The sequence below is a fragment of the Prionailurus bengalensis genome, chromosome C1 (genome assembly GCF_016509475.1).
Source record: "Prionailurus bengalensis isolate Pbe53 chromosome C1, Fcat_Pben_1.1_paternal_pri, whole genome shotgun sequence".
Taxonomy (NCBI): domain Eukaryota; kingdom Metazoa; phylum Chordata; class Mammalia; order Carnivora; family Felidae; genus Prionailurus; species Prionailurus bengalensis.
In genome coordinates this window covers 123,526,644-123,598,732 of record NC_057345.1, presented here as the reverse complement: position 1 = coordinate 123,598,732, position 72,089 = coordinate 123,526,644, and positions in this window count along the sequence as shown.

Sequence of the window (72,089 nt, the reverse complement as noted above, 5' to 3'; positions counted from 1 at the left end):
AGTTATCATTTGGAGCCAGAGATTGTCCCCAACCCAACTTCATTGAAAGACAAAGTCCAAAATGATGTAAGAAATAGTTTGCTGCTGTTGCTGCTGCTGCTGCTGCTGCTGCTGCTGCTGCTGCTGCTTCTTCTTCTTCTTCTTCTTCTTCTTCTTCTTCTTCTTCTTTTTTACATTGTTGAACCTTAATACACAACCCTACCCCTCACATCATCCCCTATCCATTGTTAACTATTAAATGATTCTACTCTGGTTAAAGATGGTAAAGGTGGAGGAGGACATTGCCTTGTACCAGGCTACCCAACACACCATACAGAGGCAATGCTCTGTGCACAGGTGAAGAAATACTGGAGATGGAATTCAGAGGTTGAAATTTAATATCCAAGTCTCAAGCCAATCAGATTCATTAAGGCAATTGGCTTTTCTCGAAGTCCCTTTTTTCCAGCCAGCCCTTCCTCCAGTCCTAGTGTGATCAGGTGCCACTATATCCTGTTTTAGCTACTTCCTCAGCTCTCTCAGCCTGGGAAAGATGAGCAAAGATAATCATTTGGTTCTCAATGCTAACTATTTAGCCTTTCGGTAGCAATCTAAAGTAGATTCAAAGAAGGGGAAAATGTGTACAGCAGGAGAGACGCCTTGTAAAAGACTGGCTCTATACTTTGGTTCTCATGGAAACGGGATAATAAGTTAGTGATTTGCTTTTACTTAATGTATTGAGGAGAAAATGCCTTTCTTTCATTATTCAAATGTTTTGCTTGTACTTTACCAAATTACAAGAAAAGCAATACCAATGTTGGCTTCTAAATAGTTTAAACTGGATTACCACATTAAACTCAGAAGAGAGTGCCTCATTTAAAAATATAAATGGACTAGAATGATTTTGTGATAAATCATAGGACTTTTAAACATTTTGTTCTGTTTTCATGAACTGCTGATATTAGCACTAAAAGGAAAAAAGTCTTTGGGTAGAATGTATTTTAGGAATGTTTGAAAGCTGTGTGATGGATTTACATACAGATAATTGTCAATGGGTGCAAAAAGACTTCCTCTTACTGTATTCAGAGCAACTTTGGTGAATAAAGTCAATACAATCAGTTCTCCATCAACTTCTCAAAATATGGTTCTTCTCCCAACTAATTTAAGGCATTCTGTATTTTTGTCATTGATTTAATGCGATTTTTATTACATGGCAATTCACTTCAGTTCCCATTGTGGATTTGATAACACAAGTAATATCTAAGTTCTTAGGGTTTGGGGCGTATAACCTGTCTTTATAAGGTCTTTCCATTTCGTGGACGAGTAAGAGACTGTCACTAAGGAATCAGTATCTGTCCTCATGGTATGATAGTAAAGACTACAAGAAAACCTGTGAAACTCATGTTTTTGTCACTAATTCGTATTAAAGTTTTTAAGGTCATTAGGTGTATCCAAATACTGTCTTGAAATAAAAACGCATTAAGCTATTTTTAACCCACAAATTATTTGATCAGGTGCCTCATATATGTGAAGTCTGACTGCAGGGGTCAGGAACAGTTGACATTTGATAGGAAAGCTTGGCAAACCCAACTTGGTGAGGTGAGTGTCAGACTGCAAGGGGGAGGCTCAGGGATGGTGAGTACTTAGAAAGAGGGAGCCAAAGGGAATGTGGAGGACTTCTGAGGTTAGCTTCATCCATTGGTCAAGGCTTCTAGGGGCACTTTTAAGCCTTTCATTTCTTCACTCATTCACTTGTAGATCCTTTCTTTTTCTCAGTCTCTCTCCATCTCTCTTCATCTCTCTCTGTCTCCATTTCCCTCTCTCAGTTCATGACAACATGGTATAGTAGAAAGCCTTGCTTCTCCAAGAATGCTCCCTGGACCAGCAGCATTGACATCATCTAGGATCTTGTTAGAAATGCACAACCTAAGGTGGCACCTGGGTGACTCGGTTGAGCGTCAAACTCTTGATTTTGAATGAGGTCACAATCCCAGGGTCGTGAGATCGAGCCCCATGCCCTCGAACTCAGCCCCGTGCTGAGCATGGAGTCTGCTTGGGTTTCTCTTTCTCTTGCTTTGCCCCTCTCCCCCGCTTGTGCTTTCTCTCTCTCTAAGATGTAAATAGGTAGGTAGGTAGGTAGGTAGGTAGGTAGGAAGAAAGAAAGAAAGAAAGAAAGAAAGAAAGAAAGAAAGAAAGAAAGAAAGAAAGAAAGAATGAATCTCAGGACCCTCTAGGACCCACTGGATCATTATCTACATTTTAAATAGATTTCTAAGTGATACATGTGCTCATTAAAGTTTGAAAATTATTGATAAATTGTATGGGCATCAAAGCAGGTTACCTAACTTCTAGTTTCAGCACTGCCTCTGTCGAGCTAGATGGCCCTATACCAGGCAACTCAATTCTTCAAACTGTGTTCCTCGGAGCTTTCTCAGCTCAGCTATGATTATTCAGAGGCCAAATATGAGGTCAGAACTTCTACCTGAACCCTGAGCAACTCCAGTTTTATTAATTTAATCCATTAGGCTTTAACATGAGATGATATTTGAACAAAAGGTTTACCTATGAAGAAAATGTGGGGCCGACTTTCCCTGAGGAGTTCTAAAGTAATTTGGATGGCTAAATTTTCTCGAATTATAATAGCACTCATTGATATGAAAAATATTTTTCATATTCCCATGTCAAGTACTGAGACTGACTGTTTAGTTGCCTCTAGAAGTTTCCATGAGCAGGAAAGAGAGGCTCAGCCTGCCTGTCACTGAATTCCCCACTGTTTTTCTAATCTTAGCCATATAACTGTCTGGCTTTACCCTTTTTGACCCTACAGGAGAATTGTTTATGGGACTTCATAATAACTATTTTTTATTTAATCATTTTATCAGTATTAGTTATTTGGGTGCAGTCTGGCCCTTAAGCATTCATTGGCCAGTGCCATTTACTTAGCTTGAATGATCTAAAAGAGTTCAAAGGTCTGAGACACTCAGTGTACATCTGCCAAAGCAATTTCCAGTCCTATATACACTGGTGAGCTAAAGATGACCAAACTCCCCAGATCATTTTTACTTGGCACCTTTTGCAACTCAGTCCCTGAGTCAGAAACAGTCATTGTTGCAGTCATGTTCCCTGCTCAGATCTGTCTGCATTCTGCAAAGAAGGCACCTTAATAGCCCAATTCTAAATGTGGTTCCTTCTTTCCTCAAAGCAGCATCAAATGTTCTTCCCAGATCCATAGTGTGGAGCCATCACCCATTTTTATATTTTCCATCTGATAGCTACATCAGTCTGTTACTTATTTATATGTTTATTGGCTTTACATGGCATATTTTCTCCAAAGAACTCAGGAAATTGAAGGATTTGTTTTAGAAGCCTACAAAATATATCCTTACTAGTTCACCTAAGGGATTACATAAAGTCATTTTACATTCTCTTTCATGTATTGTGGTGGGATTATTATTAAAATAATAAAATCTTTAAATCTTCTCAGGAGTACATATATTCCCCTTTCAAAATGTAACCATCATGAGAAAAGAAAAATCTTCTCAAACAACTGACCAATGTTCTTTTCTTAGAAAATCAATCTCATCAGTAGCTCATAAAATTCAATTTCCCTGGTCAAGAACAAAGCAGATAATCATTGCTTAACAATATTTATGGGTGATAGAAATGCAGACTAAATAAAATTGGCCTCTAAAACTATCATCAAATTCTTTAAAACATTTCTGTTTATCTCCAGAGGATTTATGAAGTGCTGTAAGTGTATTTTTTTTTCTCCATTTCTATTTGGGCCAACACACATCAAAGGCAATCCATAGATATTTAGTGAAAGCATAAGGGGTGAGTAAATGAACAAAGTAAAATACAGATGGCTACTAATTTGTACATAATGCATTGCTAGAGACTGCTTCACAACAGAGACTGCCTAAAGGCGAAACACTTAATTCAGGAATGCCGGCTGCTTTGATTTATAGAAATTTTCATAAACTGATAGCTAAATGTAGCTAAGAATGACCAAAAGTAAATAGAGATCTTCATTAGGTAATAAAAAAATGAAAAGGATAGTAAAAGAATAGCAAGTGAAGCATGGCCACTGTACAGAAAGTGGAGTTCTAGGAAGAGAGATGATTGGATAAATATAGTACTTGCTTCCCTTTATGAAAGTATCCACTAGTAAGAAGAAAAAGAGAAGAAACTTGGTCTTCTTCACAGAAGTATGCCAAAGCCATTCCATTCTTTTCTCCACCTTGAGAAATATTATGAGTTTTCTGAACCTGCTTATTAGAGTCCTTTGAAGAGGTGAAAACTAACCGCAAATCATGAAAGGGGATTGTGAGATAAGACGGTTTGGCCATCAACCAAGCAGAGCCAAAGGGCAGTGATGAAACCTTAGGGTACCCAGGCATCATGACAGACAATGGAGTTGATTTGGTACAGAAGTGTTCTGAGGCAACATACTCAGGTGGAAACTGCTGGCTTCTCTGGACCACACTTTGTCCACACTGCTCCCTGTTCATGGACAAATCCCTGGTTTGTACAGAACTTTCCTCAATCCAAGAAGCACAATGAGCAGAAGGAAACTAACACAAGATCTATAGAGGAGAGGAATACAGAAAACAAAAGGCAAATCTGATAATGTATCAGAAAAATAATTGAAGAAGAAAAATAAAGAAAAAATAAATTCTTTATGCTTTAGATAAAGGAGATGTAAATTATTAGAAAAAAGATATCACATAAAAGCAACACATCACATTGAGAGGGAAACTAGTCAGTCTCAAGAAAAGATGGAATGCAAGAATAAATCTATCCCAAAATGTGACCACATCACTTATCATCAGGGAAATACAAATCAAAGCTACAATGCGATACCACCTCACACCTGTCAGAATGGCTAAAATTAACTCAGGAAACATCAGATGGTGAGGATGTGGAGAAAGGGAACCCCTTTTGCATTGTTGGTGGGAATGTAAACTAGTGCAGCCATTCTGGAAAACAGTATGGAGGTTTCTCAAAAAGTAAAAGCAGAACTACCCTACAACCCAGCAATTGTACTACTAGGTATTTATCCAAAGAATATTAGAAAAATGCTGATTCAGAGGGGCACATGCACCCCAATATTTATAGCAGCACTATCAACAATAGCCAAATTGTGGAAAAAGCCCAAATGTCCATCGACTGATGAATGGATAAAAATGATGTGGTATATTTATATACAATGGAATATTATTCAGTGATCAAACAGAATGAAATCTTTCCATTTGCAACAAATGGATGGAACTCTAATGTATTATGCTAAGCAAAGCAAGTCAGAGAAAGACAAATGCCATATGATTTCACTCATATGTCAAATTTAAGAAACAAAATAGATGAACATAGGGGTAAAGAAGTAAAAATAAAATAAGATAAAAACAGAGAAGGAAGCGAACCATAAGAAATTCTTAACTAGAGGGTACTTATTGTGATGAGCACTGGGTATTACATGTAACTGATGAATCACTAAGTTCTACTCCTGAAACCAATACTCCAGTATATGTTAACTAACTTGAATTTAAATTAAAAAAAATGTGACCATACTAATAATATAAAGAATTAAACAAGGATGAAAACAACATTCATGATACAGAAGGAGAGCTTGGTATAATCACAGAGAAAAAAAATGGAAACCAAAAACCATTAGAAGTGAAAGTGATTATAAATGTATAGTTAATATTATAGATATGGAAGTCAGATAAGGGAAATACAAATTATAATAAATGATATTCCTGAAAAGACAATAACATAGGAAAAAATTCAAATACCCATTAGAAGAATGTTTTGAAATCAGTTAATACCGGAATCTCAATGTTAAGAAGAAGAGGTCTCTTGTGTTCCTGAAAAAATTGATGTGAAAACAAAGTGTCCATGGGTGTTGAGGCAGAAAAAGCAAGTTGGTCTAAAATTCTTTATGGCAGAATTCAATACCAGAACACAGTGGATAAATTGCATAGAGTAATGACAGAAATTATTATCCAAGGTCTTTATACCCAGCCAAATAGACTATAGACTAGTAAGCAAAGATTATATAACACACATGACCTGTCTTCAAAAAAACCAAATAAACAAAAACACACAAAAAACACATAACAGTATTTGATGAAAGGACAGAGCCATACAAGATAAATAAAGAACTCTGGATTAGAGAGCTCATTGCATCAGTATTGAATCTATTTATACATGGTAGCTAAAAATTTATACATGTATACATAAGGCTAAAAACATCTCTGGCAATTATGATTATAGGAGCAAATAAAGATATCATAAATATATTGCTACAATGATATTTTAATTTCAAATACTTAAATATTCAATAGCAATTGGGAGAAGCAGTGAGGTGGGAAGATACTCTAACAAGATGGTTCTATTTTGAGAAGGTTGGCATAGTTTTTCTATATAGAAATACAATAAACATTTATCTATAAGATATGGTGTTGATAAAGGCAGATATATAACAGAAATGGAAAAAGGGAGAAACATGAGGAATTATTTTTAATGATCCAGAATTTGAGGAGAATTGGATCCTCTAACTGGTCTTTTGGAGCTGTCCTCAGTTGGACTTTTTAGAAACAGAGCCTGAAATGGGATTTGGGCTGGATTTATTGAGTGGGTAGAGCAAGATGGGGATGAAGTTGAACAAAGATGTGGTCCCAATATGAGTTCGGCTTTAGTTGGTCCTACACAAAGTCCTGGAGCATAAGTTGAACCCCAGAGTTGGCCCCACCTTGAGGCAAGGGTCTGGTCTTTTATACCTCTTGTGTTGGTCAGTCATTGGCTACATGGAGGAAGGAACAAAGAGGGGCCTAACTCTGGAGCTAGGTGGCTCCTCTTCCACAGAAGGTAATTCTCTAGAAAAGAGGACAACTGTGGGCCATTGGCAGCCAATACTCAGAGCAGCTGGGGGTTGGGTGCACCTGATTGATAAAGGACATCTGGGAAGGGTCCCAACAGTGTCACCTATCACTTGTTGATAGTTCTACTTATGTTGGCTTTCCCTGTTGTGAATGTTCCTTTATTATTTTTACTATGGTTTACAGATGCCAGCTTTGGTGTCTAGGAGATGCATTTCACCATGAGGAGGAAAGTAAAGGTCTTCTCTGGAAAGAAGAGGGAGGGTGGAGAAGACTAGATTTTTTGGAAGTGAGCATACCCGTGAGCTTTGTGGGAGTTGTCCTAGCATCAGGTTCTTATCCATGTTGCCAGATGTGAAGTCACAGCAACCTCAGATAGTCAGCCTAGTCAGCCATCAAGTGTTGCCTGGTGCCTGCCGCAGTCTCTTCCAGCTCATCTCATAATCCCAATCCCCACACACCTCACGGATCAAGCTCATCTGAGATGCTGCCTCTCAAATACACAGTCTGGAAACATTTTAGCCCCAAAACAGTAGGTGAGAAACAAGGGCACTTTATGAGTGATGTTGAAATAAAAAGGCAAACATGGTCTGAGATGAAGACGAGACTGGGGAGAGCTAGTTGGAAATTGCCCTTTATCTGAGACATACCAAAGTCTCTGTTAACAGGTATTAGGAGCACTGTGAATCTCTAAGAAGACTAAGATGTGGCATTTTGCAAATTTATTTTACAGTGGGACCCATTATTTGCTTACCATACCATGAGAGTAGCATTCCACAAAAATTTTCTTTAGCAAATGCTGGTGTTGTCAATGAGACCCAGTGGTTTTTGAAGAAGTATAGGTGATGACATTTTTGCTTTAGCAAGATAATTTGTCAAGAAATATGGAGGATAGATCAGTGAGGGAAGAAAATGTCAGGAAGGCCAGTTAGGTCTAATTTGTTCTAAGTAAAAATGTTAAAAGCCTGAACTAATCTTAACGGTCATTAATACAACCTCCCAGCCAAGTGCAGGGTCCCACATTCCTTATGGGAGAGCCATTTAGGCTCCTTCTTCCATGAACGGCTACTATAAACTGATACATGAATCTAAGCATTAAGGAGATCTTCCTGCTATGCAGTTGAAATCTCTCTCTGAGAATTGTACCCATGATGTTAATTCTGTTCTTTGATGTTATGGAGAGCAGGTTTTTTTTTTTTTTTTTCTCTTTTTTCTTTTTTACTCAACAATCAGGTTTATATGCCAAGTGCTGTTTTAAAAGTGAGAATACAAAGGTCAGGAAGAAAGACATGGTTCCAGCTCTCAAGGAGCTTAAAATCTAATGAGGAAAAATAAGGCATAAACAATCAGCTTTTATTATAATAAATATCAGCAAAGAAAAATTACAGGGAATTTAGTGCAAGAAGTGAATGACTGCCTGGTGTTCTGAAAGAACTCATGGTGGCTTTATGGAATAATCCTTCCTCCGTATGAGGGGGTAATCATATCCATCCTGGCTTCCCTTCTCCAGCTTATCCCCCCAACTCCTACTCTCCCTGGAATACACATCAGTTCTTCAAATTGTTCTCTTACTATATGGTTTATAAAGTTTTTTAATCTATCTCATTTCTTCCTCCTCTGGAGATTTTGTTCCTTTCCAACATTTTTTTTTTCTCTAAAGGTGACCTTCTAGAATTGACAATTGTCTCACTTGTGATATGATTTGGGCCAAGCTTGAGGGCAATGTACCTGGCATGTGTGGGGAAGGTTTGCTGGTAATTGTTACTGGACCCCAAGTCCCACTGGGTCTCAATATTATAGAAATGAGCACTGAACTTGAGAGAAAGCAAGCAAGTGGGGCTTATTAGAGATAGCCTGTTTACAAGGGAGTCCCAGGAAAGAGGAATGTGCTCCCCAGAAGGGTATCTTCCAGGGCATAGTATAAAGGCACTTTTCTCGAGGCTGAGGATCTGGGAGTGGGGAAGCATCCTTCAGTCCCATGGTCATTATCTACTGGTTGTTACTTTTCAGTGAACACAAGATAATCCCAGGATGCCTTTCTCTATGGTCAACATTCTTTCAGGGTTCCTGAAAAAATAGAAATACTTGTGCAAGCAGGCTCTAAATTGGTGCTTCACATTTTGTCCAGACAACCATTACTCCCTGGTGGCTGTTATTTCTCCTTTGTTCTCTTTTCCAGAAGGAGGTATTTGTCTCTTAAGTGTATGAAAAGTTTTAACCCTTGCCTCAGACCAGTGACTTTACAGAAGTTAAGTCTCTGTTGCTTTCCTTATACCAACTCAGTATATTAGCACTATCCTATCTTCCCCTTTTTGAATTGCTCCTTATTTATTTATATCATTTTCTAGGCCTCTAGAAGCTCCATTCTGTCTTGCTCCATACTGTACTGGGGGAAAAAAAGAATCTGTTAATCTCATATGCACACATAGTAGTGCATTAATCCAAATGTGATCTGAACCTAAAAGTGTATTTTGGAAATAAAGTAATGCTTAACCCAAAGAAAAATTCCTTAAGGGAAACATTTTAGGCATCTTAGTGAAAAATACATATTTGAAAAAGGGGTTTTTTTTAGTATGTGTCACACTATACATATGATTGCTCACTTCATATGAGGCCAGCTCCTAATAAAAATATTGAAGAAAAGCACATGTTTAGAGCATACTACAATATGTAAATAAATCTAGAGGAGCCTGGGTGGCTCAGTGGGTTGAGAGTCTGATTTAATTTTGGTGCAGGTCATGATCTCATGATTTGTGAGATGGAACCCAGCATGGGGCTGCATGCTGACAGGGCAGAACCAGCTTGGGATTTTCTCTCTCCTCTCTCTCTGCCCCTTCCCTGTGATCTTTCTCTTTCTCTCTGTCTCTCAAAATAAATAAGTAAACTTAAAAAAACAACGTGTACTATAATAAAAGCTAATATTTATTGGATACTACATGAAAAGCATTGTGTTAAGAAACTTTACATATATTAAGATTTTTCAATTTTCAAAACATCCCTATAAGATATATGATATTATCTTTATTTTACAGATGAGGAAACTGAGGCATGGAGGTATTAAAGTTGTACAAGACCAGGTGAGAGACCTAGTTTCAGAATTAAGAAGCTTGAGTTCCAGTTTGGATTTTATCATTTACCATGTGATTTTTGAACAAGGCATGACATTGTATTGAACTTCAGTCTCTCATCTGTAAAATGAAACTAAGTTAGTTAAACTTCTCAGGTCTGGTCTACCTGTATGATTTTTCTGTTCATGTCCTTGGAACTGTTTGTATTTATTTATCAAATAGTTAAATCCAAGAAAAAGGCAAAATCATGAGTCTTTCTATTACTCTTCAGTATCTACGTGTATACCTTTTCCATGAAGCATTGCTTCATATCTCCCTGCCAATATTCTCTTTGATTCCTAAATAGTAGCTGTTTTTTCAAAGTCTACCTCTATTTTAAGCCTACCTTAAAGCTGTTTTTTCAAAGTCTACCTCTATTATAAGGTGTTGAAACACATGAGAAATATGAACATTATACAAGGAAATCGATAAGGTTAGGAATCTTCACACATTTAACTTAATCATGTCTGACACTGAAAACAAAGTCATATTTTATTGCCTGAGAGGTATGCTCTTTGGCAAACTGTGATGGTAATCTGATTGTGAACAATGCTTATTCATCATTTCTGGGGCAATGGTTGGTGTGCCAGCCAAGGGGACAGCTGACCTAATATGCCTTAAGTTACATTCCTCAAAATCAGTTACATTGTGGAAAATCACCAAAGCAGATGTAGTTTATATTGGTCAAGCAGAAACTATGGGCTCTTTGCTTATCTTCTCTCCTATTTTCATTGACAGTTGGGGGAAAGGTTACACAATGATATCCAAAAGGGTAAATTCTCTGGGTACATTTAAATGATCTTTTTCCATTTCACATTCTCTGGATTTCTAAAAGTGGGGAGAAGATAAAAAATCAGAAACCATTAGGAATCTGCTACCACAAGGGTAAGTTCAAGGTACAAGTATGGTGATAATCTAAGATATGCCATGGAAAACACCTTTGTGCCTTTATGTTTCAGAAATGGGTCAGTATTATCTTGAGCTCTATTGGGGCCATTATCGTTTGTAAGATAGCTGGTAGCTTTTCACTTTTCCTGTAACACTCCTCCTTTGATGTCATATCATTTGCTTACCTTTTAAGTTTCCTCTGGGAAATGGTAGACAATCTATACTCCTGTTTCCTTAGTTTGAGTTCAAGACCCTTTTTCAAGGCTTCTTGTGTACTCTGTGATCACCTTTGTCATAGCTGTTACCATGTGGAATGAGATATAGTTATGGTTATGAGATCAATCTTTAGACAAAAGTGTATTGATCATCTACTTTATGATTAACTCTGTGTAAAATTTGGGTCACTAAATTCTAGAAGCATTTCTTTTCACCTAGGTAGTTTTTCAATAATTTCTCTTTTTCCTCAAAAGTGATAAAAATTTTTTAAAAATGTTAAAAGCTAAGTTTCCTAAAGCCCAGAATTCTTGGGGTTTACAGCAGACAAATATCCTATTATGTTCCACCAACCTGCCTTTTATGAAAATCCTAATACAAATGAAAATATTCCCTAACGTCCTGCATAAATTCATTGGGGAAGTAGGAGGGTGAGATTATTGTCCAGTGTAATTTTTTTTCTCAGTAATGGCAATTATGCACTAATTTCATTTCTGAATTATAAGGAAGAAATTAGTGTATCAGGCTTTATGGTGCTGACATCATGCCACAAAGAGAAACATTTGATTCTGGGCCAGGAGGAGTTAGAAAGATACTAGCAGAAATTCTGGACATACACAGGGTGTCCTAGTTTGAAGACCAGCAATCAGAAACTAATCTCAAACAGTGAAGAGTAAAGGCTTAGAGTCAGAAAGTGGAATATTGCAGGCAGTGTGGGATCAAATCAGGAGCTTGTTTGATGATAAACTTGAGAAAGGAGGGGCACATCCAGCATCATCCATCTCATTCCTCTCATCCCGCTCATCCCTCTCATCCCTCTCATCCTCATCCCAGGGCATGGGCAGCGGAATGGCCATCTCCCATATAGGCCACAAGCACCAGCACTACAGAGAAGTGGCTAGGGAGGAGACACTGGCTAGTGGATCAGGGGTACACTGTGATCTTATGGAAATGCAAGCCAGTGGATTCCATAGGCATTGGGATAGGATTATTTTTAATGCTCAGTAGTCAGTCAGAAGTGCTTAAGACTCAATTCTCAGGCAGAAAAACTTAGAATATCAACTTTCAATCACTTTGTAGGAATGAGCGTTACCCATAGAGGGTCTAGCTACTCTTTGCCTCATTCTAGGTGAGGGATAGGGCTGCCTGCTCCTGGCTAGATACTCACCTCAAACTCTAGGATGAGAGGTAGGTTCTAATATATCTGTGTTCTCTCTCCCAGCACCCTAGTCACTGATGCTCTGGATTTGTGGCATGATCAGCCATGGTCAAGGGCTGCACCTGTGGAACTCACTGTAGTTTCATGGTCCACATGGATTTGAGATTAGTGAAAGGTTTTTCATATCTACACTATATGATCTCAAATACACTTAAAATTCAGCATGTTGAGAGCTAAACTCACCTTTTAACACCAGCATGCCCTCCCCTTATTCCTCTAGGACTTGTTATCTTTGTGAAGAATATCATTATCTATCTCATTGTACCATCATTGCAGTAGGTGGAATCTGAGAAGAAATCCTTTCCTCCTCCTCCTTCATGTCCACAAACAATTGATAATCAAAGTCTATTGAATTTACCTCCTAAGGGTTTCCAAATCATTCACTTGGTCCATCTTTAAATGTGGTTAGGAAACTGGTAACCATTTGGACTTCTTATTCTCGTTTGTGCTCCTCTCCTAAGATCCACTCTTGGCCTTTGTCTCTCATGCTTTGCCTTGATCATGACTTAGGTACTCCAGTTGGGTCTGGCAAGAGAGAGGTCTTAGGAAGGGAATATGAGAATGTTTCTCTCTATCCCTGCCCTGTTTTTTTGTTCTTACCCTTACAAGCTTCTGGTCAACTTCTGTCCCCCCCAAACCCCCCTTGTCCTTTCAAGCTGAGGGATCTCAATGGCTGTCTATTCCTTTCTTCGTCTTGATTTTGCTCCCATCAGTGTAAACAATCCCTTTGCTACATTTTCTTCAGGCAAACTTGGTTGAATAAGCCACCAGTTTTCTCACAGAACACTGAATGATCCACTATTTCCCTCACTTTTGCCCACTTCAGACCTTCTCCATATCATAGGTAGAATGATCTTTTAAGTGCAAAGTTGACTGAGTCACTTTCTTGATTAAAACTCTTCAAGGGCTTCTTGTTGCTGTTAAGATCAAGAAAAATAACTACTGTGGCCCACAGCCTAGCAATCTGGCCCCTCCCTGTGTCTCTGTCTCCATTGTTACTTTCTCTCACTCACTGGGCACCCACTGTGTTGCTCTTCTTCAGTTCCTTGAAATTGCCACTTGATCTCCTACTGTGAGCATTTTCCTGAATTCTCTCCTCTCTTTGGAAAGTGTTTTCTTTTTCCTTGCCCCCTCAGTGCATCCCTAACCTGCAATTTTACATTAAATGTTTTCTTCTCAAGGGAAGCTGTTCTTGAGACTTCATTCCACTCTTGCCACATGAATTTGCTTCTCCAGTTAATACAGGATGCATTCAGAACATAGGACTTTATGTTTGCTTCAAAGCACTTACTATGAAGTATAATTATGTATTCTATGTATATAGTATACATCATATCTTATATAAAATAATTGTATAATATTTATGTAATTTTTTATTGATATAAAATAAGTTTAAGTGTGTGGGGAGGTGCGTGTTGTTCCCCGCCATTTTTTAAATTTATTTATTTATTTATTTATTTATTTATTTATTTATTTATTTATAATTTTTTAACGTTTATTTATTATTGAGAGACAGAGAGACAGAGCATGAGTAGGGGAGGGGCAGAGAGAGGAGGTGACACAGAATGCGAAGCAGGCTCCAGGCTCCGAGCTGTCAGCACAGAGCCCGACACGGGGCTCGAACTCACAAACAGCAAGATCATGACCTGAGCCAAAGTCAGATGCTCAACCGACTGAGCCACCCAGGTGCCCCTCCTGCCATTTTAACTGTAGTACTTTGCAAAGGTCAGGGTAAATAATTGTGGTTTGAAAAATACTAGTTGGGCAAATAATTAAAAAAAAAAGTATCGCTATCTAAAGCCTACTCAGTTAACAAAAACAGAAGAAAAGCAAATAACAGTTGAATGAGAAGCAATAACAGTGAAAGCAGCCTTCTGTGATTATTATCTAAACAGTCTGTTGTGAGTTAAGCTGAAAACTGAGTGCAGGAGTTTGGGAATAAACATAGGCCATAGTCAGAGAAAACGGACTCATTCAAAAACATGTAGCTGCTCTCAGGTCAATGGCAGGTCTTTAATTCCATTTTTCATGAGCATCCACAATAAAACCTCAGAGCACAAGCCAATAACTCAACCGCTCAAATCCCCTCCAGAGTTTCTTCCAAGTCAATCTGCTGACCTCAGATCCTCACTTTCATATGATCACAGCAGAAGCATCTGTGGCAGTTCTTGCCCTTGAATAAGATTGTCAAAAAGAAATTAAGGCTGTAATTACAGTATTAATTTTTAAGTTGTGTAGACTCAACAAAACAAGAAAAATAGTCTTTTGAATCATCAAGTTTAGATATATAGTGAGGAAACTACTGATGGCTAGTGAGAGCTACCAGAGAAATCTGTATTATTCATTTTTACATCATGTGAATATCTCTTCAGAATCACTTAGGTCAATTGATAGAAAACAGACACTTAATTATTTATTTGAGACCTCACTATAGGAATTCTCTTAGCTCAATCATTCTGGGAAGCAGAGGATAAAGGTGGCCCACAGGGGAAGCAAAAAGACCAGCTATAGTTTTGGTGGTCTGGCACAAATGCATTTGTGCCAGACTGGAATGCCTTTTATTCAAATGTACATCTAGTCATCTGATATTTGTCGAGCTCCTACTCTATCCTAAGCCCTGTCATTGTCACTGGTGAAGAAAAGAAAAAGGAATAAATCAACTATGATACTTGCATGGAGAGGACAACCACACTCTACTTTCCTTCAAATTAGACTCAACTCACTTTTGGAAGCCTTCCCTAAATGTTCCTGTCTGCAGAAATCTCTATGAAGAATTCTAAAAGTGGCTTCTTATGCCACACATAGCCTCTTTCTTGATGATGGTGACCAAATAGGTATTTAATACATTATGTGAAACAGACACAGATACAGATAGAGGTTCATGGAGGATCAACTGGATCAAAAAGCAAAGAGCTTTGAAAAGTATATGGTGTTTATTTTTATTTTTACACTTGGTAATGTATATTATATCTAAGAGTGTATAAGATATACACACAGTTTATAAATAATAAAGCAATTGTTACGAGACCAGGCTGGAAGGCTGGTGGAAAAACCAAGCGGCGCTTGGAGATCTTATTTAGATCTTATTTAGAGATCTTGTTTATTTAGATCTTATTTAGATCTTATTTAGAGACTTATTTAACTTCGGCGGGCTCAGTGGAGACCGTTTCTCCAAAGGTCTGAGCCCTGAGCACAAGCATGGGAGACAATTTATAGTCTGTTACTTTTGCATTCCACATTAGTATTAATTTAGCAGACTCGGCAAGCAGGGCAGGAAGAAGAGCCTGGAAGAGGGGTCTCTAAGCTAGAAACTAGAGCTTGTTTTAGTCCCCTCGGCCATCTTATGTGCAGAACTTTACTTATTTTCCCAACACAATCACTTATCTGTTCACCGTACAACTTAAGAATTAGAATAGGGCCAGTGTTTTAGAAACTTCCTGCTTGCCTCTCTTTTTATTGCATCTCTCTTCCACCCTCCCTAAGTACTCACTTTTGGTTAATTATTTTTATTTATGATATTATCACCAGTGTATATACCTACGAATAATACATAGATTAATTTTGAAATTTGGGTGTCAGGAAGGGGTGATGTTACAACTATTAAATGAAGGCTCCTGAGAGAAGATAAACAGAGCACAAGGTGAATAATCATATGACTGTAGGAACATGACCAGGGAAATGAGTAGCTCTGTATCTTCTGCTTCTAAACTCACTACAGCTCTCAAGAAGACATCTAAGATAAACATTTCTATGAAACAAAATGAGTGTCTTCAATTGATTCAGGAAGCAGGGCAGGGTGAAAAACAGGAAATTTTTCAGCACATCGTCAAGATAAAGCCCAGGTATGCATAATGGTCAGGCTTACCAGGGTATTTTATTCTCTGGTTAAAAAGTATGTAAGATTTTATGGCATCTTAGTAATGATAGTTCTCCCTGAGTCTGTCTCTTTGGGATGTACTGGTCCAAAGTATACTGGTAGGCCTCCAAATCTGCTGCACAGCAGTCTTACTGAGACAGTAGTTTTTGATTCCCTAAAGGATCCCCTTTTCCTTTCTCCTTTGTTGGATTATCTATTTTCTATGTCATCATCTTGTTTTGTTTTTTCATTTATTCTCTCATTCTCTCTTTTTTGTGGGTTGGAGAGAGAACTCAGACTCCTGTAACTTCTGGAAAAAGGATGAGAGGGACGGACATTTTTTAAGCTTCCATATTTGAAAATATCTTAATATAACATCATATTAATTGATGCTTTGCCTTGATATAGTTAGACATTATTTTTATTCAGAAAGTTAAAGGCATTTTTCAAAGATTGTTTGCTTCCAGATTTACTTTGGAGAATCCTGAAGCCATCTCAGTACTGTGTTCTTTGTGTAAGTCTATTCTTTCCCCCTCTTTTGAAGCCTGTAGTTTTATTATTCTACTTTGCTAGGCACTCAAAAGACAGTTTAAATCTAAAAATTCTTCTCCATTTCCAGGAAATTTTCTTGAATTATTTTATTGATAATTTTCTCCCTCTCTGTTCTCTTATCTCTCTTTGTAGAACATCTATTATTTAGATATAATCAACTTATTTTCTACTTCTCTATTTCCATCTCATCTTTTGCTCTACTTTCTAGTATGTCCCCTTTTTCTCATAACTCTTGTGTTGAGATTTCCATATTATTTCTCTGTTAATGTTTTGAATTTCCAAAAACTTATTCAAAGTATATTTCTCTGTGTTTGTTTCATGTTTGCATTATCTTATCTCTCTGAGACAATAAATAATCATTTCCTTTTCTTTTTTTTATTTTTTAAAAAAATTTTTTTAACGTTTATTTATTTTTGAGACAGAGAGAGACAGAGCGTGAATAGGGGAGGGGCAGAGAGAGAGGGAGACACAGAATCCGAAACAGGCTCCAGGCTCCGGGTTGTCAGCACAGAGCCCGACGCGGGGCTCGAACACACGGACTGTGAGATCATGACCTGAGCTGAAGTCCGACGCTTAACCAACTGAGCCACCCAGGTGCCCCTAAACTTTTTTTTTAATGTTTATTTATTTTTGACAAAGAGAGAGACAGAGCATGAGTGGGGGAGGGGCAGAGAGAGAGGGAGACACAGAATCCAAAGCAGGCTCCAGGCTCTGAGCTGTCAGCACAGAGCCCCACATGGGACTCAAACTCACAAGCTGTGAGATCATGACTTGAGCCGAAGTCAGATGCTCAACCCACTGAGCCACCCAGGCGCCCCTCCTTTTTTTTCTTTTTCTTCTTTTGGTATGGTCTGTATTTCCTCCAAGTTGGTTTTATTCTGTTTGCCACTTTGGTCTCTGTATTCCACGTTCAAGTGTCTTCTCTAATTTATAGGCTTTCCTTTAAATCTGATGGCTGGTCAGCTTAGTAGGCTGTTCATGAGTAAGAATGGGATACTTAAAAAGTTATGTAAAGTTCTGGTTGCCTGGTAGGTTGTCAACTTTGAGCTCCTCTATAGAACACACAGCATCTTTGGGACTTCCTTCTTTTGCTGGTCACATTTCCTGGAAAACACATTCCCAATCTTGCTCCTGTAATACTAAAGTCTGACTGTAGGGCTCTTGGGGAAAGAGCTGATGTGGGGTTTCATCAGTCAGCATTCTTGTTCAGAATCACTGATATGCTTTGTTTTTAGTTGGGAATCTATTCCCTCAACTGTACCGGGTATTTCCACTGTTAAATACTTTTACTTTTTCTTTTTTTAAGGGAATAAGCCTCAAGAATTATAGGCTGTAGCAGAAATCTGCCAGCATCATGGGGGTGGGGAGAATGGCAGGTAGTGATCTACTTCATTCTCAAACATTTTTACCCAAACCTCTACTTTACCCTTTTCCTACCCACTCCCCACCTCCATGCAGTTCCAAAATTGCCTAGGACTGGGATTTTTCTTTTAATCCCCTTGAGGATTCTATGATATAACTTGTGTTGGTTCTAAGTTTTCCTCAATACTGACTTTGGGTTCAACTTTACAATTCTGCTAAGTTGACTCTTGCTCATCTGGTTTTCAGCTTCCAAATTTTGTTTCTTTAATCTCCTTTCCTATTGTCCCCATTTATGTGGGTTTGAGACTACAAACAAAAATAATTTGTTAGAAACTTAGTGAGTTTCATGAGGGAACAACATTAATGCATGTTAACTCATGACTCAGCTGGTATAATTTTTTTTAAGAGAGTGAGAGAGGGAGCTGGGAAGAGCGACTAGGGGGAGGGAGGGAGGGAGGGAGGGAGGGAGAGAGAGAGAGAGAGAGAGAGAGAGAGAGAGAGAGAGAAAGAGAGAGAGAGAGAGAGAGAGAGAGAGAGAGAGAGAGTCTTAAGCAGGCTCCACACTCAATGTGAGCCCAAAGCAGGGCTCAATTCCATGACCTGTGAATCGTGACCTGAGCCAGAATCAAGACTCCGATGCTCAAATGACTGAGCCACCCAGGAACCCCTCAACTGGTATAATTTTAATTATACAAATACTTTCTTATTCCTGTTAAGTGAAGGGTAACACCATCTTGTTTCCATAAATGCTACAGAATTATTTTCTGTACCATTAAGATCCCCTTCCCTTACTGAGGATAGTTGAGCTTTCTAGCACTAAAACCACTGGGCAAAAATGATAATTAGTTAATTGGGGGAAAGTAGGTCATCTCTCTTCTTCTTAATTTCTTTCATATCTCATTAGTTTCCCCCTCAGGTTATAATATGATACAGACAAAATAAAATATTCTCTAAGCTAATCAATTCTAGTGCAACCCCAACCCATATTCTGATTTTTTCCTCTAACACTAACAGAATTAATAAAGCAGGGGGTTGTTCTTAATGACTCCCTATGTCATCACTCCCCCATTCAGTCATCCACTAACTTTGGATGATTTTTAGCTCATGAATATCTTCTGTGCTTATTCTGTCAAACAAAAAAAACTAAAACAATTTTGTAGTGAGTTTGTTGTCCTTTATTTAAGGGAAAACAATCTTTGTGAAGGAGTACAGTGCCTCATAAGTAGTGTCTCATAAACAGCGAAACACTGTTCCCCAGGTATTTTGTCAAGAGTATACTTTTTAGAGCATTAGAGAAGGCACTATGGAAAACAAAGCATGCTTGGTTAGGAGGTCAGGGATCTTCTCATAAGGCTAGCAGATTCTATGACTTCAGGTAAGGTGAACTAGCTAAAGTTGAATTGGAAGATTATCACTGGTGTATATCAAGTTTCCTTGACAGGCATTTCCTGTAAGTACAGGCTGACTGAGATTTAGATTTGTGGCTGGGCCAGGTCACTGAGCCGACTCCCATTTTGTGGGTCCCCATGTACAAATTAACTTGATCAGTTTTTTCTGTATTTTTCCTGTTGTACATCACTCACATCCATCCCCTCTTTTCTACCAGACTTAATTTTCTGAAATACAAACATGACTGCATCACTTTCCTTTCTAAAACTCCCAAATGAGTCATTGCTTTATTGAAGTCCAAACTTAGTGCATGGAGAGAGCTCAAGGATACTCCCCCTGGGCAAGTCTCCTGTCGTTAGTTTTTACTGTGGCCTTCCTGGCATATGGAACTTCAGTAAGACCAAAGGCATTCATGAATTTCCATGGCACACACCAAGCAACCTTGTGCTGCTGTGCCTTTCTAAATGCTGCTCCTCTGCTCTGCCCCTTCTCCTCTGGACACATCCTTCAAGACAAGCTTGGGTACCTCTGGGAATCCCTGCCAACCCTGCCAAATCTGGTCTCCAACTTTTTTCTTCATGCTTCCAGAGTACTCTGCCCTATCCTATTGTTGTAACCTATACTGACAAGAATTGCCCAAACTTCCATGCTGCATTAAATCTGCCCTATTTTTGTATCCCACATGAGTTACATACTGTCTGACAAATAGTAGAATGTTCCCTGCTATGATGATATTGAAATTGAGGGCTTCCAACAGATGAGTTTTTCCCCCTTACGGGGATATTTTATCCACTTCCACATTACTTGAACCATTTTGATTTAAAATTCACTCACTGGACTGGGATTAAAGTAACTTTGTTCTTTTCCTAATTAATTGTTTAACCTCTTTGGTCCACAATTATGTCATTGTGATAGTTATTTGTTTTAGATCTCTATAATTCAAATCTAAATTTTCTATCTTTGTCATATTCCCTCTGTCCTTTTCTGTCTCTCCCCACCCCCATGTTCTGGTATCTGCAAGTTAAAGTGTATTATCAGCAAGCTCTCAATAAGTCAATCCATGGTTTTAGCTAATAATTTCAAATATATTCCCCAAAGTAGTTGCATCACTAGTCAGGACTCTAGATGCCTAAAAAGTCCTATAACCTGAAAGACTGAAACTTCCTAAGGAAGGGGGAATTTTATAGTGCTAATTAGGCTATTGGACAAAGCCACTATAACAATGACCCTTCTCCTCGTACCAACTAATTGACCTTATAGCAATTAGGTCACTCCTATGGCTATAGACCATTGTCCCAGTTCCTTTGGCTTTTTGTTATTTCAAACAGTGGCCCTGGGGATAAGAGTTGGGTGAAAACAGTGAGCTAGATTCCCTTGAGCTCTGAGGAATTGATATTTATTTTAGTAAGTTTATTCAGAGAATAACAAGCATATAGGCAGATAAACTGATTACAGAGATAAAGTGGTTAGGATCTCAGTAGGACAGGAATTCATGGGTACTCACTCAGAAATAAAAAAAAAAAAACAACAACAAACAACACAGTTGTTCCTGTCTGTATAAGGAAAATCATCTCAGTAGAAATAGTTTGTTTACATTTTCAATTCCACAAACTCCCTTCACAGCTACACCATGCGTCAAACAGAGAAGGGGAAAGGGAAGCTTTTATTTATGTATTTATTTATTTATTTTTGGTCCCTGATGTGCACAAGGAAGGTCCCTCGAGATGAATCTTCTTGGAGCAGGAAAGATCATGATAGCAATAATAACAACAATGCATCAGTGATTCTCAAATATATCCATGGGGCAGAGTATGCTTTTCAAAGGACATTCACTTCTATTCCATCTCATTTGATCATTGTGACAACCTCAGAAAGTACATAAGGTAGGTATTATTATTACTATTTTACACATGAGGATCCTGAGCCACAGAGGGTGTAGAGTTATTTGTCCAGAATCACAGAGCTAGTTAGTGGCAACATTGGAGCCAGAGCCCAGATTTTTTGAGAAATGTTGTCACATAAATGGATTATATGCACTGTGTGTACACAGAAATGCCTAGGATATGGAAGAAGCCCAAATCTCCCTCTCATTTGAAAGTCTGGGCCAGTGGCTCTGGAGACTTTCAGATTCACCTGGAAGTTCTCTGAGGAAGGCAGGCATGCAAGCTGACAGATTTCTTAGCAGTAGTTCCTTGACTCCCATGACCATCTTAGCCAGAAAAATTAGTGTATTTCTTCTCCCAGGTTAGGTGCTGGGCTTGTAAAGTCCCAGAGAGAAATTAAGGATTTGTTTGGTGGTCTTTGACGAATTCTGAATTGTTTCACTTTTTTCTTTATGCAAAGAAGAACATAAAGGAGTGTTAGTGTCCTGGCTCTTTGGGCCATTCGTCTATTGATCTGGTATCCAAAGAATCTTCTTGATAAAAGAAAAGGAAGGGATAGTATTGTCCAGACCTTCCGGCTATCATGGGCTCCCCTGCATTTGTTATCCCAGCAGCTTAAAATCCAGAGTTGTCAGAGTTTTGGATATCTACTGCAAACTCCTCATTCAACACAGAGGAAATTGAGACTCAGAGAGCTGAGTGGTTACCAGAAGTCCGCAGGGCTAGTTAACAACACAGCTGAGATTGGAATCAAAAGAGCCAATTATAATAGTTGATATCTACCATTTTCTTAGCATCTGCTATGCCTTTGTTGCTGTGATGTATACTTACATGTTTATTACTTTTGCCTTTCACATCTACAAAATTGAGGGCTGTTGTCCACATGTATTAGTTAGGATAAGTTAGGCTAGCCTGATGAGAGAGCAATGATGAAATCTCAGGGTAATTAATGTAACACAGATTTATTTCTTTCTCCTGCCTCCATCTAGTGTGTATTAGTGGGTAACAGATGGGTTGGGTAAGGAGATATTCTTCTCCTTAAAGTCATCATAGACCTAGACTGAGAGGGTCTCTAACTTCTGGTAGACCTCCAACATGGAGCACATACCTCCACATTCGGTGGGGCAAGAAGGGATTACACACCGAAGACTGACACCGATCTCTCTGCTTGGGTCTATAAGCGCTTCACATCAGTTTTGTTCAAGGGCTATTGACCAGTTCGGTCACTTGTACCAATCAAAGTGCAAAGATGCTGGGAAATAACTGTCTCCCTTGTTCTTCAGAAGAAAACAGATGCCTACAAACACAAGAGATGATTACCAACCTAACCCCTTAAATCTCTATAGAGTAGCCAAGAAAATACATTTAAAATATAAATTCTATTTTTCACAGCTCTTATGGAAACTCTATATTTCCTTCCCATCACCTTAAAATACAACTTAACCTAGGGGTGCCTGTGTGGCTCAGTTGGTTAAGTGTCCAACTTTGGCTTGGGTCATGATCTTGTGGTTTATGAGTTCTGGGACCTGCATTGGGCTCTCTGCTATCAGCATGGAGCCCACTTTGGATCCTCTGTCCCCCTCGCTCTCTGCCCCTCCCTGTCTCGTACATGCATGCTTTCTCTCTCAAAAATAAATAAACATTAAAAAAATACAACCCAACCTGTTTCATAAGGCCTATAAGGCTTTGTATAATTTGGCCCTTTCTACTCTCATGCCACTCTCCCCTTAACTCATTTCACTTTATCACACTTGCTTTCTTTCAGTTCTTGGATATTTCAAGTGCTTTCTTTGTTCAGAGTCTTCCCCATGCTGTTTCCTCTCCTTGCTTACACTCTGCTTTCTCTCTGATTGACTAATTCTTATGCATCCTGAACGTTTCAGCCTCAGTGTCATCTTTGAACAACTGCATGTTCCATGCATGTATAGATGGTGGCTATTTTGTTCTCCATTGTACATTCAGTGCGTTCTACAGGGCCTGGCACAAAGAAGATAATAAATATTTGTGAAATGATTACATGTAGGAATGAATGAACAGAATCCTCCCTTAAACAATACTGCACTTAGTCGTCAAAAACATAATGATGTAGCCAGAGCAGATGACTCACTTAGAAGAGTAACTGTGTATTTGAAGTTTCTAGTAATATTATGATAATGATGCTCATTTTCTAGTTACTCATTCTAAGTATTTAGCATTCCTTACCTGTCTACTGAACATTGTCAATGTATAAGTTTTTTGAATGTTAAAGTACATGAGAGGGGCAGAAACCTAAGGTTTGAGTGACAGAAGGAATGTGGAACATTTTTGTAGAGCAAGATACCACCAATTCAGCTTTTTCATAGAACTGATTGAATGACAATGTTTTTCAAATAAAAATTCAAATATGGTCTGACGAAGGATTTTTGTGCCACTTACAAGTGTGGAGAACCATCTAATAAGAGTAGTTTTGACACCATTATATTGACATATCTGGGGCAATTTGATGATTTGGAAGGACAATGACATGGAATATATGTAATTATAACTGTCATGGAAAATCTGAGACAGATGGTTTTCATCTAGTCAGAACTCAACAGAAAAAAAAGTCATTGGAAGTTGGCTATGCCTATTTTACGTAAAGTTGGTAAAGTTAGCAAATTCTTGTTAAAGGCATTTTGGAAATTTCTTAAGCAGTACTGGTCATGGTTTTAAATTTATTAAGGAAGTCATTTCATGGAGATAATTAAAGTAAAACTTAATACTGAGTTTTCTTAGCAATAGAACATTCAGATGGAGTCACACTAAATATTCCCCTCTTTCCTACAGCCATCTCCTTAATGACATTTGTCAGCACATATTACACACTAAAATTGTTTATGATATTTTGTTATTGCTGACTTTGATTTAATTACTATGTGGATTAAATAAAAAGGAGTATAAATTGAGAAGCTTTATAAACACTTTGTTATATAACAGCTTTTTGGAAGGTCATCCAATCTTTTCCCTTATCTCTGAGTATGTCCCTACCCACCTCCCACTCCTAAGACCAGACATGAAATAGTATTATCCATTCAGAAAGACCATGGGCTGCACCCGGAAATATTCTCCTGGAACTTACAAATACCTTGTGTCCTCTCCATCTCTGAGGAGTAAGTACATATCTTGAGAACGTTTCCAATTAGAACTCAGAAACTTCTTGATGGAGTTCTTTGCCCATTTGGGAAATAGCTTCTCTGGTGGATGATGTGACTTCTGATAGGGGCTGGGTCACAGTTATTCTCAACCACTTTATTATTTTTTTTTAATGTACAGGAATCTAATTGGTTGCCTCTCCTCGAACTAAGGATTAGCCTGACACACCCTAGATGTGCTCCAGAGGTCTGGGTTTTGGGGACTGAATCATTCATACTGAATTTAGTGGTTTGTGTGAAGGTACAGGTTGGGTGGTCAGCACAGTGAAGGTGCCTTTGTCAGCCCCATCTCTCCCTTCTGTGCCACCTGCTTCCCTGGGGTAGTTCTCTCTCTCCATCTGCCAGACACTCCATGTCCTCTTGTTTTCACACACACACACACACACACACACACACACACACACACACCCTTTAAAACCTGCTTCTAAGAAAACACCTGGAAAATTCTTCTCACTATCATCAGATCTCAGATCATCAGATTTTATATCCTAGACTCCTAAGGCATTTGAAAAATTGCAGAATGCTAAGGTTTAAAAGTTCATCTTTGTCACTCATAATAAATAAATGGAAACAATTTAAATGATTAGCATTTTGGGAATTAGGTGACTATACATGATGGCATGTCACTTAGATATAAAAATCACATTTGCAAAGTGTTTGGATTTTTTTTTTTTGCCATACAAAACTATTAAACATTTTAAACTTGTAGGATTTTAAGACAAAAATAGGCATTTGTCCTGTGTTGAGCAAATGCAGCAGTCTGATGAAAAGCACAGGATGTTGAACAGTATTTAAAACATCAGAGAAAAAGACAAAAAGTAAATAGTTGCCTTTGTGTCACAGGATTATGGTTTTTATTTTAATTATTGAAACATCCCTCTGTCATCTTTGCCGTGAGGAAAAGAAAATGTAGGTATTCACAGGAGAGAGGAACGAATTGCCAATGGGAAATTTTCAACAAGCAGTTCCTGCTTGTGTGTGTGTGTGTGTGTGTGTGTGTACCTCTCTGGATATCTTTATCTACTTCCATCTACTCTGCTGTTTGGCAGGAACATTGTGCAAGTCTCACAAGCCTCTGCCTTTCCACAAGGCTGTCTCCGGATGAGACGCTGGGAGATTTAGACCTGGATTTATGTAAGTCTTACCTAATACATCCACACCTTTGGATTTCTGCTCTCCAGCATCCTCTGTGTTGCTGAGCTACACGGTTTCTGGCCCTCTTTTCTCTTTGTGTAGCAGAAAAAGAGCTTTGGCATCACATCAGCTTCAGTTGTGGTTGACTCCACAGATTGCTGGCTGTGTGACCCTGGGCTCTCTACCTCGGTCAGTAAACCACAGCTTCCTCATCTGTAAAGGGTAATGAATGCTACCTTATTCTAGTAGGGAAAAAATGAGGAAATCCATGTTAAAGAAAATCTTAGTGTAAGTCCTCAAAAAGGGATTGTTACTTTATTTCTTCTGACTCATAATTATTTCATGCTTTCATTCTGGTGGCACAAGTTTTATCAAGAGTGGAGTCGGCCTGTCATTTCTTTCTTTTTTATTTTTTGAAGTTTATTTATTTATTTAGAGAGAGAGAGCATGTGTGCACGAGAGAGAATGGGGGAGGGGCAGAAAGAGAGAGAATCTCAATCTCGAGCCTAACTCGAGGGCTCAGTCCCATGAACCGTGAGATCATGACTTGAACTGAAACCAAGAGTTGGAGAACTGCCTGAGCTGCCCAGGTGCCCCTGCCTGTCATTTCTTAGGATGAGGGCTTTTTCTTCTTCTTCCTTTTTTTTTTTTAAGTCTGTTTGGCTTCACATCTTGTTCTTTAAACATGCCTGAAATCTTGAATACACAAAGTCCTGGGGTGTCTGGGTGGCTGAGTAGGTTAAATGCCTGACTCTTGATGTTGGTTCAGGTCATGATCTCACAGTTCATTAGTTGGAGCACTACATTGGGCTCTTTGCTGACAGCCAGAGCCTGCTTGGGATTCTCTGTCTCCCTCACTCTGCACCTGCCTGCTCACGTTCTCTCTCTCCCTCAATAAATAAAAATCTAGAAAAACAAAACAAAACAAAAGTTGTGGCTTCATTCAAATAAGCCCTGATTTTGCTCAAGAGAATAGTGGGTTTTCTTTTCCAAGTTAATAGAATAAAACTTATACTCTGTTTTATCCACAAAGACTAAGTGAATTTTGCTAGAGGCTTTTTCCATTTCCTAATGAGACCTGAGGAGACCACAGCATGTTAATAACAGTATTAATCGTTAAAATTCATTTGTTATAAAAACAAAGGTTTCATTTTTTTTTTACCATTAACATTTTTCTTTTATAAAAAGAAGTCACTTAATTCATCTAACTTCTCTTTCTGTTTCCTGCTTTCTGTCATCCCTGAATTGGTGTGATCTTGTTTTCGGTGCTCAGCCAAGTGTAAACCTAAGCTCACACCTAAAGCCTCTTGCCACCTTGCTAATTTCTATTATTCTCAACCCCCATATTGACAGCACCCTCAATCTCTCTCAGCCCTGGAGCTAAAGTTGAAAAATAAGCAGAAGACAGCCACAGGTAAAAGGTATAATCTACTTCATTTCTTTCTGAGTAGATTTATTCCTTTGTGGAAATCAGTTGAGGGTAATGGTTATTTTTATCTTTGATACTAATGCTTCACTCTGCCTCCTGGTGGTTGAACAAGCCTAGATTTTTTTTTTTTTTCTGTCCTTTGGAAATATTGCTCAGGGCTCCTGGGGGCTGTAGGAGCAGGGAGTCGACGAAAGATAAGGTCTCAAATCTCTTCAAACACTCCCCATACTTGCTGCGCTGCCAAGTCATTAAGCAAGGCAAACTCCTCTCCCATATGGGCTGTTAACTTTTATTTGTTCAGTGCTGCTCTTAAACATGGCTGGTCTGAACTCCTGTTTCTTCCTGGATCGAGAAGACAGTTCCCAGCATCTGCTTTGTTACAGAAGAGTCTGCTAGTCTGCTGGCCTATCTCAGATGAGCCTGGGAATATAGGTTGGTTCTTTTGGCCTCACTTATTAATTCATGAATTCATTTTTCTAATTCAACAGATTTATCTTGACCACCTGGCATTCAACCATTCTAGGTGCAAGGGACATATTAGTGAATATAGCAGATTAAAAACAACAACAACAACAACAACAACAACAACACAAAAATCTTCGTCTTTCTGGAGCTTATTGTCTAGAAGGAAGAGGGGTGGAGAGTAAGTAAACTGTATAAATTTCTTTTTTTTTTAATTTTTTTTAATGTTTTTATTTATTTTTTGAGACAGAGAGAGAGCATGAGCAGGGGAGGGGCAGAGAGAGAGGGAGACACAGAATCTGAAGCAGGCTCCAGGCTCCGAGCTGTCAGCACAGAGCCTGATGTGGGGCTCGAACTCACAGACTGTGAGATCATGACCTGAGCCGGTCGGTCGCTCAACCGACTGAGCCACCCAGACACCCCTATAAATTTCTGTGTATAGTATATTAGAATGTGGTATGTGCTTTGGGGAAAAAATAGAAAATGGTAAGGGAGGTGAGAAAGTTCAAGTGTAGAGGTTTAAAATTTTAAATAAAGCAGTAACAATGGCTTCTATTAAGAAGTGATGTATGAGTCAAAAGTTGAAGGAGGTGAGAGAGAGAACCAAAAATCTACCTGGGGAAAGAATGTTCCAGGCCATGTGGTAGAAAATATCAGGACACATTTGTTAGAATGTTTTTTTTTAAATTTTTGGCGGTATTAATCATTGTAGATACAGAGATGAATCAAGGATGTTTTTTGCCTTCAAAGAGCTGATAGTCTAGCATAGGAAACAGACTGAAAATAGGCAATTTCAGTTTACTGTGATTATTGATAAAACAGAGATAGGCATGTTATGTGATGCTAAGAATGGTGTGGAATCCTTATTAAGATGCTTTCAGAATGCTATAGGAGCATAAAATGGTTTTGGGGAAAGTAACACAGCTAGTCATTTCTCTTTGGCAGCATTTGGTAAACATGATTGGATAGAGTATAGACAACTAATTACAGAGACAGTAAGATTTTCACGGTGGGGAAAATGGATTCAAATTTGTTTAGGATGGTCTAGATAAAACATCCCCTTTTTAAAGATTCTCTGCAACAAATAGTTTATTAAAGGACATGAGACATTTTCAGTAAAGACATTATTTTACTTTGTGAACTTCTAAAACATACTGATCAGTGGAATCCTTGGAAAAGGCTGCTCTAAATCAAGTTTCTTGTAGACAGTCAGTTGAGGCAGTGATAGTCTGGATGTCAAGGTATCCTGAGCCTGAGATAAGTCAACCTGAATTCAAACTGAACACATCCTCTCTTGAGTCCCCATGAAAAGTTTGTTCTAAATGGCCTTTAAAGGCCATTTATGGTTCTGATCTGAATGAAGCCATTGAACTTTTTCCTTGAGGCCATATGGAAGGTGCAATATATATTAATTAATCCCAAAGTCTTTTTTATATATGTATTTATTGAGTAGCTACTGTGTGCTGCCCACAGTTATAGATTCTGGTATTACAGCAGTGAAAGGGATGGAGAGTGAAGAATGCTCTTTTGGGAGTATGCAATCTATCAGGGAAGACAGATAATGTGTAAGCACGCATACATAATGTAGTTTCAGGGAGTGATAGGTACTATGAAGAAACATCGACAGCAAACCACCTGGTAAGGGGAGAGAGAGTAACTGGATGTAGAAGGAAGAGCCATGTTACATTGGATAGTTAGGAGAGATAGCTGAGGAGGTAACATTTGAGCTGAGATCTGAACAGTAAGAAGGAGCCAGTCATGCAGTAATGTGGGAGCAATGTTCCAGGCAGAGGAAATGATGGAATCAAAATTCCTGAGGCAAAAAGGGTATGATAAGAGTCAGGTTCAGAAAGAAAATAGCTGCAAGTCTGAGAGGAGAGTTGAGGGGTGTGTCAGGGGTCTGGTTTCTATAAAGAAAGGACCGGTCAGTAATTTAGGTTCTGTAGGCAATACTGTCTGCACGGTAACTAGACTGCCATTGTGTCTAAAGCAGACACAGAACTTAACATTGGGTGTGGTTGCATTCCAATAAAATGTTATTCACAAAAACACCCTGCATTGGATACCAGGGCCATTATTTTCAGACTGCTGGGGCAAGCCATCAGGTTTCAGGTCATAGGTTGGGACCACATTACATAGAGCCTTGTAGATCATGGGAGGGGGTATCTGTTTCATTCTAAGCGTGGTGAGATTTCAGAGTGTTCTGGCAGTGTAGCGATGTGATTAGATTATGCTGTAAAAGGCCACACTTAACAGTGTTTGGAGAATGGGGCAAGAGTGCAAGCAGGAATAAAAGGCCATTTGATGGTTATAAAGGCACAGTGAATGTGATCCCTGCCCTCAGCAGCCTCCCCATTTATGTGGGGAGGTGTGGCAGAAAGAGAACTATTAAATTTCAGCCTGTTAAAGGCTCTGAGAAGTCCTGCTAAAAAATAAATTCTTTCGGTTGTGTTTATCACAGCATTGGTGTGTATTGTGAATCTCCAAGTAGGGGTGGTGTGTGTGTGTGTGTGTGTGTGTGTGTGTGTGTGTGTGTGTGTGATCTGACAGTTGATAGAGTGCTCTTTTTTCATTTGTGCAGAGTAGATTCTGGAGTTAGTTTTATTACAGCCTAAAATGGGGAATGTCATATAGGATTAAAAGTGGGTATAAAAATAAAATGTGGAGAATCTTTGAATACCAGGTTCAGTTTAAAGTTGTGGCAATATATCTTTGTTCTCTCTACTGCCTTCCTTTTTATTCCCTGTTAATTCTACTAGTAGTCCATAGTGACACTTATTCATTCATTCATTCATTCATTCATTCATTCACCATTCATTAATTCATCATGAACTATTTATGCATGGTACTGGCCGGGTCACTGATCACACAGGAGAAAAAAAAAGGCACATAATCTTTCTTCTCCAGGAGCTTCTGGTCACAAAGAACTGTCTTAGAAATCCATCCATGACTGGTTTCAAGGTGTCTTGCAGGGGGCACTAAGCAGAGGAGAGGCTGCCTAAATCCTTATTGACTGATGGAACAGACTTTAATGCTTAAGAAAAAGTTTGGGTCTGCATTGTCCTATATGATTGCCACCAACCAAATGTGGCTATTGAGCCCTTGAAATGTGGACAGTGTAAACTGTTAATATACACTATACACTGGATTTTAAGGAGTATAAAAAATAATGGAACCTATTAACAATTCAGCAATTTTAATTACATGATGAGATGATTAAATTTTGGATATACTAAGCTAAATAAAATATTTTTTAATTATTTTTTTAAAAGTTTATTTATTTTTGAGACAGAGAGACAGAGCATGAATGGGGGAGGGGAAGAGAGAGAGGGAGACACAGAATCGGAAGCAGGCTCCAGGCCCTGAGCCATCAGCCCAGAGCCGGACGCGGGGCTCGAACTCACGGAGCGCGAGATAGTGACCTGAGCTGAAGTCGGACGCCCAACCGACTGAGCCACCCAGGCGCCCCTAAAATATATATATATATATATATATATATATATATAATTTTATATATAATTTTATATATATATATAAAATATATATATATATAATTTTAATTTTTTAACGTTTTATTTATTTTTGAGACAGGGAGAGACAGACCATGAACAGGGGAGGGTCAGAGAGAGGGAGACACAGAATCCGAAACAGGCTCCGGGCTCTGAGCTCTCAGCACAGAGCCCGACGTGGGGCTCGAACCCACAGACCATGAGATCATGACCTGAGCCAAAGTCGGCCGCTTAACCGCCTGAGCCACCCAGGTGCCCCTAAAATATATTTTTAAAATTAATTTCAACCTTTAACTTTTTAAAAATATGGCTGCTAGAAAATTTTAAATTACACACATGGTTCACATTATGTTTCTGTCAGACAGCGCTGGTCTAGATTCACCAAGCTTGATGTCTGGTTTCGCAGCCCCTTACCTCTCAGTATGAACCAGACCTAGGTAGACCACCAGCATAGAACCAGAGCAGGGAACCTTCAACCTCAGGCCCCAGGGCAACCCAGTCATAGCAGGCAGTCACCTCCGAGAAAGCCCTATGTTCCTTCTGTCTGCTATTCCCCACAACACTTAGGGAGATGATAGAGAAGAAAGAGCTGAGTTTATTGAGGTCAACAACCTATCTTCTACAAATGCCTTACTTTATTTTTAATAACCTGTTGGGTACTTCTCATGCAGGGGATTTGGACACTTTTTTTGGACTTCTTTGTGATCTCTTAGCGAGTATATCAATTTGTGTGACATCTCATCTTGAGAAAAGTAGTTCAGGTTTTACCTACTCCATAAAGTCCATCCTTTCTTCTCCAGTCCCTCATAGTGCTCATTTCTCATTCAACACATGTTAAGCACAGCTGCTATAAACAGCTTTTTATGGCACAGCTGCTATAAAGTACTTTTGTCAAGTAGTTCTGGTCTCAACTGCAAGAAAACTCAGTCCAGTCTTGGATTTCTTTGCACATCTATCTATGGCACAAATCGTTCACATGCAAGACTCTCAATGAGCATCTTGTTTCTGATGCTTCCACTTCGTTACCTGGGACACCTGTGCCTTGTATGATGTATGAAAAATTCACAAACAAATTCCACTTGGAAATGGATTCCTGGCTTGCTGACTCATCTTGGTGGTTTCTTTCCTTTGTTTCTTTCCTTCGTAGGTGTTCAACGTTTGTTTCCTATGCTTCCACCGATGCTAAACAGCACCCACATTCTATATTTCACCTCAACTGAGATTTCTGCCACCAGCAAGAATGGTGAAACGCAGTGTTCAATTTTAAAGTGGTTGGTGACATCCATATCTCCTAAGGCAGAATGTTCTAATTAGTGATTTGCCACCTCTGCTAGGTGTGTGCACTTAATGGAGGCTCAGCGTGCATTTGCCACCAAGATTAGAAGTAGGAAAGTCACTAGAAACATTGTCTGGCTCAACCTTGTTTTATTAATTATAAAAGAAAGGTAAACACTCCCCACCCCTGCCTCGGCTAACAAAATGGAGAATGTAGATGGGTTATAGGATTGAGAAATTTAAGGTGTGATTTGTCTCTTGAGGTATGTTCTTTTCCTGGTCCTTCTACTTCTCACTAGATCTGAGAGGCATCTCTTTACTGGCTTTGTCTGAGAGTGAGAAACACCCCAAGTTCTGGTACCATCAGATTTTCTGAATGTACAGTGGCCATCTTGGGCATGTAGGAGCTCAGGGCCCCAGCAAAAGGTGCCCTGCTCTGGGGGTTTAACGCCGCATGGCTGCCATCTTGAAATTCTTAATAATTTTATCTTTAAACTTGTGTTTTGTAAGTGAAGGCTAACAGATCACTGGAACATGCCTTTGCTCCTTGGCCTTCTCACTTCCCATCATGTCTCACCTCCCGAGGGTACCACCTTGCCACCTCCTTACTCTTGGCCAGTGACCACTTCTGTCCTCTCCGCTCTAGGGGCCTGGGGGCAGCTATGGGGGGGGCGGATTGGGATTGAAAGCACATGTCTGACGTGCCGACTTATAGAGCTGGCTGCTGGGTTCCATGAGAGTCTGTACTTGCTCCCAGGGAGTACCACATTAAATACCAAATAAAATAAATACCGCAACAGGTCAAGACAGAGACCACAAAAGAAAGGAAAGAGCTTTTTTTAATCCTGCTTTTTGATTAATAGATCTACATTTTCATTTTTCACTGGGCACTGCAGATTTTGTAGCTGGCTCTGGCTGTGTGACTGTGGAAAAGTTCCTCAGCCATCTGAGCCTCTGTATATCAGTAAGATTCAGGGTTCAATTCAGGGTTCAGATTCAGGGATGTGTGTGTTTATAGATAGATATATATATAGATATATGGATACCTATATATGGATACCTATATATGGATATATGGATATAAATGTGTATATATATATATATGTATATATATATATATATATGGATATACAGATATATATATGGGTATGGATATATGGATATATATGGATACAGATATATGGGCGTGTGTGTATATATATATATATATATGTATATATATATATAGTATATATATGGGTATGGATCACCCACCTCTCTCTATATATATGGAGATATATATAGATATATATGGATATATGGCTATATATATATGGATATATGGAGATATATATATGGAGATATATATATCAATATGGATATATATGGAGATATATATATATATAGATATATATATGGAGATACATATATGTGGAGATACATAATGGAGATATATATGGATATAAATATGGATATATATATATATGAAGATATATGTATGGATATATATATGGATGGATACATATATATATATGTATATATTTATACATATATATGGCTATATAATGAACTTATATGTATATACATATACAGGTGTGTGTGTGTATATATGTGTGTGTGTGTGTGTGTGTATGTGTGTGTATGAGTCATGCATCCATAAATAACAAAGATAAGAACCTTTAGTTATTATTTGGCTTCTTCCTACAGTAGTGGTACACCTTTACCAACAGGGGAGGGTATGGTCATCAGAATGCTGAATTTTCTGAGGTTGTATCTGTAGAAGAGGGCAGAGATGGGCCACTAGACATGAGACATCACCTCTTTCAAGGAACATAGCTATTATCATGCATTGACCCAGCAGGGCAAGGGAGCTGGTGACCACATCCACTGACCTCTCTCTTCTTCTGTCCTCTCTCCTGCTGGTGTTGTCTTCCAGACCAGAAGCGTCACTGCAGGGAGCACCATTGATATGATCCACAGAGATCAGCCTCCTAGTACCAGAGCAGGGTTACAAGGGAGGCCAGTAGGCATCAGATGGAGAATGGCTAGATTGACTTGATATGATTGCTTTCTGGATTGCATAAAATAAAATTTGTAAAATATTTTATGGCTGTAAAGTAGTACTATTGAATAGAAGCAGAGATGTTTGCTATTAGTATTCTTATTATTTATCTCTTTGGAGAAGTTGTAGCAAATTTGATTTCAGATAGTGAGGAAAGTCTTGTTGTTTCTTGATTCTTCACACCATCAACTGCTTAGAAGTGGTGATGTTATGTTAACGCACAAAACAAAATTCCAGTGACATAATCTCAAAATCAGTAATACAAAGATCAAGGGCATGGAGACACTTGGGTTCTAATCCTCGTCCTGACATATTTCTGCAGAACAGTTGAGCAAGTTACTCACTTTTTCTAATCCTTCCCTTATTCATCTTTGAAATCTGATGACTACTAACACACTAACTGTGGGGATCAGTGAGCGAGCAAGAAACTGATTTTATACACATGCTCCTCTCTCTGGAACAGGCCTGGAGATCTAGGTTGATGAATCTCTGAAGCATAACATTGTTTTTAATTATCTCCTACTTCACTTCTGAGCTGCTTTTCAAATGATGTTGAAAACATACACGATTGGTGGCTGTGGGGTGTTTTCACTCTGGGACCTGTGGGGAAAGTGACCCCCAACAGGTAGAATGAAATGACATCCGTTTTCTCAATGTTTGAATGTTCTATGGTACCAGTTGCTTATAATGAGTGAAGGAGAAATTGAACTCCTTTCTTTTGTAGCACAAATATAAAAGCTTACTCTAAGAAAGAGGAAATGCAATAAGAAGCATCATGTTTAGTTTTTAAAATTCTCTGACATGGCTTTAAAAGAGGGGCAGGAGAATACCAGTTAAGCAAAAGAACACAAAAATACAGAAATACAAATCAAAGCAAGTACCATATATGATTTTCTTACTAAATTCATTTTACGTTAGGTGCGTATGGTGAAGGAGAGGGGTTGGGAATGCTTTGAATTTTCATTTGGTCACTGTTTTGGCTTGCAGGGAACTTTCACTTAATGGTGTACGCATGCATAAAAGTCATGGGTTGATAAGGCAGAAGCAGCAAATCACTCTTGGTGGCCCATATCTGCTCAGTGACTTCTTCATCAGTGACGTGTGGCAGGAAGAATGAAACTCCACTTGGAGAGCCATTTGCAATGATCAAGTCCCATGTCTGGGGACTTCATGTGTTAGTTTGAGAGGAGACTGCCATGTTAAAGCCTCATTTTTAAGCAGACCATTAATGTGTCTGTATAAATAGGAGAAAGAAGGCAAGGATGGCTACCATGCTACTCGTCAGAGATAACGGGACTCATTCCTGTACGTGATACACAAAGGCTCTTGGAGCTAGAAGGGCCAATTGTAGATTATATCCTGGATGCTCTCATTTCACACATAAGGAAATTTCCCAATGTGGTAGGTGGACTCATGTGGAATGGCAGAGATCCATCCAAGTTCCTTAGCATAATAGAGAAGGACCTATGTGACCAGACTTGTTTTTAAGACACCCATCACACCACGTTATGTATTTACCAGGTACCACTGTAAGTTAACTAAAAACATTAGCTCATTTAATCCTCATAACAATCTATGAGACATGTGTTATTTCTGTCCCTATTTTATGGATGAGAAAACTGAGGCACAGAGAGGTTAATGAATGTTTGCTCACAGCTAACAAGACTTTGGCTAGATGTCTGCTTTTTTAGAGTCCATGCCCTTGACCTCTAGGACCTGCTGCTATACACTTTCCTTTTGGAACTGCAGGGCCTTTTCACCTCTGGGATCATATGCGAGCTAGCCCTTCATCTTGAAGATATCCTTGCTCTTACCTTTGTCTGGACATCTTCATTTATCATTTTATTATTATCACCTTATTATTTTTAATAGATTTTAAGTGGTTTTAGATCCATAGAAAAACTGAGCAGAACACTGAGAATTCTCATATGTCACTTGCCCCTACACAGCAGAACCTCCTCCATTATCAACATCACCCACCAAAGTGGTGCATTTGTTAGAACTGATCAACTTGCAACTTATGACTACTAACACACTAACTGTGGGGATCAGTGAAAGAGCAAGAAACATGCTCCTCTCCCTGGAACAGGCCTGGAGATGTAGGTTGATGAGTCATCAACCTTAACACATCATTACCATCCAAAGTCTATGTTAGGGTTTGCTCTTGGTGTTGTACATTCTGTGGGTTTGGACAAATATATGATAACATGTTTCCATCAAAGTATACAGAATAATTTCACTGCTCTAAAAGTCCTCTGTGCTCTGTTTATGCCTTCCTCCCCCATGAACCCCTAGCAAATACTGACTTTTGATGGTTTCCAGGTTTTTTTCCTTTTCCATAATATAGTACAGTTGCAATCATACAGATGTAGTCATTTCAGATTGGCTTCTTTCAACTAGTAATATTTATTTATTTTTAGAGCTGAATAATATTCTGTTGTTGGCTGTACCTCAGTTTATTTTTTCATTCACTTACTAAAAGCCATCTTGGTTCCTTCCAAGTTTTGGCAGTTTTGAATAAAGCTGCTAGATACATCTACATGCAGGTTTTTGTGTACACAGAAGCTTTTGAATTTTTTTTTTTAATCCAGAATGATGCTTGCTAGATCGTACGGTAAGAGTATGTTAAGTTTTGAAAGAAACTGCCGAACTGTCCTCTAAAGTGGTCATAATATTTTGCATTCACATCAGCATGTATGGGAGTTTCTGTTTCTCAATATCCTAGCCAACATTTGGTTGTGTCAGCGTTCTGGATTTTGTCCATTCTAATAAGTGTACTGGTATGTTATTATTGGTTTAATCTGTATTTCCCTGATGAAATATGATACAGGGCATCTTTTGTGCTCATTTTATGTCTTCTTCAGTGAGAGGTCTGTTATGGCCTTTGGCCCAGTTTTTAATGCAGATTATTTGCTTTATTGTTAAGATTTAAGAACTTTTTTTATACTTTGGGTAACAGTTCCTTGCCAGATGTGTCTTTAAATATTTTCTCCCGGTCTATGGCTTGTCTTCTATTTATTTTTCAAGGCTTACTTCAAGTACCATACAGGGTCTTCTATAAACCAAAACTTTGTCTGAATTGTTTGCCATGACACATTATATCAGATTGCAATCCCTGATTAGTTTTTTTGCATCCCCCAAAATAAGTTGTGTGTCCTTGAGGTTAGGGAGAGGAATTACCTTTGTCTCACTTGCATTTAGACACTTGAATGAAAGATGGTGTGAATGATCTTTCAATTTCTGTCTGTCTCTTGCGTATTAGAGAAATTACATTATCTCTGAGATTCTCTTAATAATAAGGCTAAGTAATGTACTTTCTGTAACACAATTACTGTGTGTCAAATTAAACAATGATTATAAACCTATAGCCCCAGAATGTCCTATAATAGATGTACCTCTATTGAATCAGCCTGGTGGCACCCCACCTCCATCCTTTCTAGGTTCATTTATCATCGGGACTCTTGTTCTCCATCAAAGATTTTCCCCTTTCTCATTTCACAAATGTCTCAAAGTTCACCTGTTCCACGAAGCTTTCCTCATCTAAGTAACTTTGGTTTCTCTTTATCTAGATGCTAAAACATACCCTCAGTGTCACCATCTCTGGGACACGCCCAACACTCCCCAACCTTGCCCCCCCCACCTTAAAAAATTGACTGGATTTTTTTAATCTTATGTCCTCAGTGAGATTATACACCCTCAAATGGTCAGGGCTATCATTTCTAGTCCATTACTACACTCAACTCCAGCAGAATGCCACGAGTTTACTAGAGTAAATACTCCAGAGCTAAAGTTCCTTTCCCAGGTGTTTTGCTGCCTCCTAGTGTTGTGGCCAGGCTCCAGGCTAAGAGGTTTTCTCTGAGCTCCAGCTTGGTCAGCACCCTCTGGTTTGAAGAACACTGATGTGGACAGTAGACTGACACAGCTTACTGATCCTGGGGACAGCTTCATTCAGACGACTCCTCTACTGCCAGGAGGGCTCTGCCATCCTGCGTCCTCGAGTGGGTCCCTATGGCTGACTCTTTGCTTTTCTCTGTGCTATTTGTGGGACTTCTGTGGAGTTTTCAGAGACTTCGTTTCCTACCTTGAATACCTCCCCTCTTCCCTCTCAGCCAATCCCTGACATGATTGCCATTTGGAGGTTTTTACTCATTCTTCAGTCTTAAGGCTACAGTGCAGCATATGCTAACGTTCAAATCCTGTTGAGAACAATAAAATCTCTGTTTCCCCTATCCCCGGCTATCCAGATCATAAATACAATTCTGATCCTGCAAAGTGAGGTTTGAAAGGCACCTGCTCTTTGAAAAGGCAAGACGGGGACGCTTCATTTGGAAATAAAGCCCAAGGAAGGGGGGACATGTGTAGCTTATAGATTTGCCAAGCATCATTTTGGCTAAGTATCCACAGAGATAACAGTGGAAAGAACACGGGTTTTGGAGCAAACCCTGGGTTCAAATCACAGCGTCTTTAGTCTTCAGCTCTGTGTATGTGTGATGTCCCAGATCCTCAGTTTTGTTGCCACTATGAAGAGGGGACAGCAATGCATAACTCAGAGGGTGTTGTGAAAATTGAATGACAAAATACATGCAAAAGTAAGTAAAAATGCATCAAGGCATTCTTGTTCTTTAATGCAAAGTGTAGCTTTTAGGGGAGAATGCCTTGATTCCCCTTACAAAGTTTGTTCTTGTTCCTGTATTCTTCAGCTGCCTTGTCTGTCCCCAGAATTGAGTCTCTTTGAAGGAAGAGATGATGTCTTTAATCTTCTTCTAGGGATTAGCACACTGCCTGGCACTTAGGTGTTTAACAATGTTTATTGAATAAATAAAATCCATACAGCTAATGATGCTGACTTTTTTTGACTTTCCACTATAAATTCTTATAATTCTCTTTAAAATTTTAGGGATGCCTGGGTGGCTCAGTCAGTTGAGTGCCCAGCTTCGCTCAGGTTATGATCTCACAGTTCATGGGTTCGAGCCCCGCGTCGGGCTCTGTGCTGACAGCTCGGCCTGGAGCCTGCTGCCGATTCTGTGTCTCCCTCTCTCTGTCCTTCTCCCCCTTGCGCTCTGTCTCTTTCTCTCAAAAGTAAATAAACATTAAAAAATTTTAAATAAAAAAATAAAATTTTAGAATTGACAACTAATCGCCCCCTCCATCTGCACCCCAATTAAATAGACTTTTCCCTGTGTATCACCTTTCCTTTGATTTTCCTCATTCACAGCATGATGCACCTGCCATCTCCTCCTGCTGCTAAGACCTCTCAGCAGCTCTCAGTCAAAGCTCCCAGATGCAGCTTTCATTGCATGTGATGTTCTTTAATTTCACTTGTCTTATCTATAATCACATCAAACCACTTATTTGTTAATAGGCTGTTTGGTGGCTTCATAGTCGGAATAACTGTACATCACGTTTCATTCCCACAAGGGCATCCTTCATTCTGGTCTGCCTTGTGTATCATTTGCCTTTTCCTCTTGCCAGGCTGAGCCAGCTTCTCCCACTGTACCTCCCAAATCAGCTGTTCATTTCTCTCTCTGTGGTTGTCACTGATAATTTCCAGGTTAAATCTTATAAGTGGAAATTGAATCCACAGCTGGAGTTGAAACACAGTTCCTTAGAGTTATTACCACAGTCTGTTCCTGGGTAGGTGGAAAAGTTGAAGATGACAGATTTCCAGTGCCTAGGAATTATAATGCCTTGCAACTGATAGTAACTAGGGTGGGGATTTCTTCCCCCTGTGGAGAGCAATATTTGTACCTTTTTACTCTGGGCATGTATCAGGGGGATTTAAGAGAGAGGAGTGATTTTCAGTAGTTTTCTGCCATTTTATGAGAGATGAGTTAAAGTGATAATGTGGGCTGGACAGCAAATGAGTTATAAATGTTTGGCCAGCCATCTAGGCTGTCTGCTATTTCAGATAGAGGGAATATTACTTTCCTAGAGCAGAGACATTTGAGTTCTTAGATTCAGTCAGTAAAAGTAAGGGGAGATCAAATAATAGGTTCATTCATTCAAAATGCATTTGTTTAAGAACTCCATGGTACCAAAGGCAGTGACATACCTTTGATTTATTCAACATTAATTAATTAAACAAATATTTATCAAGTATGTATCACTATTCCAGGATTAGGAATAATGGGTCAATAGAATATGTAAGATCCCATCCTCATGGTGCTGACTTTCTAATAAACAAGGCTTATAATAACAAGAAAACACAGAAATCAGAGAATTTTCAATATAATAGGAAGAACATAAAATGGAAATGTAATGCCATCTTGGATGGATATGGCCAAAAAAAAAATTCTTATAGGAGAGTTGATGTTTGTGAATCTACCGTTTCTTAGGGACACTTAAGTAATTTGATAGATCCTGAATTGGGACCAAGTGTGTAGATACCCCTGTTTCTTTTATACAAATCCTAAGCTTTCCTCTATGACCCACTTCAATTCCCAATAACCGTCCTGAGATTAGGAACCCCAAAGAACTTTTCCTTAAAATGTCAACAACGTTCATTGTAGCCTTAGTGGAAGGTGCCAGGACTTGCCCCAGATGTAAGGGGTACTAAGAGTTGAACTCTGAGCTGCAAGAGGAACTGGGTTCTGATATGGCCCACCACCAAGGGTATATAATCATCTTGGGTATATTTGTCCCCTTTCTGTGCTTAGGTCCTCATTCATGGAGTCACTTAGGTGAGATGCTGTATGTGGCCCCATATGGAGGAGGTCAAATACTATCTTAAACAAATAGTCTATGTGAGAGGAAAAAAGAGGGCAAAAGTTGACATGAGGGATCAAAATCAGGCTGTCAGTGCTACCCAGTCCCTTTGGCTTCCCCACAGTAGATCTGACATGGTGGGTACAGGGGCCACCTGTAATAGAGTACCTTCCTTCAAATGGGTAGTATGATGACATATCCTCAAATCACCCCCATTCTTGTCCACCTCATGGCTTTAAAACCCACCCACCCCTAATACACACACCCTGCCATTACCTTGACTCTTGGAAGATTTTAAATCTACCTTATAAATTGGGCACCCTATGCCCCCCTGCATACTGGAGCATTCACATAATTTTGCTTTTCTGATTTAGCTCTTTTCTTTCACTCTCAGGTGAAAGCATTACAGGTAGAAAAAAAGGACTCAAAGAGTTTAGTATGAATAAAGAGAGGAGATGAGGTACAAGGAGCACAACTAGTGTCCATGGACTGCTGCCCCTAGCCAGGCAGTCAATAAACATGATGGAGCTGGCCATGAGAGCTGAGAAAGTACTGAAAAATGGAAGCAGAAGTACCAATGACAAGTTTAGTCATTGTCAATATTTCCTGGGATTGGCCTGGGTGCAGAACAGAAACTCTTAGATAATTTTCTTCTTCATCTAGAACACAGTATAGTATATCCACTTAAAGCATGGTAGCAGTGTATTTCTATGTGCAGAGAAACCACTCTGGGCTGTCCAGAGTGGCTCTCCCTAGACATGTCAGCTTCCCTTGGTTATGTCAGAGATCAAGATTGATCTGACTGAAAGTGTCCATTGAGTAGCTACTACTTACCAAGCCCTATTCTCAGCAAAAGGGACTCAGCAATGAAGAAGACAAGCAAAAATCCCTGCCTACAAAGGGCTTAAATTATAGAGGGAAATAAATAGATAGGCAACTAGGTGAAAACAAACAAATAAATAGACAATCTCAGATATATTGGTGAGTACCCTGAAGGATCTGCTGTAGATAATGGATATCTTTGTTCCTTTTGATCTCTGAGGGGTAGACTATTTGAGTTCATTCATTCAACACAGATTATTAAATACTTTCTATGCTCCAGGCCCTTATGTAGGATGAAAGGATTTAACAGAGAATAAATTAAACAGCCTCACATCAGGGAGCATTCTTCTACCAAGAGGAGACAAAGAAAAAATTAAGTTCAAAGTATAATTATTACCCAACAGGTATATAAATGTTTAATGATTTATAGAACTGATAAATACATGTACATTATAATTGTTCTTAGTGTTTTATTATACAGTAAACATTGTGAATAAGCGCAGTTGTAACTCCAATATTGGGAGAGCAGAGTCACCTAAGAATTTGGGAACAGTGTGTCCCAAGAAGGGGTCAAAGCACAAAGCTCTGAGACAGGATATCATCCTTAAGGCACACAGATGTCCTGTGTGATTGTGTCACAGGGAAGCATGGAAGGAATATGAAGTTTTGGAAACAAACAAAAAAACTGGGTCAATTCCAGAGGAAAAGATGGAAAACATTGAAGGGGGAGGAGGGCAGTGGTGAGAACCAACTCAGGTTTTAGAAAATTCTCCTTGGCAGCTGTTGCATTTCCTTGATGCAAGAAGGGAGTTAAGAAGTTCCTTTAGAAGCCTGCTGCAGAGGTCTAGGGGAGAGATGGTGGCTTAGATTAGGGTTTGGCAGATAAATGGTGAGAAATAGATACGTGTCTATGTATAATGTATGTATAATGGTTATGTAGCACATATACACAATGTAGACCTTACAGCATCACAGGCTGGGAAGGAAAGAAATAAATTAAAGTTGTTCCCTAGATTTGGCCTAAAGAGTTGAATAGATGTTGGTGCCATTTACTGAGAGGGAGAATTTGTGTGGTGAGGAGAAAAGTTAGTGGGGATAGGTAAATAGTTCAGTGTTATCAGCCTTTTAAAGTTTGACTTGTAAAATGTATACAGGTGAGGGTGTGAAGGACATAGAAGACTAGAACGTCAGGGAGTGGGGCTGGCATCTGGGAGTCATGGTGTCAAGATGGTGCTTAACACCAGGGAAGAGATGAGCCCAACTAAAGAAAGTGTATAAGCAGAGAAGAGACAGAATTTGAGGACTGAGCTTTGAGACATTTTAGGATCTGGAGGTTAAATACATGAGTCCAAGCAAAGAAGAGTGAGAAGAAGTAGGGTTTGAGATAGGACGAAGACTGAGCAAGTGTTGTATAGTGACATTCTAGATCTGTGGTAAATGGTGCTAAAAAGTAAGAGGACAGAGAATTAAGCGGTTTTTTGTTTTGTTTTGTTTTGTTTTTTTTGTTTGTTTTTGTGAGCAGACTTATGATTATTGGTGACTCTAGAGAGTCTGTGAGGGGGACAAAAAGCAACTGGAGTGAGTTGAGAAGGAAAAATTGAAATAAGAGGGTGTCAACAGATGGTATAGAAAGGGTTTTTTTCACTTTTTTAAAAAAGAATTTTGCTGAGAAGTAGAGAGAAGAGCTATTTATTGGATCTATACTCAGGGTCTAGAATTAGAATAGACTCTGTGAGGGATGTGTAATGGTGAACAAAGGGGGCTGAATTCTGAGGCTTTTTTTGTCTCTCTAGAGCTGGTCCCTTCATTAGTCTGCAACACAATTTCTTTAGCAGGAGTGGGGAAGGTTCCTTCAGAATGCTGATGGGCTTAGTTTTCCTGGCTTGTCTTCTACTCAGAAGTATTGAGCACAATGGTTGGTCCCCAAGAGAAAGAAAGCTGGCATTCCTGACTTGTAGAATAGAATATAGACAGGCACATATTAAAAACCAAGTATTTAATAAAGTGTCCTAAATGTGACTTTGGACCTGAAAGAGGCAAATTGAAAGTAGGAGTGGACATCTCTCCATAAAAATGATTCCAAGAGCCTGAAGATCCAGAGTCTGCCCATCAGATTCTTACCTCTTCTCCTATGTAACAAGTCTGCAAACAGAATCCACCTTGGTATATTCAGCTATTCACAATGTGTGTTCTCTTCATATACTTTTGCCTGGGAGGGAGTTAGGGATAGGGAACTTGCAGTCAGCCTTCTATGAGTAGAAATGTATTGTCATGCAATACATTGTCATGTAAGTATACAGTGCCTTGTTTCTAGAGGGCTGGTCCTATGTTGTCTGAAAACCTGAAAGGAAAGAGTGTGGGTAATTGTCTAGTGGTTGATCTATTTGGGGTTCCTTCAGATCATAATCATGAGAGTCTCCTAACTGGAGCTTCATCCCCGAGCCAAATCTCAGGGAGCTCTTCACATGGGATGTGCTTTTGACCTTGATTACAGTCTTGAGTTCTCTTTCCAAGTGTCCATTCTTCTTTCTCTGCCCATCCCTCAGCACCTGATCTCATTACAGGTGCAGAGCCTCTCTCCTAGAAATCTCTTCCATACTCCAGTTGGTGAAATAGAAAATCATGAACATGGTCATGAAATATTTGAGAACCACTTGCGGATCAGGAAAAGCTCCAAGAACAGTGAACTCTTCCACGTAGTATTTGTTAACTTCCAAAGTTGGTAGCCAATGTAAAGCACACATCCTCATCCCACCTTGTGATTGGTTGGGAAGCTTAGATTCACTTTAAGTCAACGAAAATAATTTTTAAACTTTATCACTATATCTTTCATGGCTTTCTTCCAGATAAGTGTACCCTCTTTCCGGCTTCAGACACATGAAGCTTTTTTTTTTTTCAACTTTTATTTATTTTTGGGACAGAGAGAGACAGAGCATGAACGGGGGAGGGGCAGAGAGAGAGGGAGACACAGAATCGGAAACAGGCTCCAGGCTCTGAGCCATCAGCCCAGAGCCCGACGCGGGGCTCGAACTCTCGGACCGCGAGATCGCAGACACATGAAGCTTTTATTTGGCCTCAGGGCCTTTGCACTTTCTGCTTCTACTACTCAAACACTCTTCCCCAAGCCCTATGCATTATTGGTGATTTCTCATCTGCTGGCATCAATTTAAATGTCTCTGCCCAGAGAGTTTGCCTCTGGACAATCAATTTAAAGCAATTCCATTTATGTCACTTTGATTTCCTTCATAACATTTATTTCAACATTTTTACTTCCTTATTCATTTTTCTATCTCCTCCATCAGACTATAAGCTCTTTCAAGGTAGGAATTTTCATCCTTCCTGCTGTATGCCAAGTGCCCAGCAGAATGCCAGACACAAGTTGATGCTCAATAAATATTTGTTAAGCAAAATGGCAAATATGAGTTCTGTGGAGAATATAATATGCTCAAAGATACATTTCAGAGTTTTTTTGCTGACTTTCTGAACACCCTTTCCTCCCATACTATAAGCATCTCGCGGGTAGGGACTGATGCTCCAGAACCAGTTGCTCATTGGGAGCTACTGTCTAAGGAATGTGAGAGCCTCTGGAAGTTGGAACGGCAAGGAAATGAATTCTCCCTTAAAGCTTCCACAAGGAATATAATTTACCAACACTTTGATGTTGGTCCAGTAAAATCCATTTTGGACTTATAACCTCCAGAACTGTGAGATAATAAATTTGTGTTATTGTAAGCCACTAAGTGTGTGGTAATTTGTTACAGAAGGAACAAGAAATATATACTTAGCTCCTCACATCAAACCTACTTTAGTTGTCTTCATCCCCTACTCCCTATTAGGGAAATTCCCTAATTCACTTCGGTGGCATGTCAAGAAGGGGAGTTCTAGACAGTGGGACTATTTTACTAATCTGCATGGTTCATGAGGAAGTAGATAAGAGGTTGGTAGAAGAACATCAGTGATTGGAGTTGGTAATGAGAAGGGATAGGGTGTAGGAAGTGGGATGGAACTCCTCCCCCAATTTGTTGGAAAGCAGACTTCTGTTCCTGGAAAATCACAGGCACTGTCATGGATTATAAAGAGAAAGCAAAAGGTGGAAGGAAAGAAGGGAGGATACGAAGGAAAGAAAGAAGGAGTAAATTGTGACCATACTATGTTTTTCTCTGATACTCTTGTCCCCTCCAAGCCTGTACTTAATTCATGTGCCATATGTAAATGCTGTAGGATGTTTTCCTCTAAGTTCTCTTTTAATGCTAACCTTATTTGATTCTATTATCACAGGTTTTCTTTTTAGGATAATGTTTCCCCCCAATGATTTAGAATACTATGCGATTGACTTCAAAAATCATCCAACCAATATTGTGATTGGCATTATGAAAAAGCTGTTGGTGGTGAACACCGAATATATTGTGGAAGTTGGGAGAAAGAGGGGGATAGTGAAATATAAGGAGCATGTGCAGATGAATTCAAGGTTTCACATATGTAATTAGAGGATATAGTAATTTTAACAGAAAAAGCACAAACCTTAGAGTAAAAGGAATCATCTAGAACATTTGTCAATGAGCTATGGCTCTCCCGCTATTGGTAAAGCTTTATGAAAATGCAGCCTTGTGTATTCATTTATATATTGTCCATGACTGTTTTCCTTCTCTGATGGCAGAGTTGGACAGCTGTGATAGACTGTGTTGTCCTTAGTGCCTGAAATGTTTACTTTCTGTCCCTTTACAGAAATAGTTGCCAACACCTGACCTATAAGAATGTAATACATATTTGTCAGTGCAGTATAGTGTAAAGAACATGAGAATGCATCATAACTGTACCATTTACTAAGTTTGGGACCATTCGTTGGCCCATCAGTCCCTCTGAGCTTTAGTTCCTCATTAATAAAATAAGATTAATAATTGCATGAAAATGTGAGTTCCATGAGGGCAAGGACTCAATCTTTTTACACTTGTACCCTAGTATCTAGCACAGTGCTTCGTGCTTTGTAGGTATTCAATAGATTCTTCTCAAATAGATGGTGATCTACCGCATATGACTGCTGTGAAGATGATAAATAATATACCTATAAATCATTTAACATAATTCTTTGTATGTAGTGAGCTGAAAGTAACTGGTACTAGGTTTTTCAATATACATATTGAAAACATCCAGGTAGCTGTTGAATTTAGGGAACTCAAGAAAAAAATCTTGGGTATGAAGGTACAGACACAGATATAATATTCTCAGAGGCAACAGACCAAATCAAAAGGAGGTGGGTTCTTCAGTCTAAGTGATTTATCTAAGGCAGGATTAGGCTAGGGTTCATGCTATTCAAGTTTCCCAGGATAGCATGTGCCCAGGACCTCATTAGCAGGACATAAGTTATCAGGCCAACAGAAACCAAAGGTTTTGAGGGGGGAAGTTGTAGATTTAGACTAGTGTCCAATAGGAAGAACTTTACTGGTAGAGCATACACACTCTTTATCTTCATAGGCTTAATACTGGCCCAGGGTGAGAGGGAGTGGGGCCCAGTGATGGGGCAGGGCGGGGCAAGGCTCCCTGCGATGATGCTTATGTGATTGCTCACCTATTGTTTCTCTCCACCATCTTTCTCAAACATGCCTCAGTCTTCAGATAGCAAAGTATTACTGAGTATTTTGTATCTTACTAGGTTACAGAGACAAGGTAATTAATGAATACATAAATTTTCCAAGGTTTCTAAAAGAAAAATAATATAGCTAATGCAGGTCCTCTATGGTGCTTCAAATAAATGGTTTAGTGTTGGGAGGTGTTTGATTAACCACATTTATCCTCATGGACTCTTTGGTGAGGAGCCTCACACTTCAGGTCATGGTACTGTCACCAGTAGCCCCACCCTTTTCTTCTGAACGTTTGTGGTCTCATAGCTGCCCAGCAGAGATCCTAAGGATGCTCTAAGTAGTTCTGCAGTACCACTGTTCTCCTGCCTTGGAGTTTCCCACCTACCTAGCCCAGCTCTGTCTGCTCTTCTGGTTCTCAAGTTGTTCCTTACCAGCCCTATGGGATCTATCTCCCTACTGCCTCCTAAAGCCCAGTCGCCAGCCACATTCCAGGCCTGTCTGATTAGATTCCATATTCAGATGTCTACAGGAAATCTCAGCTAACTTGATGCCCTTATGTCATTAGAACAATGAGGAGGAGAATTTTGTTTTTGTTTTTAAGAGACAAAGGGTGGATGTCTTTTCCCCAAAGTGAAACACATGCACACATACACCCACCTTTTTGCTGTAGATATGTCATTCCGTTAGCAACCATCTCTCACATTTCAGACTCCTCCTCCTCACTTCCATTTACAGAAAAGGAGCTTTCCAGTTTGCTTTTAGAGAAGAAATAAATATCTTCCTTTAGCATCTATTCATCACTTGTGAGACAGTTTTTTTTTCTAATTAGAAGGAAGGAGCTTCTAAGTCTATTTTAGAGGAGAAATAAATACTCTTCTTCCCAAAATGCATTTTCAGCCAAAATATGCCAGCTGGGGGAAAGTTAGAAATTGTACTAGGTTTGTCTTTATAAATGATCAAAGCTTCACCTATTATAAATGGCTTCTGACATAAACCTATTCTAGAAATTTCTGAGACAACACCGAATGAAGAGTTTCTGCCTACTGACTTTAACTTATTTCATCACCTGTGCATTACAGACAGAGAGCTGGAAGTTGTTTAATTAAGAGCACAAAACTCGTTTAACCTAGCAAGTGCATAATCTCAACTAGCAGAAGATCTAGTTTTAGCTTTGAGAAAAGAAATCTATCCCACTCCTTGGGCCCTCCTTTATGGCACTATGAGGCTCAGTGATGGGTTGGCTTGGAAATTTAGTCATTGATGGACTTGACTAGCATTACAGGTGCATGATTAAGAGTTAGTCACCTTAAAGTCAGAGGACAGTCTGTTTGGGATTCAGAGAAAATAAACAAATCTCACCTCCCACTTTAACTTGCCTTTTTTGTTTTGAAAGCAGCCTCTAAATTTCTATACTTTCACAAAGAACACTTTGTGAAATCACTAGAATGTTTCCCTTAAAATCCCATCTATTCTGAAAGCATCTTCCTGCCACCACTCTGTTTTAGTAAATATTTATACCCAATCATCTCAAGTCCATTGGACTCCATCACATGTGTGTTTCAATTATTTAAAATCAGGATAGCATCTCCTGGGCAGCTAATGAAGTCTCAATAGATATACATTATTGAAGCATATTGTTATTTATTCACCTAATAAATCAAGCCTATTGGGGAGAGTAGATGCAATTCAAGTACTAGAAATGAGGAATAATGATGGCATAGATCATTTCTGAATCACTCTAGCCCATTTTACAGCCTGCAAAATACACTGAATTCCATAAAAGTGACAAATGACACAACATTGTAATAAATAGCTGGAGCTCATGCATTGTGTATTGGAGCTTAGATTCATATTGAAGCTCTCTGTCAAAAGGGTGGATGATGAATTAAGTATTGAAATCATACTTTGTAAAAAGGAATTATATGTTTTCCATTTATCTTGATTTATTATATATGGCATCATGTGCTTAAGTATATGTAACCTTTCCAAATTGAGTTGATTTATTATTAAGGAAAAATTGTTACAAAGGAAAATTTGGTATTTTTGGAATTCTTTATTTCCCTCCTGTATTTTTATAAGACTTTTAAATGCTCCATGGATGCTTAATTATATTCATTTTTTTGAGTTGAATTCCTGGAAATATGCAATAACATTTACAGGGCTCATTAAAAATGAAAGTGCTATATCACAATTAACATTACTGTTTCTCATTCAAATTCAAATGTTTTCACATTAAGAATATAGAAAACTTTCAATTGTAAATTAACAGATGCATTCCACTCTGAAAGGTGAATTCAGACTTCCAAAATGATGGATTGAAGAATGAATATTCTTTGAATTTATCCAGATTTCTAGAAATTGAAGTGAAAGTTCTACCCCTGTCTTTATTATTGGAAAATAATAATTAAAGCAATTGGGGTGCCATTTTCACTTAAAAAATTAGAACAGTGCCTGAGTAACTCAGTCTGTTAAGCTTCTGACTTCGGCTCAGGTCACGATCTGGGGGTTCATGAGTTTGAGCCCTGCGTAGGGCTCTGTGCTGACAGCTCAGAGCCTGGAGCCTGCTTCAAATTCTGTGTCTTCCCCTCTCTTTACCCCTTCCCTGCTCACACTGTCTCTCTCTCTCTCTCTGTCTCTCAAAATGAATAAATGTTAAAAAAAAATTTTTAAAAATGTTAGAAATATAATTAGGGGAATTAGCAAATACCAACAGTATTATATCGATCTCTGCTACTTCTCCTGCACCTTAGTAATATGGGAAGAGGAGCAACCCCAAGTTTTACTTTATTGTTTTTTGCTAGTCATAGAGCACTGACTTTATTTATTTATTTATTTATTTATTTATTTATTTATTTATTTATTTATTTATTTATGTTTTCTTCAGTTTGCTTGGTGGCACACTTCAGAAGACCAGAATCTAAATGAGCAAGTCTGGACATTAGTCAGCACAAAAGTCAGGGGAACAAAGAGAAGGAATGAAATGTACCTGGGGACTCTTTTCACTTTCCCTGTGCCCATCTGACATCACATCTTCTGTCTGCCCTCTGCTTGTAAGCCTCTTCTTTTCTATGTTCTTTTTTTTAAGTTTATTCATTTATTTTGAGAGAGACAGAGCACAAATGGGGGAGGGACAGAAAGAGGGAGAGAGAGAATCCCAAGCAGTCTCCACACAGCCAGTGCAGAGTTCGACACCTGGCTCGAACCCACACACAAAACCATGAAATAATGACCTGAGCTGAAACCAAGAGTAGGCCACTTAACCAACTGAGCCACCCAGGCCCCCTGCTATATTCTTGAAGCCTTATTCAGTCAGCTTGCTAACTGGTGGGACAGAGCTCTCAGCGGATCTGCTGTGGATGCAAGGACAACTGGGTTTGAAATACTGAGACTTGAGGTTTACCACTAAGTTCTCCTACAAACTCAGGTAATCTATTTTGTTCCTCAGTTTTTCCAAATGTATAAAATGGTTCTGGTGCTGCTTCCTATGAGAATTAAGTGAGGTATTATGTGTAAAGTTTACCACATAGTTCTGAAGTGATAGCGAAGTGTTATTTTATTAACACTTTTTACATCTTATCTCCTCAGCTAACAGTGTAAATTTTCTGGTTTGAATTCCATCAACAGGAACTGTACTTTGGGCCGCTTCTCTAGACTATACTAGGCCACATTATATGCCATATATTTTTTTTAATTCTCACAACAGCAGGAAGGTAAATATATTCTCTTTATTTAGCTGATGAGGAAAGTTGCCCCTAGAGAGGTTAAGGGGTCTTGAAGGTCACTGAGACAGTAGCAGGATGGAATTCAAGCCTAGGGTGATATGATAGCAAAGTTCCTACTCTTTCTCCTTATACTACATTATTCCTCACTAACAACTATTGCTTATATAAAAACTGTACATTGTATGACATAAAGTACTTAGCACAGTGCATACCCTCATACAAGTTTTAAATGAATGAATCAATAATTGAGGACGTCAATTTTGCTCTCAGTATCCTAGGTTCTCCCTCGACACCAACACGGTAAGCAGGAGGAAGGCAGAAATAAAAAAATCAGGGGAGAAATGAAGTGAATAAATGAAGCACATCGAAGGTGGAAAAAGGAGAAAAGACAAAGGAGGGCAGGAGAAAGAATTCCTTAGGAAATTTCTGTTCCACCCTGTGAAAAACTTGTATAACTATTTACTGCTTTCAGACTGTGATGAACTGCTTTTGTTGTTTTTGATCCCAGTGAAGAAGAGACAGATTTAAAGATTCTCACTCACAAGATAATTTTTCGCTTCTTTCACCCATTAATAATTTCATTCAATTTCAATCACTTAGAGTGATGTGGACCTAAGGTGCTCTTGTTGCCTTCAAGGAACAAAATGCATCACATGAGTAATATACCCAAGTGCGTCTCATGTGTCAACCTCCTCTGCGGTTCAGTAGGACCTCATCTGGGAATATAATAGCAACAATGTAGCAAGAATGAGAGCAAGAATGTAAGAGGTGTGTAAGCCTCTGCACAAGGCCTTCTTTGTTGTGGTGCTCCTGCTGGATTCTTGTTCTGCCAAGACAGGGACTCTGTCACTGCCTTCCTTACCATAGTGGACCAAGTTATAACATTAGGTCTTGTGTTTTCCATTCATTCATTCATTCATTCATTCATCTATCTGTTTATAAGTTTATTTATTTATTTTGAGAGACAGAGACAGAGAACAAGCAGGGGAGGGGCAAAATGAGAGAGAGAGAGAGAGAGAGAGAGAGAGAGAGAGAGAATCCCAAGAAGTTTCACCACTGTCATTGTAGAGCCTGATGCAGGGCTTGATCTCATGAACCAGGAGATCATGACCTGAGCCAAAATCAAAAGTTGAACGTTAACTGACTGAGCCACCCAGGTGTCCCTGGGTCTTGTGTTCTCTTTTGTGTTGCAGCTACTGGTCTCTCTTGTCATCCTCAAAATGCCTAGTATAGTATAGGGCATGGAATATATCCTCAGTAAATACTCGTTCAATTGGATTGAATTGAATAAGCAGGAAGCAATGGAGTAATAGCTCTGTGTTACCACAGTGTCTGCTTGATCTATTCTCTTGTTTTGTCCTCAGTACTTAAAGTCTTCTTATTGAGTTATGGTGACAAGCCACCTTCTTTGGATTGGGCTTCCTGAAATGGATTTTAGTTAAGTTTAGCACCAATAGCTGTTAGGAAACCAACAGTACAAATGTATTTCTCCTGTGTACTTAGATTATTTAGCGAGATCAGCCATGGCTCTCTTAGAGAAGTGAAAGCAGCCATAAAAATTACGGTGAGGCAAATGGAATGACATGTGCCTACCTTGGGTATGGAGCTTAACATGCTGAATTGTCATGTGTAAAATGTCTCCATGTATCAGGAGGCCTGCATTCTAATCTCAGATCTGCCATTTCTAAGCTATGTGACTTCTTGGTGTATAATTTAATTTCCTAGTGCCATAGGATTCCTTATATTTAAAGTGGGTCAGGCACTGTGCTGTGTACACATGGCTCATTCAACTTTCAGAGCCATTACAATCATTCATTCATTTATTCAACAAATATAATTTTTTAAATGTTTATTTATGTTGAGAGAGAGCAGCATGAACAGGAGAGAGGCAGTGGGAGGGAAGGAAGGAGGGTGGAGGAGAGAGAGGGAGAGGGAGAGGAAATCCCAAGGATGCCCTGTGCTGTCAGCCCAAAGCCCAATGTGGGGCTCAAACTCATGAACCATGAGATCATGGCCTGAGCTGAAATCAAGAATTGGACACTTAACCAGGTTCCCTCAGGAGCCAACCAGGCGCCCTCAACAAATATTTGGGAAGTACTTTCTGTATACCAGACACTATTCTGGTTGCTAGGGATATGACAATGAGCAAAATGAACAAAAAATAAAATATACTAGCCTTTATGGTGATGAAGGTAGACAACGTGTAAGATAAAATAATACGTCATGTGTTTGAAAGTAATGAGTGCTAAGAAGACAGACAAAGCAGGGATAAAGATAAAGTTTCACAGGTTTTGTTACAGTTCTCAAGAGTGGGGATTTTCCTTCCTCTCTTATTTCCTTCTTTCCTACCTTCCTTCCCTCCCTCCCTCCCTTCTTCCCTCCCTCCCTTTCTTCTTTCCTTTCTCCATTCTTTTCTCCTTCCCTTCCTTCCTTCTTTGTTTTAGACACATCAATGGGGAGATGATTCACAGAGAAGGTGATGTGGGCAGAAAGTCCCGAGGGCAGAGATGGGGCAAGCCATCTTGGTGACTGAAGGAAGAGTATTTTAAGCAAAGTGGTGGGCAAAGAGCAGTGGGGCTGAAGCCAAATGACTGTGACAGGGCTTTATACTATTCAATGAAAGGTTCTCTTTAAGGCAATTTGGCATTGTTGCAGGAAATGGAAAAAACGTACTTTTAAAATGTTTTAATGTAAGAATAATTTTAGATGTACAGAATAGTTGCGAAGAGTGTGCTGAGAGTTCCTATATACTGCACACTCAGTCCCCCTTATTGTTAACTTGCATTACCACAGTGCATTTGTCAAAACTAAGAAAGTAGCTTTATTCTGATTCCACCAGTTGTTCTGTCAACATCCTTTTTCTGTTCCAGGATATGACATTACATTTAGGAGAAACAGTATTTTACACTCGGGTATTCAGTGAATTAAGTTTTATTCCCTTGTACCATGGGAATAAACTTGAAAGACAGTTGGCAAACAGTAGTTAGGCCATTGAGTCTTCCTTAAGTGGGGTCCAACATGGTAGAAGGAACTCTGGGCAGGTGGTCTAGGCTCTTATTTCAATTCTGCCACAAACTGTCTCCTTGGACAACTTCTCTCTGGATCTGAGGCAGGTAACTCCTGTATAAAATTTAGAAATTTAGGTCAGATTTCCAAGAGAACTGTAACCTCTTAAATTCCTTTTCTGGCATTATCATGGCATCAGAGTCTTCAAATACAGGAACATGTAAGTTATGTGACTGATTTCCCTAGTACCAAGCAGCGTTTTGTTGGGAAATCAGATTGGGTTCTAGAGGACTTTAGAGCTGCCTCTGCCTCCACATCCACCCCACCCTCCATCCATGCCCTCTCCCACCCACCACACCTGTTCCACTCATTAGGAACTAATGGCTAAGACCATCAATAAAAAAGGAACTTTTCTCAGTGTTTTACTTGTGTTTCTCATAAGAGTCTTATGAAGTGAGTACTATCTCTCCCCCATTTACCTATCAAGGTAATAATGGCTTTCTAATGGTGTTATTGCTCTACTTCTCAGAACCTGTAAATAGCTTACCTTCCATGGCAGAAGGGACTTTGCAGATGGATAATTGTAAGGATCAGGAGATGGGGAGATGACCCTGTATTATCCAGATGGACATGATGTAATCATAAATGTCCTTGTAAATGAGAGATTAAAAGTCAGAGGGGAGATAAGATGCTATGCTGTTGGCTTTGGAGAGGCAGGAAGAGGCCACCAGCCCAGGAAAGTAGGAGGCCATGAGTACCTGGAAAAGGAAGGAAACACATTATTTCCTGGAACCTCCAGAAGGAATGCAGGTTCCAGACTGTAAAAGAATATATATGTGTCTTTTTAAGTCACTAAGTTTGTGGTAATTTGTTACATCAGCAGTAGGGAACTAATACACCCATGGAGGTTAAAAAAAGATGTGTCCAGGATTGCATAGCCGGCAGGTGTTGCAATCTAAATTTGAACCCAGGTAGCTTATATTCAGAACCTGAATTGATAATTACTAGGTCATACTGCTTCACTGAAGTAATAAAAGGGCCTTCCCACAGGTTTCTTGTAAAATGTGAGAAACTACATGGGGAATACAATGTTCAGTACACGCAAGTAGTATCCAATGTGTTAGTATTATAGTGAACCCAACAATGTGCAATACTATTCACTCCCTCTCCATCCTGCACTCTCTCCACCCATTCCAGAACCTCCTTAAACCTTATTCCTACACTTCCATGCTCAGTTCTGATCTGGTTGACTCCTAAACCAGAGGAACAAGAATCTCATGCAATTTTATAGCAACTTAGACTATTGAAGATTTCTTGGGGACACATGATCATACTTAGTTTTGAATCCAATATCCTTGGAACTGAGATGGAGGGCATCATGACCCCTGCTGTGTGCATGTCTGTCTGTCTCTCTGTCCATCTCCATCTTTTCTTTCTTTTGTCTTTTGCATCCTTTCTGTTCTTATGTATTTGTCTATGTATCACTAAGTCCATGTCTTTTCCTCCACCCCAGTCTTTTTCTTGGTTTTGTAGCAGGCATATTTATTGACATTTGATGCATGAAAAGAATTGTTTTTAATGTGAATATATAATTTATGTTTTATAATATATTAATAATATACATTTCTTAAAACTCCACACAAATAGGTAAGAATGACTAAGTTGTTTTTTTAAAGGGGAATTCAACTGTGTTTTCTCCTATTATGTGTTGATAGCCATGATCTGAGGAGTACCCCCAAGGAGGAAAGGATATATGGGAATAGAGTAATTGAGGCACAGAAGCCTGGTTTAGATGTGCTTTTACCACTGACTGAGAGTCTCTTAGATTTACTGAAGATGACAGTGTAGATTGTGGTTGCTAATTCATCTTCTTCTCTCCTTATTATGGATGGGGGGGAGGGGAGGAGGTATAAGACAAATCCTGTGAGAATGGAGAAAGGCACCCATATTTTTCTTCGCTCTGCACTTGGGCTTAAATTGCTGCAAAGTCATTCCCTGGGGGAATTCTGGAGTAACTGTAGGTTACAAATAAATACTCCCCACTTTGCTTTCCACAACCTCAGCATTTTTAGCCCCGTAAGAGATGCTCTGAACAAGCAAATGTGCTTTTAACTTAGCTCTAAAATATGTCCTAATATGTGGGAACTATTTTTAAGACAACAGCAAGGACATGACAGACTGATATTTGCTGGAATGCAAATTGCCTCTCATCTCTTTTGACCTTGCCCCACAATGAGGACCTATCAAGTTATCATTGTCCCCTGGGAAAACACATTTTCCATTGTACTGTGCATTAGTGCTCCCCTGAAAGATGCTGGCCATTTTTAAGCTATATAATGGGGAAGAAAAAGTGGCAAAACAAAGAAGTGAAACAAAATGCAAAACAAAACAAAATGCAAAATGAAACAAGAGTGAAAGAGCAAGACTATAAAATAGTATAAATGACACACTACACACTTAGACCTATCAGCCAATTATCTAGTATCTATTAATTATTTATGTATCAGTGACCTATCAATTATCATCTACTTGTTGATTATCTAGGTATCTACCATGTAGGAGGAAAGAAGAAGAATGACATATTTGAACTGAAGCAAATCAAAAGAGGAAAACTAGTCTTCATATTTCTTTTGTTATACAAGGTGAATATGCCTAGAAAGTCTGATTGGGGATGGGAGATTTGTCTCCTTCTCTTCTTTACTCTCAGCCATCCCCTCTCCCTCATCCCTTTATGTCCTCATCAAAGCCAGGTGCTAAGTTTGAAAACCGGATTATGAAAAGTATTTAAAATATGTGTGAGAGACTGGGTTTGTCACCAAAGACTTTCAAGGTGCAAATAAACCCTTTCTTTATCACGTACTGGAAAGCAAAATGTGTGGACTGAAGCCAGGAAACCTAGGGGTGTAGCTTGGGTATTCGAGCACAATCAGAGGAGGTAGGACAGAAAGGTTCTCCCATGTCAATATCACTGGGAGACCCTTAAATCCAACCAGCATACTTCTAGGTGTTCAACCATCTAACTAGATATTTAGATATAACTCAAAAGAATCCAACACAAAACACTTTAGTGAGTGACCTTGGCAGTAGGTCCACAGGAGGGAGAATGATGAGGAAACTTGACATAATACTATGAAGAGTCATTGAAGAAATTAGAGATATTTAGACTGGAATAGGAAAGACTCTTGGGGGGTGGGATATAGAAAATACATGCAAGGCTGTCACAGACAGGAACAAATTCAATTTGGACACAAACTAGTTCCATTCTATTGTAGACTGGTGGTTCTGACACTTTTTATCAGGACTCATGTAGTAGACAATACTTATATCCATGTAAAGGTGACTTCTAGCTGGTTACTGCTTAGTTAAGAAAGCTTTTGGGTAATGTGTTATTTCAGCTTATGTGTAACCTCACCCCATTTCCCTCCCTAATAGTATGCTATGTTGTAGAGGCGGAGCACACAGTGAGAACAGATGGACAGAACCAGGGAGTGGTAGATTGCATCACTACAGAAAAATGAACTTTCAGGATGCCTGTTTGGCTCAGTACGTTAAGCATCTGACTCTTGGTTTTAGCTCAGGTCATGACCTCAGAGTTCTTGAGTTTAAGCCCCACATTAGGCTCTGTGCTGATAGCATGGAACCTCTTGGGTTTCTCACTCACTCTCTCTGTCCTTCATCTCTCTCTCTCTCTCTCTCTCTCTCTCTCTCTCTCTCTCTCTCTCAAACTTAAAAAAAAGAAAAATGAACTTTCTATTGATGAAAGTTCTAATAATGAATTGCTTTGGCAGGTAGTGAGCTCTCTGTCACTCATGGTGTTTAAGCAGATGCTTGATGACTTTCTGGCATGAATGTGGCTATGCTTAAATTTCTCAGATTCTAATATTTTATAATTATTCTGGACAAAAGACACCGAATTTTGTTTTAAAAGTCTTTGGATCAGTAAGTGTTCAAGAAAAATAATGGACTGGATGATAACTATGCAACATATTGTGATCTAAAAGGAAAGAGAAGTTCCATTTCAGGTACAGATTAAACTGGACACAGGAACAATATAACTATGCTGGACATGTGGCTCAAGAAATCAACTGAATATTGAGTTCACTCACACAATCCTGAGAATGGAGAACAAGGACAGCATAAATTTTTATTTAAAAAAATACAGATAAGTTTTGTAATGAAAAAAAAATTGTGCATTTTTCCCAAGGGAGAATCAGTTCTATTTAAAGTCAGGCATTGAGCCAAGTACTTTATGCATACACCAAATTTCAAAATTCCTATAACTACACTGCGAGGAGGGTTACTCATTAAAGAAGTGACAAAGCCAGGATTCCAGCCTCAGCTGGTAGGATATGTATATATATATATATTTTTTTCCCATTCCCCTCTGGGTTCCTACCTCTCTTTGTACTTGTATTGAGTATAGCACACAGCGCATTTGTACTATTTCCATTGCTTTCTTGACTCATCTCCTTTCTTGAAGACAGGCACCCTTTGTTGTCTCTGTGTCACTAATACTTCTCACTGGCACTAGCATAGATTTAATGTTCCATAATGTTGGTGAATAATTGTATGTGGTGGGGAAGAGGCAGACACAAGAGAACTAACTTTAGAAGGAAGAAGTGAAAAGGAGATCAGAAAAATGGTTTTAGTGCCAATGAAATTTATATCACCAAATGATATAAAGATTTCTCATAGGCTCACTGTACTATCTAATAGATTAGCCACTAGCCACATGTGCTTAAATATAAATTAATTCTAATTAGATAAAATTAAAAATTTTAGTTCCTTAGTCACACTCCCTGCAAGTGGCTAGCTGGCTATATTATTGGATAGCATAGATATAGAATATTTCCATTATTGAAGAGACAACTTCATAGGACACATGGGAAGAGAACCAACAAGCCATATTTCAGAAGAAATAAAGAGAAATTTTAAAATAAAAAATTCTAATTTTGTATGGACTAAAATATAGCAGGAAATGAACAGGGAAGGTGAAGAAATACAACAGGAAGACAGTATTTGAAGAGGAATTACAAAACAAAGCAAAACAAAATTAATTAAACAGATTAATCTGAGGTGCCCCTGTTCTAATACAGATTTCCCTCAATATCCAAAAGTAGAGTTTCCATGAAATCTTTCATAAACTGTAATGTCATAAAGAAGCAATACCATTTCATATGGCAAACATCCTGTTCAGATTTCTTTCTGTTAGTGAAATCAGGAACTAATGTAGGTCTTGTGTAAAAGTAAAGTGACTTAATGTGAATTTCTGGGTAGCGAGGGAAACCTGTAGTTCTTTAAATAACACAGACCTTAAAACCGATCTGTCCTACACCTATTGCTTGCTTATGGTCCAACTTCAGTCCCACAGTCCTCTAGCGTAATCACTTCCTTTCTGACAATTCAAATCCTGAGTCCTCTTTCATGTCATCATACTTCTTAGCAAGGCTACCACTCTGCAGCATCCAACCCTTCACTTCCTCATGGCTACACCTGCATAGCCCAATTTGGCTGGAGAAAAGCCCATTATCCTGTTGATTTGTTGCATATTAAAGTCCTGATGACTGAACTATGGCCTTAACTTATGTCCACAACACTAACAAGCAATCATAGAATATTTGTGTGGTCCATGCATTCTCCCTCTTTTGGATAACTTCCTGCACCTGTGTCCATATGCTCTCCTCTCCCTTCTGTTCCTGTGGAAAAAGTGGTCCTCTGAAGCCAGCCCTCTACCCAAGCACTGCATCTACTGGCTTTCTGCTACTCAATCACTCCAGAAGTTGTCCCATTTCTTCTCTTCAATTTTTTTTTCTATTGGATTATTATAAACATTCTGCAGTTTCTTACATCTTAAAAAAATTCTGTCTTCATTCCGTATCAGCTTTGCTTTATAGAAAATCTCCTTGAAAAAATTTATCTTTCCTCTCTCCCTTTTCTCATTCTCTCATAATACCAAATTAATCGGGGTTTCTTTTCTCCTGATCCACCTAGATGCCAAGGACACCAGTAATCTCTGTAGTTAAATTTAATGACTATTCTTAACCCACATCTTACTTGATCTGTCAGCAACATTTTGTTCAGCGGATCAATTCCTTGAAACATCCTCCCCCCCCCCCCATTTTACTTCCAGGACACCCAGCTCTCCTGTTTTTCTCTTTAATCTAATTGATTATTATATTTCAGTCTCTTCTCTCAGACCTCATTCTCATGGCTTCTGTTACCACCCTGTATCTTTCCCCAGTCCTCCAGACTCACACATCCTGCTGCCTTCTCTCCTTTCCATTCAGGCGTCCCCTCCAAATGTACTCATATGGTATCTTCACTCCTTTTGGTTTATGGCAACTCCTACAAAATCTGGAGTCAGCCTTATCTCTCTGACATCCCACAGACACCCATCTGCAAATCCTCTTGGCTCTACCCTCAAAATATTCCTACAGTCTGAACCCTTCTCACCACTTTCACCCCATCTACTCAGATTACAGCCAGCATTATCTCTCACACACATTATTACAAGCTTCCTAACAGTTCTCCTTGCTTCCATGATTTGTCTTTATGACTATTCACTCTACAGCCATAACAGTACTGTTAAAACAAGGTCAGATCATGGCTGCTGAAATTTCTTTGTTCATTAAATTTCAAGAGCTCTCATTTCACTCAGTGAAAACCAAAATTCTTACAGTGGTCTATAAGACCCTATAAAATCTTTGCCCTCCCCTAAATTCCAACACCCTTGTTATCTTCTTATTCTCTCTTGTACTTCTCTTTCTCATACTTTGTCCACTGCAGAAAAACAAACACCCTTGTTGCCCCTTGAGCTTTCTAGGCATGGTCATCTCAACTTAGGGCACTTATCCTTTTATTGCCTCTGCTTGGAATATTCTTCTAGATATTCACATGCTTGAGACTCTCCAGATATTTATTAAAATGTTACAGGGTACCTGGGTGGCTCAGTCAGTTGAGTGTCTGACAATTCGGCTCAGGTCATGATCTCAGGGTCTGTCAGTTCGAGCCCTGCATCTGACTCTGTGCTGACAGCTCAGAGCCTGGAGCCTGCTTTGGATTCTGTGTCTCCCTCTCTCTCTGCCCTTCTCTGGCTCATGCTCTGTGTCTCTCTCTCTCTGTCAAAAATAAACAAACATTTTAAAAAAAATTTTTAATGTTGCTTAGTATAGTATTCTGAGAGAAAAGAGACCAAATGCAATTTTTTTCCCCAAGAAACTCTGGTAAATACACTAGGTGTGTGTGTGTGTGTGTGTGTGTGTGTGTGTGTGTGTGTGTGTGTATTGCTGTCAAAGAACTGGGTTTATAAAAGAAAATCATCCAGAGACAGGGTTTCCATTTAGCACCCATCATGTAGATTTTGAAAAATGGATGATATTTTAGTTGGATAATGAGATGTAATAAAACATAAATCATTTACATTATAGTGTGGTATATATACCGTATATCATATTATACTATATGATTACCACTCTTTTTTCTCCTATCCACATACACAGAAGGAAGAAATTAACATTATTGAAGGCTGAGGGATCTTTTCCATTACAAAAATAAGCACTATCCTTTGTAAATAGCTTAAATTTTATGAAGATAATAGAATTGGAGGTGACATTGTGACTGTATGATTAAATACTTGAATTAATCTCTTCATATAGAATTTCAGGGGCTTAATTAAATAACCTAACAGTGTGGTACTAACTCAACAAAACATGATATAGGCTTGAAACATGATATAGTCTACATGAAGTAGACTTTGGACATTTTTCTCTAGAAAAGAGAATAAATTGTGAAATAGAAGACAAAAATAATATCTATCATTCTGTACCAATAACCAAAATCAATTCCTCAAAATTGCAGAGAGATTATGCTGACAAGAAGAAGATAAATAGATTCCTAATTAGATCATGAAAGTTTTAGAAATGTAGGGAAAATGATCAGACCTTTCTACCCATTCAGTCTGTCCAGAGCTGGTGACATGTGCTGAGTGAGAGCTTTGGCACTAGTTTTTAGGTAAAAAGGTAAAACCATGGCAAATGATAACTGTCTCCTGATACTTTTTAATTAGAAGAAAAAAGAAAACTGGCATTTGTTGAGAGGACACAATGTTTCAGACCTTGTGATAAGATTTAAAAATGTGATAGTCCTCCAAATGGTCCATCTGGCAGATGATGTCATCTCTTCTTTACAGATGAAGAAACTGAACTTTGGGGGTCCAGGTGAGATCAATATCACACACTGTCCATTACAAAACTTGTGCTCCTTCTCCTCTATCATCTTGGAGAATTTAAAGATAAGCTGAAAACATACAAGTGGAAACTGTATTATTCGAAGAAAAAATAAATGAATTTGTATGTTAGGAATTAAGGAGATAGGTAAAAAATCAAGGAAAGATTAGACCAAGATCAAATAAGGTCATCACCTACATGCATGTCAGTATGGAAGAAATAAAGAGAAGGCACTAATAGGATTATTTAATAAAAAGGTGATTTGGAAAGATGATCCTGAAACAACAACTGTGGCTAATGGAGTAGTTCTTTACAGGTAGGTTTGGAGAACAAGAATGTACAGGGAAAGGAGTAAGAACATTGTCAAAAGCTATTATGGAAAGAAGCAAAAAATTCCACAAGCAGGCTTCTCAGCCCAGTGAAACAAGACTGAATACTCTTTTAGGAAGGGAAGTTGTTCTCAGGCCTGCTGACTTGGTTCCTGAGTTCTAAGGGAGTTTAGAGGATTTCTACGAAAATGGTCTTTGTCATCTCAGACCACAACCCTGGGGAGAAAGCAGACTCACACATGGAATGAATGCAGTGAATAATTTTTGACTGTTTGATAGTATCAATGGTGATGAGACAGAGGATAAGAAGTAATTTACATAAAATAAAAAGTCATTGTGGTCTCTGTTCCAGGAGTCTGCTGCACAGCTAACATTACTCAAAGTGGCCTGATGGAAATGACCCTTTGCCAGGAAATCTTCACTTTTTCAAGGGGTGGAGCCATCAAAGAGCAATTATTTTACTTGTTTAGTGGTGAGAAGAAAATCTTGATAAGTGCCAAGAGCTGGTGGAGAAGAAACTGATTAAAGAATGTGGCATTTTATTTCAAGTGGACCCCAAAACTGTGCTTAATGCATTGACAAGGAAGGGATGAAAGTCCCAGGACATTTTTAGGCCAAAGGCAGTAGTGTCTGTAGGAAGGGTCAGACAAAAGAGAACTGTCCATATACCGTATATGCACACACACACACACACACACACACACACACACACACAGATACATATACACATATGCATACACATACATACGCACATAGTTGCCCCTAGAGCATCATGGGGGTTAGGGGTGCTGATCCCCTGTGCAGTAGAAAATCTGCACACAGAATCTGACTCCCCCAAAGCTTGACTAACACCCTGCCATTGTCCAGAAGTCTTATTGATAAAATAGTCTATTAATAGGTATTTTGTTATATGTATTATATACTGTATTCTTAGAATACAATAAGCTAGAGAAAATAAAATGTTATTGAGAAAATCATAAGAGAAGATATAGTAATAGTACTGTATTGTGTTTATTAAAAGGAAAAAACATGTATAAGTGGACCCACACAGTTCAAACCCATGTTGTTCTAAGGTCAACTGTACACACACACACACACACACACACACACACATTTTCTAACTAAAGAGAGGGGCTAATAGCAATCCACTACAATGTGCTATTTCCTTCACTTGCATTATTTTATTTGTTCTTTATCATGAATTTGTGGGTGTTATGAGATAGTGCTCATACACTCATAATAGCTAAACATCTGATTCCAAGCCTGGTCACGTGGACGATTTATTGTTCCTACTCCTTCCACTGGGCCAGATTGCCTTCAGATGAGAGGCTTAAAGAAGAAGGCAGTAAAAAGAGGAAGAAAAGTTGAAGAATATCAGAAATGCATAATAGCACTATAGCAGATGAGCTAGTGGTTGTGATATTAAAAATATACTCAAATTATTTGGCATATAGATTAACTGGGTTAAAGTAGAAATTTATTATTAACAATCTACTGATTACACCCAGTGTGATATTTTTAGAGGGAGAGCTGTCAATGCCAGGATGGATGTGGTAGCTGGATACTAAAGTCTTAAAGGAAAGAAACAGCATGCTCCATGGCTTTAAGTGGAGAGTTTTAATAAATGGACTATTTACACAGGTGCAGGAAAAGTTAAGGAATAATGAAAGTCATAGGGATGAGCAATAGTGCAAGTCTCTCAAGTTTTTAATGGATGGAGGTATTAAAGAGAAAAAAAAGATTATTTCATTTATTTATGTCACTACCCATGGTCCTGAAAAAGGGAGGGGAAGGAATGGTATTACCAGAATTTGGCATCTCTAGAATTGAGTAAGCGCTATAGCTTTACAACAGGTGTGGCTGAAAAGAAGTCTTAGAGGAACATAGCCACTGCCAAAACCATAACTAGCCATAGAGGGATCTGGAGATGGAGAGGATCAATACCCCTACTTCTCTTTGATTCAACCCTGTGATCTCCCATCAGGACAAGATAGCTTGGGTAGAGTCCACAGAGATGCCCCTCTTAGGGCACATAGTGGGGTGGAGAGGGTGGGGAAGAGACCTGCAGTGGAAAACAAGAAAAGCCAGCACAGGGACTTAAGTATTAGGCATGAGATAATGAGCACACCTACTCTCCCTGAGCCACCCCAAATTAAACAACACCAAACAAAAACACAGCACCTGCTCAGTGAGTGCAGACTCAAGCCATGTCCTTTAGCATGCGTTTCCAACAAAATTACTGCCTCTAAGCTATCCTATGCAGAAATTCTGTAGCCACCCATGGGTAGGAGAAAAATGCTTTTCCCAGAAAGGGATGAGTAGAGAAGACAATGCCTTAGATTATTTCTTGTGTTAGATAAGAGAAAGTCAGAAAGACAAAGCTAATGGGGATGCCATGGTATAAAGAAAGAATAGAAATTAAGAAGAAGAACAGACAAATTAATGTTACAGGAAAATGTTATGGCATATTATTAAGAGAAAAGAGAGAAAGACCTTCAGCACTTCAGAAAGACCTTCAGGATCAAAGGTCTGGAAAAATTGATGGGAATTAACTCATTTACACTTCACAATAACCTAGTAAGATAAGTTTCATGATCCCCACTTTATGAATGAGGAAGTTAAAGAATTGTCGAAGAACACACGTTGGCAATAGGCAAAGGTAGAGACCAACCTCCTATTGCCAGTTCCCTTGGCCAACAGGCCAGACCTTGGGGAAGAGGTCTCAGCCCAGTATATGGATTGAAAGCACAATGGGTCAATATCACACACCTGAGGGACTAAGTGGGTCCATCAGCTTCCAACAAATTACTTTTACTATAGGATATACCCTTTTACAGTGGTTCATTAAAGTTCTGTGGCTTTTGAATGATGGTTTCTCTTTCGCCATACTTTTCTAAAAACCCATAACCCTATACTTGACATGTCTCCATTCTTAAAGTGACAGGCATATAGTAACCATATTAATTTGCTGGGGCTGCCTTAATAAAGTACCACAAATGGGTGCTTCCACAGCAGAAATGTACTGTCTCACTATTCTGGAGCCTGGAAGCATGAGATCTAGGTGTTGGCAGTATTGGTTCTTTCTGAGATAGAAGGAATCTGTTTGATGGATTTTCTGTAGCTTCTAGTGGTTTGTTGACAATCTTCGGTGTTCCTTGACTTGCGGAAGCATTGATCTGCTCTCTGCCTTTATCTTCACATGATTTTCTCCCTATATTCCAGTCTCTGTGCACATTTCTCCTGTTTATGAGGACATAGGTCATATTGGATTAGAGGCCATCCTAATGACCTCACCTCATCTACTTGAATTAGCCATGACCCTAATTGCAAATAGGGCCATATTCTAAAGTACTAGCGTTTAGGATTTCAAAGTATGAATTGAGGTAGGGGGGATACAATTCAACCCATAAATGCAACCTGTAAATTTTTCAGCGTGTTTTAAGAAGAATTGGTTCATAAGGCTTCATAAGTTGGAAGATCCAAAAGAGAAATTACAAGTGAAAGAAAAACAGTGGACGTTTAGAATATTACTTATAAGAACTATAGTTGCCAATATCCGTATAAAAGGAGTTGGCTTTAATGCTGAAAATCAATTATACGAATATGTATGATGTGCAAATATATTTTATATAAACCTCTGAGAATCAAATGAGATACCATATGTGATAGTACTTTGCAAGCTGTGTGCTATTCAAAGTAAGGCATTAATTTTATTGCTGTCACTATGTTTATATAGGTAGCTTATTTTTATTGTTACATTGAACAATTCTCATTTATATGGTCCATTTCTTTTTACTTCACTTCTTGATTAGTGACATATATGTTTATTTCCTTGTAGGAAACTGAGCCTCTCCATATTTTTCTTCCTGATTATTCTAAAATATCTTTCCCTTTTCTTATTTAAAGATGGAGTAAAGTTCTGGCATTGGATTGTTCAAATGACTAACAATAATTAAGTTAAGGAACTTAAATTGTCAGCACATTCAACACATTGACTGTAAACCAGTTCACACAGTGATCAATTAGAAATTGAGACAGTGTCCTGGATGTTTCAGTTAGATCTAGCTAATACCCGCAATGACTTTTGTCTCTTTCTTTCTTTGACTAAACACACAGGTTGTTAATATGTAGTCCTTTGCAGTTTTGAGAAGGTGCAAATGTGACATAAGCACAGTCAGGCTGAGAGGGGCAGCCCCTTTCTGCTGAGGGAGTGGAATTGACTGATCAGCAGCCACAGCTCAGTGGCTTGTTTTTTGCTTTGCCACAGCCTTGACTCTCTTTAATTTTTAATTTCCTGAATTTTATAAGGGGAAATAATGTACCATAATGACAATCACTGCAAGTCTTAAAGTGTGTCTCTCAAAAAAGGCCAAATCTCATTTCTCTATGTAAAATATAATAAAGGCTATAATCTAGATTAGAAGTTTAGAAGTAAAGTACCTTGACATTTTCAGCCCCTGAGAGAACCCTCCCCACCCTTGCTGTGCTTCCTCAGCTTTCTGCAGAATCTATGTATGTATCATACATACATACATACATTCCTCAGCTTCCTACAGAATCTATGTATCTATCAACTTGTAAAAATGCATAACCAGCCAGACATCAAATTATTCATTATGCCAGTATGTAAGAGCCGCCATGTCTAGAAAGTGACTTAACAAAAATAGGTATAAAACCTGGCTGCTATCTTGAAGGAGTTTATAATCTACTTGGGGAAATGAGACCCGTTTCTTTTCTTGGCACCAACACAAGTCAAGAAGCAGAGGATGATAAGTAACAAATGAATAGTTCCTCATGTGCCTGATTCATTACCAGAAGTCTTCAGAGCCAGACTACATCTAGCCAAAAAAACACCTTTTTTCCTAGAGCTATAGAATGAGGGGTCTCTGGCAGAGTGGACTTATCAGTCGAGAAACAGGGGTGACAAGGACACAGAAGGCAGCTGTTGCAATTTGAAATGTGAATTTGTTTTCTAAAAGCTTTTCATTAACAAAATTATGTGCAGTGAATGGGGGATGACGGAACTAACCAACTCCCTTCCCTTGTGGGTGAGATAACATTTATGAGCTTTAAATTTCTAGCAAACTTGAAGTCGCTCAAACCAGGCAAGGATGGAGATTAAAATCACCTTCGATGATGATAGAAAGTAGTGTTACCATTGAGGTTTCGGTCCTCCTGCTGGTGGAAGCAAATGTATTTTCCCCATTTAAAAGGATTTCCTTCTGGCCTCCGCCCTCCCTGGTATTTGGTTGTGATGGGGTTCTGTTTGACTGATTAATTTTAGTTCTTCTGCTTCATACAAGGTAGACATTGATGAATTGATATATTAAAGATGTGATTAATGGTTACTTTCTATTCAGTGTAATTATCAGGTGATAGTTTCAATGAAAAATGCTGGAAAATGTAACTTTTCACTCCAGATAACTATCCACCCTGTCTGGAAAGAAAAATGGGTCTCTATTTTCAACATATTACTATAGAGCAAGGCCATGAGAGCGAGCGAACACACTGATTTTGTGAGTTTTGTAGAATAAGATTGATTTGGACGAGTGCCTGTCTCCAAAAAAATTCTTAGAGAAGAAATCTCTGGCTAAGAAAACTTTGTTTTACCTTAATTCTGGACTATTTTACTAGCTTCCACCTAGGCTTTCCAATCATTTCTGGCATTTAATCCATTTTGCTTTGGATTAATATCCCTAAAGTACTGTATTAATCATATCACATTTTTCTCCAGAAACCTGCAACAATTTTGTCTTAATATACTAGGAATAATTAAAATCATCAGCATGGCACTTAAGATCCTGTGATAAAAGACAGGCCCTTTTTGTTGATGTTTCAATTCCAATCCTCTGATCTCCCAAGCTTATCACCTCCTAGTCATCTCAGCTGGCCATGTTCCTACTGAACTAAGCCTGACCTTGGCCTTTTTTCCACCTATTTCTGTTAGGAAAAATTGTTGATAACTTTAAAATGACCCAAAAGATTATTAGGCTACCTCAGGAAAGAGATTATGTATATTGCATAGAGCACACCCTCTGAATTATTTGATTCTGTGTGGTTTGTGCATGTCTTCGTTTTGGAGATATTATACATCTTTTTAGAGTGAGATGTTAACTTGTAAAAATGCATAGTAATAGAAATGATACTTTTCTATATACATGCAGATAAATTCTGCTCACTGGAGGTTCAATTTACTTTCCTCCCATACTGTGGAATAAGCTGGTTTTGCTTCTATCAAACACATTTATTTCAGCATTTCTGATGACCTTGTAAGTTTGGTGTGTGGATTCTCCTCTGAAATGTCATGGTGTTTGTTTTCAGCTCCCTTACTGTCTAAGGAGTTACACAATTTTTTTTGACATACGTTTGTTTTATATCTGTATCAGTGCTCATGATTTATCTTTTCTGAAAATTATCCTTCAATGTCATCAACCCATTTTAAAAGCAATTTCAGGTTCTCAGTAAAGTTGATGGGGAATTACAGATGGTTCCCTTGTACTACCTACCCCTACATAAACACAACCACCCCCACTAACAACATCCAGCACCATAGTGGTGTATCTGTTACATTGATAAACCTGCATTGACACATCATAATCACCCTAAATCCATAAATTACATTAAGGTTCAATGTCTATGGGGTTTGACAAATCTATAATGATATATATCCACGACTATGTATCAGGTCGTTTTGTGTTTTACCAAAATTGTAAAAATGGAAGTAAGAAACAATAATTTTGTTGCTCTAAAAGTCCTCTGTGTTCCATCTATTCATACCTCTCTTCTCCCAACCCCTCTCTGTCAATTACTTACCTTTTTACTGTCTCCATAGTTTTACCTTTCCCAGAATGGTATACAAATTAGAGTCATACAGTATATTAGTTTTTTAAGATCAGCCTCATTTATTTAGCCATATTCATTTTAGATTCGTCTATGTTTTTCATGGCTTGGTAATACATTTATTTGAAGAATAATATTGCATTATCCATAGGTACCAAAGTTTATTTATTTATTCACCTACTGAAGGACATTTTGATTACTTCCAAGTTTTGGCATTTATGAACAAATTTGCTCTAAACATCTGAGTGCAGGTTTTGTATGGACATGTTTTCTACTGATTTGGTAAATACAAGAGTACAATTGTAGGGCCATATGGCCCATATGCATAGTTTTGTAAGAAACTGCCAAACTTTCTTCTGAAGTGGCTCTACCATTTTTCATTCCCACGCACAATAAATAAAGAGTTCCTATATCCTCACTATTGCTTAAAATGCTTCCAGAAATCATTGTATTGTCAGTGTTCTAAATTTTGGAATTTTAATTGGTGAGTAGTGGTATCTCATTTTTTTGTAATTTGCAAACTTGCAATTCCCTGATGACATATGATATGGAGTACTTTTCCATATGTTTATTTGCTACCTTATATCATCTTTGATGAGGTATCTGTTTAGATCCTTGTCCCATTTTTTAGTTGCGTTGTTCATTTTCCTATCGTTGAGTTTTAATATCTATTCAGTTGTTAATGCTTTAACTCCGTCTTCAATATCAGTTGTATATTAGAATTACCTATAGAACTTTCTTTTTTTAATTTTAATATTTATTTTTGAGAGAGAAACAGAGAGGGAGACAGACTCTGAAGCATTCTCCAGGCTCTGAGCTGTCAGCACAGAGCCTGACATGGGGCTTGAACCCAACCACAAGATCATGACCTGAGCTGAAGTCAGAAGCTTAACTGACTGAGCTACCCAGGTACCCCACCTATAGAACTTTCAAAAAATAAAGGCCTAGCTTCAGTACTCCTTACTCCAGACCCACGAGTCTCAAATCATGTAAGCAACAGACTCACTAGAGAGTTTATTACAATATGTATTGCTGGATCCCACCACCAGAATTTTTATTTCTTACATTGGGGCAGGGCCTGAGAGTCTACATTTCTATCAAGTTCCCATGATGGCACTATACTTTGGGAACTGTTGCTCTAACCAGTAAATTAGTTTCTCTGAAGGGGCTTGCCAGGTATAGATATTTTTGAAACTCTATGTTGGTGATTTTACTATTTAGACAATGTTGAGATCTACCAGAAGGCTGACCTCATAGTGTCTTCTCTGTTTAGTATAGGTTAAATTTCTTCAACCTCTTCTTTTTCTATATCACCCTGTTTTTTTTTTTTAATTTTTTTTTCAACGTTTATTTATTTTTGGGACAGAGAGAGACAGAGCATGAACGGGGGAGGGGCAGAGAGAGAGGGAGACACAGAATCGGAAACAGGCTCCAGGCTCTGAGCCATCAGCCCAGAGCCCGACGCGGGGCTCGAACTCCCGGACCGCGAGATCGTGACCTGGCTGAAGTCGGACGCTCAACCGACTGCGCCACCCAGGTGCCCCTATATCACCCTGTTTTAATGTCTAATTTTGTATCTTACATTTTGTTCACAATTACCTATTTAAGTGCATGTGTTTGTAATCATAGCTTGGAATTGTGCTTTCTAGGTGACTTTTCAAATGAATGTTTATTGCCTGTTAAATTCTAGCTTTATATATAAATATATATATTTTTGAATTATAGTTCACATATAGTGCTATATTCATTTCAGGTGTGGAACAATGATTTGACAGTTCTTATGTGTTACCCTATGCCTATTGCAGTAAGTGTAGCTACTGTCTGTCATCATAAAACATTATTACAATATTATTAACTATATTCTCTGTGCTTTACTTTTTATCCTTGTGACTTATTTATTTATTTTTTTTAATTTTTTTTTCAACATTTATTTATTTTTGGGACAGAGAGAGACAGAGCATGAACGGGGGAGGGGCAGAGAGAGAGGGAGACACAGAATCGGAAACAGGCTCCAGGCTCTGAGCCATCAGCCCAGAGCCTGACGCGGGGCTCGAACTCACAGACCTTGAGATCGTGACCTGGCTGAAGTCGGACGCTTAACCGACTGCGCCACCCAGGCGCCCCTGTGACTTATTTATTTATAACTGGAACTTTGTACCTCTTAATTCTCTTAACCTATTTCACCCATTCCCATCCACCTCCTCTCTGGAAACCACCAGTTTTTTTCTTTGTATTTATGGTTCTATCTCTGTTTTCTGCTTGTTTTTTGGATTCCACATATGGATGAAATAATAGGGCATTTGTCTTTCTCTGTCTGCCTTTCATTTATCATAATACGCTCTAGGTCTATGTGGTCACAAATGGCAAGATCTCATTTTTTTTATTGCTGAGTAATATTCCACTGTTTATATGTACCACATCTTCTTTATGCATTTATCTCTTAAAAGACCCTTAGTTAATAGAACACTACCAGATGGACAATGGTGCCTGGGGATACAACCACATGATCTTTAGAATT